The 70627-nt window shown below is 43.5% G+C and overlaps 4 protein-coding genes across 4 annotated transcripts; 2 read left to right on the forward strand and 2 right to left on the reverse strand.

Annotated features, from left to right (window-relative positions):
• The first annotated feature begins 1731 nt into the window (after positions 1–1731).
• On the forward strand, positions 1732–9656 carry LOC118099267 (reticulon-4-interacting protein 1 homolog, mitochondrial). The gene is made up of 9 exons (XM_035143702.2): positions 1732–2375; positions 2467–2618; positions 3693–3761; positions 4159–4283; positions 4618–4666; positions 4771–4907; positions 5840–6023; positions 7424–7519; positions 8768–9656. Exons 1-9 carry the CDS (start codon positions 2093–2095, stop codon positions 8969–8971), a joined length of 1299 nt encoding a protein of 432 aa, XP_034999593.1. The 5' UTR covers positions 1732–2092; the 3' UTR covers positions 8972–9656.
• LOC118099853 (beta/gamma crystallin domain-containing protein 1) lies at positions 9348–35763 on the reverse strand. Its single transcript, XM_047337999.1, has 25 exons — positions 35593–35763; positions 35356–35427; positions 34748–35059; positions 33675–34594; positions 32465–33255; positions 28816–31349; positions 28379–28552; positions 27237–27275; positions 26458–26576; positions 25633–25789; positions 25246–25385; positions 22227–22353; positions 21042–21077; positions 20157–20317; positions 19837–19960; positions 18113–18258; positions 16730–16856; positions 15722–15751; positions 15452–15564; positions 14843–14975; positions 13705–13844; positions 12155–12278; positions 11419–11577; positions 10721–10883; positions 9348–10104 (listed from the first exon to the last, which is right to left on the reverse strand). Exons 2-25 carry the CDS (start codon positions 35401–35403, stop codon positions 10016–10018), a joined length of 6906 nt encoding a protein of 2301 aa, XP_047193955.1. The 5' UTR covers positions 35404–35427; positions 35593–35763; the 3' UTR covers positions 9348–10015.
• An 8502-nt stretch (positions 35764–44265) lies between these two features.
• Positions 44266–47183, reverse strand: LOC118099572 (melanocortin-2 receptor accessory protein 2A). The gene is made up of 4 exons (XM_035144237.1): positions 46989–47183; positions 46628–46768; positions 46109–46208; positions 44266–45435 (listed from the first exon to the last, which is right to left on the reverse strand). The coding sequence occupies exons 1-4, from the start codon at positions 47020–47022 to the stop codon at positions 45009–45011; spliced, it is 702 nt and encodes a 233-aa protein (XP_035000128.1). The 5' UTR covers positions 47023–47183; the 3' UTR covers positions 44266–45008.
• An 11948-nt stretch (positions 47184–59131) lies between these two features.
• Positions 59132–59974, forward strand: LOC118099645 (protein ripply2). The gene is made up of 3 exons (XM_035144347.2): positions 59132–59346; positions 59454–59524; positions 59628–59974. The coding sequence occupies exons 1-3, from the start codon at positions 59227–59229 to the stop codon at positions 59788–59790; spliced, it is 354 nt and encodes a 117-aa protein (XP_035000238.1). The 5' UTR covers positions 59132–59226; the 3' UTR covers positions 59791–59974.
• Positions 59975–70627: the final 10653 nt, after the last annotated feature.

The following is a 70627-nucleotide window of genomic DNA, read 5'->3' on the forward strand; positions in this document are numbered from 1 at the left end:
CATTTGAGTGATTTGGGCCACAGCTCCCAGGATGGAAAAGAGGCCAAGAAAACCTCTACACTGTGTTTCAGGGGGAGAATGACTCCTCTGAAAAACATCAATTTCAGACAAAACGCTGCTCTCATAGTCTGACCTGTCCTCGCCGTGGGGAGCTGGTCAACAAGACATTTTTAATAGCTGTATTTTTGTCCGAGTGCTGACACCCTCTAGTCTGAGTAACACAAACATTTTTTTTTGAGCAGCAGCCAGCTGTATTCTCTTTAGACAGACCCACTGTATAATGTAATGAGCCAGCACAGACAAAGCACCCAATTCCCAGCATGTCCTCTTTCCCCTGGGAGCGGTGATCGTGATGACGGCGCCGTTAGTTGCTTGGTTTCGTGCTGAATCATGATCACACGCAGCCACATGGCCCCCCGCTTCTCTTTCTATCTCCCCCTTTGGTCTCTGGATAAATCCTACTTGCAGATTATGTCATTTGCATGAGACAAGTGTGATGTGATTCACTTTACTGGCCTTTAATTCCAATAACATGAGGTGACTGATGCGCCTCTTATGTTTTAGCCATGATGCTCTTGCAGCAGCCGTTATTCCAGCTATGATTTATAATGGTCAGCAGCAGGGAAGCTGTTTTGCTTTAAACCCTGTTATTTGCATGGTAACCAGCTTAAAGTGGTTTTAAGTATTAAACGACCACAATGCTAAGTTGTGGGCATCTTGTGAGAAGCTAATGCCAAAGCTATAACTCTAATAATCGTGTAAATATTAAAACAAACCCCATCACCCCTCGATGTATTTCTAAGGCATAAATATATAATGTTTTCTGCCCATTAGCTTTCAGTTTTCTTTGCTGATTTGTGCATTAGTCTTTATTACACTGCAGCGGATGGAGCACCCAGCCGTCATTTTACCGTTAAGTAGACCTCTCAAACGTATTGGGTTATAATGTACACTTGCATTTTTATGCTAATAGACTATTATTGATGCATAATGGGTTTTTGAATCTGAGCTTGAAAGGTTCAGTGAGTAGGATTTATTCAGATCTATTGTCCAAAATTGATATAATATTCACTATTTAATTAGAATGTGAATCATTTTGTTTTGGAAAACAGAATGAGCTCCTTCTATCTACCTCAAGATTGGGTCGGCCATGTCTCTATAGTGGCCCAGAAGGGACAAATTTGAAACTGGCTTTGCACTTCATGATACCTGAATATAAGTGTTTGGAAGTGGAGGGCGACGTGAGGGGTGTTCAGTCGGTTTCAATAGACGCTACTAAATCAGTTAATTAACTTTAATTCAGGGTCACAGAAGAAAATTCAACTTTAAGTAGTGTGTGTGTGTCTCTTATTCAAACATACTTTTATCGCAGACCCTTTCCTGATTTCATCAGAATATTAATTCAATTAGTTTTTTTTTATTTCATCAAAAAGTAATTTAAAAGAACTTATAGCAATATGTAACATAGATTTTGAAAAGTGCTCTATAAATTAAAGTTATTATTAATATGATCAATATTATTATTATTATTATAACTTAGATAATACAAAATTTGGGGATGAATTACAAAACCTTGCTTTATGAATACGAAATTGACCAATTATATGTATATGGTTAATAATGCAAAGTCCATAATAATATTACTTATTATTATTGTTATTGTAAATACGGAAGTAACGGTTCCGGTCCATTCTCTTTCCCCATTGGTCAGAATATTTAGCTACAGAACTCCGATTGGCTAACGCTGTGTGCTGTGACATTAGCTTGTTATGTAGCCACCTAGCTAGAGAGGGGCGTGTTACCTGCTCGTTTTAGTGACAATAGTTCATCTTTCATCCATTTTAAACACTCGTTAAAACACTTAACGTCAACAGAGAGTGTGTCGCTTGTGTATTTTACCCGCTGAGCTCGTTTCTACGTCTTTTCAGAGCGGGGACAACCTGGGGCATGCTAATGTTAGCCGAGCAGCTAACCTCGGTAGCTAGCTAGCCGGCCCTGCAGCTAAACGACAAGTGTTCCTCCAGAGGTGAAGTGGACCTTGCAGCCACAGACATCCAGCTGCAGGACCAGTTACACGGCTGCTGTCGGAGCTATGGCATCGACCTGGCTCCGGTGTTTGTCCCGAGCTAAAGCAGCAGCAGCAGCAGCAGCAGGCTCGACCCGAACATTAGCCGGCGTGTGCTGCAGGAGACATGTCTGCAGTTCACCTTCAAGACGGCAGAGCTGCATGTCAGCCTGGGTCGTGGACCAGTATGGCTCCAACGGGGTTCTGAGGTACACGGAGGAAGCCACTGCACCCACCGTCACGTCCCCCACCGAGCTGACGATCCAAGTCCACGCAGCCAGTCTGAACCCCCTTGATTTGTCCATGAGGGGTGAGTGACAGACTCTGGACAACTTAGAGAATCAGTGGTTTGCAGCAATCACACATCAACTCACCTGATCCCGTCCTCTTCTCTTCCACAGGTGGTTATGGAGCAAAATTCCTTAAGTTAAGAAGGGATCCGATGTCTGTGATGGACGGGGACAGCGAGTTTCCTCTGATCCTGGGTCGGGATGTGTCTGGTGTGGTGGTGGACTGTGGAGCGGAGGTGACACATTTTGCTCCAGGAGATGAGGTACGAGCTTGAAGAGGACAGATGGATCCATACTTTATTGACCCCGAGGGGAAATGTAGGCGTCTAGTTTCACAAAACAGTCAAACACAAGAGCATGAGAATAATAAAAGGTCAAAAGAGGTCAAGAACAAGTTCACAGCAGTGAGATGAACGTCCAGCCACAGGAACTACTACAAAGCTGTCACTGTGAAGACGTATACGATAAAATATTTAAAGTATAAGTGGGGGTGGTAGAGATACACAGTCCAATAATCATCCATCCATCCATCCATTATCGACACTGGACAGGATGCTAACATATCTCAGGGCAAACACACAGCGACAAACAACCATTCATGCCCCCATTCACACCTATGGACACCTTAGAGTCTTTGATTAGCCTAACCTCAACCTGCATGTCTTTGACCGGTGGGAGGTCCAACACAGGGACAATATGCAAACTCTGCACAGGAAAACCAAGGCCCCATTGGCACGGTCAAAGAGGTATTAATTTAACTGTAATCACCGTAATGATTATTATTATTGCTGAATATTCTGCAGCCCAGTACAGCACCACCACTGAATTAACACCTGTTTGACAATATCAACAAAAAACGACTTTGATGTAGAAGTTGTGGTAAATGTAAGTCTACCGAATATCGTGAACACATCCAAAGCTGTTAAAGAGGTGGTAACCATACCGAAACACTGAGATCAAATAGATGAGTTTAAACAAATGTATAGTTTCACAGCATATCTCCCTCCCCAGGTTCTTTCTGCTCGGTTATCACACGAGTGAGACTCACAAGACATCGTCGACTGTCTCCTGCCTATTGTCTTCCTGCAGAGAGAAATACAATCATGCAAATTCAGTTAATGTGATTAAATAATAGAACAAAACACCTGTTTCTGCACATAGTATCCCAGTAATCTTCCAGTAGTTTAAAAGACATCACTGGAAATGATTTTGATGATAACAACCGACTGGAACACCCGACTAAGCGCTTAATGGACAATTAACCAGATTCAGACATTATGAGGAGGTGGTTAAACGGAGTCATGATCTGCATGTTAAGTGTCATATTTGTGTTCCAGGTGTGGGCTGCTGTTCCTCCATGGAAACAAGGAAGTCTGGCAGAGTTTGTGACTCTAACAGAGTATGAGGTGAGCTGCGCAGTTGTTGTATATTTTCATTTTTTATCTCAGAGACAATCTCCAGGACTGTTTACTGTTTGTCATCTAACGAAAGACTGGCTTCGAATCGAGTTCCCTGTCAGTATGTTATGTAAATTGTAAGAATGTAGTGAAAAGTTTTGACAAAGCACTCCCTGTAATTAGGATTAAGTTTGTTTGCTTGCAGGAGCCACTTTGGCAGCAATTACAGAGACGCACAAATTGCCCTGTGTTTTCCCTGTACTTCATTAATTCAGCAGCTCCTAGCTAGTCGCCCTCACTGTAGCTCTGATGATTAGACTGAACTTGGTTGTGAATTTAAAAAGACTGCTGACATGTTGGTTTGTTTCTAACTTTGGACAATGTCTGTGTTGCTGTTTTTTTGCAGGTTTCCCGTAAGCCGGAATTAGTGAGTCACACAGAGGCAGCATCAATCCCTTATGTCGCCAGCACCGCTCTGTCCGCGCTGGTCAGTGGAGGTGGTCTCTGCAGAGAAAGCTCTTCAAATAAAAGGCAAGCATCAGCCTGACCTTGGATAACCTCGTCCAAGCACAGAACATTAGTTCCGAATTCTAAGTTCCTGAAAAATATTATAAACTGTCATCAAGGCTTGAGTCGTTTCTCTCAAGGCGCTGGAGTTTCTTAATGTGCTCTTTTCCTGAAGAGAAATCAGTGCAGTCAAGCAGATCGTTACTTTGATAAGATGCTTTTTTTCACCACATTTTCTCCGGTGGTGAAATTGCTCCTCTGCTTCATTTTAATTGACATCAAAAGAGTTTTAAAAATCTTTTCTTTAACTTGTGGACTGTAAAAAAATATCACTTGATGTGTAATTTAACTCTCCTAGAGTTTTGATCACTGGAGGATCGGGAGGTGTCGGAACTTTCTCTATTCAAGTAAGACAAAGTGTCCTGCATGTAAATGTGACTCTTTTAAAACCCTGAATGAGTTTAATGCGTCTCTCTTTTTTGTTCTGTGTGCATGTCCCTGTTGTTGCCAGTTATTGAAGGCCTGGGGTGCCCACGTAACAGTCACCTGCTCCCAGAACGCAGAAGGCCTTGTTCGAGGGCTGGGAGCTGACGAGGTGGTGGACTACACATCAGGAGATGTTGCCGAACAACTAGAAATGATGGAGAAGTACGTGGTCTTTCTGTGAAAAGTGTAGATAGAGATCAGAGTAGAGTAAAACATTTTTGTCAATGCCACTTCAACTAGAATGTCACTAAGTAGAGCTTGTACCTCCGCTAAGGCCCAACAGTTCAATGAAATGCAATCAAGCCGTATAGCTAAGATCATGATGCGACAATTGATGGGTTAGAGCTGACCTGCCAATGAAGCCACATTTAAATCTACTCATAGATATTAGTCGCCTAAATATGACCGTTTTTTTATATCAAGATCCACAAATTATTTTCTTGGGAAATCTGTTAAATAGTAAAAAAAAACAACGCCCAATCTCGCAATGTTAAAGGTAGTGCTTTAAAAAAATAAAATCTGTGAGTCACCCATTTGTCTGGATCTCTGCCAAAATGTAATGGGTTCGACCTTGGCCCTCGTCCCATCCTCCCATCATGTTTCATGGAAATGTGCTCTGTAGTTTTTGCATAATCCTGCAGACAAACAGAGCAACCAACCAACAAACAAACAAACAAATGGACAGGGGTGACAAACATAACGTCCTTGGTGGAGGTAATTAAGGTGCTAATGAAAAGCTATCATCCACGACTGCTGAAACTGAATGTGCTTCTCCCCTTTTAAACACCAAATGTGGTCAACAGCTTCCCTGAATCTCTTTTTTAGTTTCCATGGATACCAGGGCTAAAGGCCTGAGTGGATGCTAGTCCCCCTTCCTGCCCTCAAAATAACCCCCAGCTTTGGCTTGAAGACAAAACGATGATATTTTTCCAACATACCCTTGAAATCTGCGCTCTAACAGAAGAGTAGTGACCTGATATGATAAAGTATTCTTTATAAACGCTGTTATGAAGTGTGTAGGTATACTTCAGTATTTTAAGCCTTCCTCCACTGTGACTCCTCTAAAGTCTGACTGTCTGTGTTTGCACGCTCAGGTTTGATGTGATTTTGGACAACATCGGTGGAGAGACGGAGCAGTGGGCGATGGGCCTGCTGAAGCCCTGGTCGGGGGCAAAGTACATAACGCTGGTAACACCTTTACTCCGCAACACCGACTCCATGGGCCTGCTGGACGGGACAGTTAACGCTGGAATCACCTTGTGCACCAAGGCCATACAGGTAAACATGAAAACAGTTTTCAGAATCCTCGACTCCGACGTTCATTTTGAATTCCTGTTTTGAGCCTGGCACTATTTGTGAGGCCTTAAGCGAGGGTGTGGTGCTCGGGTCCTCCCAAACCAAAATGGAATACTCAACCGTCCGTGGCAATGAAAAGACATAATTGTGTAATAGGGTGCAATATCTTTACATAGACACACACACACACCTGTTCCAGCCAGTAGAAGTTTTTGCAATGTTTTAATTCCACTCCGTTTGATCAGATTAATCAAGTTCTGTGGAACAGTGGGAGGAGAAACTTGTGTAATAACTTGACTTGGCTTCATATTCTCCCTTTTGTAGAGTTGGTTTATGCTTGATCTGTAGAAAAGAATCCTACAGAGTGTAATAAATCGACCGTTTGCAGCAGCAGCAGAGTTTTGTGTGTATGTCCTGTCTCACCAGCTGCTCTGTCAGTGGAGTACACGTGTAATGAGGGTAGTGGGTGAATAGCTGAGGACAGGGTGGAGCTGCTACAGGAACTGAGTCAAGTTGTCCTGAGCGGTGGAGGCACTGATGACAGCATGGCTGCCGCTTTGTGTGTGTGCAGCAGGAGCTGGGTGGTGTACACTGTGTGCGTGAGCGTTAGTGTAAATGCCACGTGTATGTGTGTTTGCGTCCGCATGTGTTTACTGCTGAACCGGCAGTTTTCAGGTGTTTGTGCAGATTGCGGCCCATCTCCCCCCGTCAAATACCAGTGTTTGTGTGTTTCTTGCCAAGCCTCCGGGCCCCTTTGTCCCCGTGAGCGTGCAGCTGGTCAGTTTGGCGGAGTTCATCCGCAGCAGTCACACCCTCAGTGTCTGGCTCTGGGCAGCATGTCTCTATCATATGGGAGAGCACAGTGCAACTGAGCCCTCTAGTGTTTAACTTCTTGGCAGCAGTGAATGATCAGGGAGAGCCTTTTATTTTTTTTCCAAAGCAGGCAGGGATAGTTTTACCAGAAAGTGTGACAAAGCAATGCCACAGAGTAATTTATAATGTCACATATCAAAGTTTCTAGAGTAATACATGGGAGTTTGTCTTTTTTTCTCTTTGTTGTATTTTAGGTGCTCTCTGGTGAAGATGTTTATAGTTTATACTTGTAAAATAAATATTGGCTGACTATTATTCAAATTTAGGATACTGATATTTCAGCTTATAAATATTTATCTTAAAAAATGATTGCAATGATTCCTAAATCTCCAAATGTAAATTCTGACTAAACACTATATTTTCTGTTTTATATCAAAACCGGTGACATCTATGAAAATGTAGTGCTCAAATAAGAATAACCCAGATAGTGACTGTGTGTGTTCTTTGAACACCCAGTGAGGAACAGACTGCCAGACTTCTCATTGCCTCTACTGTGTTTTCTTTTTTAGAACATTATATCAAGTGGAGTCTTCTACCGGTGGGGGTTATACGCTCCGGACGGGCCCTTCCTGGACGAGGTCAGGAAACTGGTGGATGCGGGGAAGGTACTGTTCTGCCTCACTTCCCACATACTTGTCATTCAGAACCACTCACCCTGACAAGAGAGGTTGAGATGGAAATCCTCTCATTTGCACAACAGTCACAGCCTGGGGGGGGGAAACTGATGCAGGGATGGAGATCATACAGCAATGAATATGAACATACCATGGATTCCATACATGCCTGTATTCAAGGCTTTGTTAAGGAGCGAGCATTCCCGCTGTGCTGGTTGGTTGATGGGCGGCGTGCACTGTTGGCAGCTGGGCAATCAAGTCAGGCGCCAGGAGACGGTGAATGGATTTTTTAAACAGTGCTGAGCAGCCATTCGCCAAAGCGTGGGCAACCTCTGTCCTTTTGTCCCGGGGCTTTACTACAAGCGGCGCACTCGGACCAGTGGCAGGAAGCCGTGGACACACACACGCACACACACACCCACACACACACAGCTCTCCCGCACAAAAACCAACACTCGCACGCTCCCTCCGCGCGTCCCATTCTCAGCCAGAAGTGTGGATAGTTCCCAGTGTGACGCCACCGCGCTCCCCATTCATTGTTAGCGACAAGAGATGCTGACCAGAATAACAAGCCCGGCTGCCGGTGTTGTGGGACGACCACAGGATTGTTCAGCCTCATCACATTCTGAACCCCTCCCTCACCTTTTCACATTAGCGCCTATCAAAGCAGAGATGATGTAGCATTAGAAACTTGTGGGTCCTTGTTTGTTTGAATCGATTAAATAATATGATAGAGTGAAGCGTCTTGACCACTTCCTTGTGGCTGGTTCCACGTTAAATACATATGGTTTCTGTCATTTTGGGGTAGTTCTTATCACAAGTTTTGTTTCAATTAGTTATTGGTTGCTATAAAAACAGAGTAAAGTGTCATGATTGACAGCTGAGACCTTCTCATGATCGGTCAAGCGTGTGTCAGAGAACCGTGATACCGCAGCTCCATCCCCAGATTGCTCGTGTACACGCAGGCCCCAAATGAGGCCATCGACACAAGATGGCAGCATTACTATCCAAGATGTTTTGGCTTACTTCCTGGATAGTGGGAGGAAGTGGAGGCATGTCGTCCATCTTTATTCAGTCTTTAAGTTTATCCGTCTAGAAATTGGCTAAATTGTGATACCTGTTCCCCTCCAACCCATTAAAACAAACCCACAGCCAGAACCAAGATATATATTTGATCTCTTGATGTTTCCTATTTTAAACACCCAATTCCTTGTGTTTCTTTCTGCCGTCCCATCACAGATCCTGCCAGTCGTTGAGGCCCAGTTCCCTTTCTCCCAGGTGCCCCAGGCTTTTCAGAAGCTGGAGCTGGGCCACGCCAGAGGGAAGACGGTCGTCAGGGTGGTTGAAAATGACACCAGACAGGCCGAGGAGCTGGTGCAGCATGTCTGCACAGAGTCTGCCGAGTCAGAGCGAGGAGCGCACGGAACAGCACAGCAGAACTAAAGAGGGGAAGCTGATCACCAAGGGAATAAAGCCTCTGTGAGTCTTCTCACCTTTACAAGACGTTTGCTTGACAGCATCAGATTGTACTGTCCAAACAAATCAGAGGTGCTGCTGTGGAGCGACAGAGTACGAGCGTGATCCGAGCTCGTAATGGGAGCGGGCCAAAGACGGTTGTTCTTGTTAAAGGGAAGTTTTCACAAGGTGCTCGAGTTATGCTGTGTTTCTGTCATGCTGAAGCTAATATATATATATATATACACACACACATCAACTGCAGACTGTAAGGTCAGCCAGGGGTTTGAAAGCTTTCTGTCTGCTGCATCCTACCAAACAAGGAGTGAGAGAATAATACATAAATATCATACAGAGCTGGAGATGTTTGTCAATAGATGCGTTTATGTCCAGTACAAGGTGAAGCAGCACGATAAGGCAGATAACTATTTACATTATTTTACATTTGTCTCCATGAGCGCTCATTTTTCCCATCATGCATCTCATGTTATTACTCTGAGCAGAAAAAGCCTGTGAGGGAACAACAAATAATGACACTTTATGCGCTTCCACACTGTAGTACACCAAGTACCTGCTCATTCTACTGTACAATGTATTTATTGACAAAAATACTTTTATTTTGTTAACAAAAGACTTGTGTGTATGGTGTTGATTAAAAAACCGATAAAAGACATTTCAGGAGATATTGTTTTTTGTTTCCTTTCTGTGCGTGCAGCTGGAATATACTGAGGAACGTCGAATACAAATACAGGAAGACGTGTTAACACTGTTTTAAGTTAATTAACATCAGGGCAAACAGATTTATTCAACGAAAAGATAAAATACAAATCTTTGGATATATTACTGGAAGTGTAAAATATGAAGTATTACGAGTTCAGACTTCTATTTGCATATTCAGTGGGTATTCGTACATTCTCCGGGAGAGATCCATATCCTCTCCGCTCTGCTCCAGCGTACCTCGTCCTCCAGCACTCGTCACGCGGCTGTGCCTCGGCTGATATTAAGATCCTGTCGAGCAGCTTCGGAGGTTTCTCAGATAATCTCCACATCCCACCTTTGTTGGGGTTTATTTGCGTCGAGGGTGTTCAGAATGACTTGGTTTTTGTCGTAGTTGTGGCCCCCTGAGAGAGACGGATGGGAAAAAAATTATATATTTTTAATTCCCTGCAGCTTGTTTGTTGTTAAAGATAAACGACAGTCATTTATTATCACGCACCATGAGCCATTGTAAAACCTTGTTCTGTTCAGATAGGGGCCAATTATATGGTACTGTCGAAAATATTTAATTCCTCTTATATTTCACTTTAAAAGTCATCTTGAATACTACACGTGTACATCTACATGCAGTGAACCATAACATAGTTTAGTCCACTAGGTGTCACTAATTGACAGTGATATATGTTGACCCCCAGGATGTAAATACCCACAAGCGTCGGCACAAGTTGATCCTTCTAACGATAATTCTGCTCATATGGGGTTTGTTTGAAGTTAAATTGGTAATTAATAAATAGAAGTTGCCTCCTAAGTGAAACACTAATGTTGTGGCGCACTGTAAAAACCTTCAGTGTTGACATTAACATGGTATCTTAGATCATTGTCTGTGCTGCGTGAAAAGATTCAACAAGACTTACAGATGCTGATATAAGCATGAAATACTTCCTTGGCATTCTGAATGCTTTCTGACATTTGCTGAACTCACCCAGCAGGAAGTAATACAAGTGGATTATAGCTGCTCACCTTTGACTTCCAGGACCAGATTAGAGGAGTGGGTGTAGCGGATAAAGCCGTCGGGGGTGATACTCCAGAGGTGGACGTGGTCGCCCGACTCTTGGGTGAGACCCACGCGGCTTCCTGCCATCGTCAGGCTGCCGCTGGGACCCAGGCAGTACTCCTCCAGCAGCTGGAAACACACAAGGACAGCAGCTGGTTATTTTCTCTGGTGACATTTTGAAGAACAGAGTAGAGCTGGGCTGGTCCCAAGCCCTTTTCATACTGGAGAGGAAACCCGTCCACACCCAGTAACTGAAAGGGTACAGTCTTCAAATGGCTCTGCAGTCATCACAGCAAGCTCTGATTGGCAGTGACGGGTGATTTAGTTTTTCTTTATCCACAACATTTCCACTTTCAACAAAGGCAGATGTTCACAGCTATTTTTTTTTAAATTTAAAACTACATGAGTGGTTACCTTTTAATATGTCTGACCGTTTGGAAAAACCTATACACACACCTAAGAATATGCTGTTCGGAAACTTTTTAAAGTCAGCAAAAGTAAAAAAAAGTGGGACATGCATGAATTTGAATGTATGTTTTAGGAGATTAGATGGTGATGGGTTAATATGCATGAAGGTGAATACACACACGGCTCCATCATTACTACTCAGCACAAACTCCCCTGACCTCTGACCCTGGTTATTAGTAGGATGATGGTGCTGTACCTTGCAGTGGAGATGTCCGTTCTGATGGATCCAGATCTGCTCGAATTCGCCCGTCTCCTCTGTCTCTTGTATCCGCATCAGTTTAACTTCGTCTAAATCCCCCGTCACTGACATCATGAGCCCCGAATGTCGGTTCCTCACACGGAAGTGCACCTGCTTCTGCTCGGGGGGGAAATACATGAAAGAAGACATGAGGAAAACTTTTAGAAGAATTAGGTCAGTTTTCACCGGCATAAAGAACGTGTCCCTCATCAAAGTTTCTCACAACTCTCTTACCTGCAATTACATTTAATAATACTTTAAAAAATTCTATATCACATGCTGAAAAAGTCTTAACTGCAAGATAAGATAAGATTCAACTGTTACAGCAGCAAAATCGAGGCAAACAGCAGAATATGTGAAGGTATGAAATAAAATAAAAATAGGCAATTTAAATAAAATGAAAATACGATAGAAAATACAGAGAAAATGTAAATCTACACATTTCACTACAGAAAGAAGGAATATTATGGGAAGAGAAAAGTGCTTGAATTAATTGCAGTGGCACAGGGTCACTGCACAAGGATGTATACTGCATTAGTGAATATGTATAAGGAGATGTTGCAGAGAATAAATACATATATATATATATATATATTTATATTCAGTAAGTGGGCTGTTGATGCTCTTCAGTCATATCTAATATCTAACAACAGTGTAATTAATGGCATCTGTATGCAAGTGGAACGGGACGCACCTGTAACAGAGGGCGGAGGGATCCGATTTTGTTCCAGCTGCTGAGCTTCCGCCAGTCGTGAATCTCATCGGGTTTCAGTAGAATCTGAGCTCCCAGGTAGTTGATTCCCTCGTAAAGAATCCACCTGGTAACAAAGACAGACAAACACAGTCAGGTTTTACATATTCAATCAGACACAACACAAGATAAATACTGTTTGTTGTGTTGTGTTCATGTATTATAGGGTGTAAGTCAGTGGACGGGCGCAGTGTGGACAAAGGAGGAACTCCTAAACTTTGGAAACAGATTTGATTTAAAAAAGGGGCAAATCAGGACAGGGCGTTTTTGTGAATTTCTCAAGAAATAATGCAGATATCTAGATTTTAAAAAAAATCAGGCACATTCAGGAGGCTGATATCTATGAGCTTGTGTAATTTGGTATATTTTAACAACTTGTGAGGGTATAAAGTTAAGAGTTAGGCCAGAAGTTTTGAAGAAAAATGCCTATTCTTTCAATTTTTTCAGGGTTGGCTCCTGTAACATTATGCTGCTAGTTTGGTTTTGAGATTACGGCCTCGGCAAAGTATCCTGCACTAAAAAGTTTTTTCTCGTGAGTTTATTGAGTCCTCTCTTCCATGCAGCATCTAAACAATCTCTCAAAAGGTGCTGAGCTCCACAACCATCCAATGTCTCCGCGACACTGTAAACGTTTTAACCCCATCGCCCTGTCCTCTGGCTGACTGCCTGTCTCTCCTGCGTCAGGAATGTGCCACTCCACAGACGGCTCTGGCTCACTGCGAGTCCTTTATTTCCTCAGCATGGGCTCGCACCTACAGCCTGAATCTCACACATCAGCAGCAGGTTTCCATCAGTGCTGCATCTGGCAGCCCTGTCGTACTGTAATATACTGTAAGTAATAACATGCGCAAAAACCCTGAGCTCTGCACTGCCGTAAATCTGAATCTGTGAAACATCATGCCAGGGCACAAAATGCTTCACGTCATCACGAGACAAAAAAATAACCTCAAGAAGCTGTTTCGCTAACAGACGTGGATTAAATGCTGATTTTGCACATGTGAAAAATATCTACAGCAAATTCAACATACCAGCAAGATGCAAATTTTAACAGGCATCTCAGATTTTCCCTGTTTTGTTATCTCTAAATCGTTCACCTTTGAGCCGTGGTACTTTGCTTTGCATCTGACACAGTTATTGTTACCATGGTGGTAAACATACACAGGCGTGGTTGTTTTTCTTTTATGCAAAGGAACCCTGCAACCGGCTGCCAGCGAGAATTTAAAAAAATGTTTGACACGTCGACTTGGCAGCTGCCAACGTCTGAATTCGAAAAGAGATTAAAAGACGCTGCAGCTGCTGTGAAGCAACCGGGGCCACTGAGGGACATGTGTGGGAAAACTAAGATATTCTGTTTCATGTGATGCCCTCACATCACTGGAGATTCAGTCTCACACACACAAACACACAGGGGGCCGTTGTGCACGAACTTGGTGACGTCTGGGGTTGTTTCTTTATGACTTGCTATGTAACACGCCCGCTTGCGCTGTACTCACATGCCTCCTTCCACGAGCACAGACTGAACCCGGCTGCAGCCTCCAGCCAGCTGAAGGTTAACGCAGCCGTCGGTCAGCACCAGCCTCTTCCCCCGCAGACCGCAGCGCTCGAAAAGAGTGATGGACGGCAGCGAGAACTCCTGCCGAGCGCGAGGGAGACGGAGAAAGAACATTATTCAGGTGACACAGGTTGAAACCGAGGTCCCTGTGGAAATGGGACAAGCTCATATGAATGTGTGCTTCAGTACCGTCGCTCCTTTTCTAACAGGGATACAGGTGGTTTTCTAAAAAGTTCACTCATGTCAGCGGATTTGTTTTTTTAACTAGGTTATGAAAACATTCTTTTTCACTCTATAAAAGTTTGTTTAAACTGTCTGTGTAATGTTGTTTATCTTTCGCATTATGCAAAACTATGAATAGTGTTATGCTATTTATGGATCCTTTAATTAGAGCCCTGTTTATCTATTTAAATCCTTCCTGCACACATTGTGGCCTGTAAAATTCAAAACTGAAACCTTTAAGCTGCTTATTTTTTAATCTTTATATTGATGGAAACAAGTGGCAAACACAGATAATCACTATAAGAGCAGCAGACATAGAGCCTAAAACCATCAAACTGTATATAAAGATGGAAGACACTACTCCACTTCATCCTGTTGTACAAAAACGAAACTAAAATATCCCCGGTGCCAACATCCTGAGCTTTCGACGTCATTTGGAGCCAGAGTTTGCAAAGAAGTGATTGTTGTGTGACCTTTCACCCAGTTTCTATCGCATCATTAACTAATTGAAACTAAACTTACCAGAAAAACTTGATCTTAAACTGCCTTAAATGTCAGAACATGTTATTCGATGTGACCTTAACCCATTCAATAACGTGGAGGAGGCCGGCTCTATGACCTGTACTGCAGCCAGCCACCAGGGATCAACTTAAAGATGAGCTGGCTTCACATTTAACTTTATTTGTCAGTCTATGCTACAAACTGTTAAACTATGCCATACTAATAAACCAGTAAGACTGAAAGGATTAAAGTTGCGGCCATAAAAAATCCGATACATTGAGCTGAAAGATGGTTTAGTTTGGTCGTAAGTTGGCGCAGCTTTAAATTACGCTGCCTTGGAAACTGCAACTACTTACAAAGCCGACAGTCTGCAGCGAGAGGATGGAGGAGCTGCCGTCAGCACAGCCCATCGACCTCAGGTCTGGGTAGCTCCCGATTTCTAACACATACATCCGGCCTGTGAACGCCTCAGCCTCAAACGCCACCCAGCTGAAAACACACACACACACACACACACACACACACACACACACACACACACACACACACACACACACACACACACACACACACACACACACACACACACACACACACACACACACACACACACACACACACACACAGATGCACAGAATGAGTCACTACATACAGTGTACACATTCAATTACTGCGAGCACACAGTGAGTTATGTACGTATGAATATGTATGATATATTATTTATGCTTGAGGGCAAATAGCCCACTGAGAATTTACGTGGATGCTGCATTATGAAAAATGGAAGATGTACACTATATCCCCCGCTGCTGCCACATGCGACATGTTTATAAGTGGAGCAGTCACAGCCTGCGGCCGCCTCGAGTACCGCAGATACTGTCGGGGCATCACCGCTGGGGAAATTCAATAAGGGGGGGGGCTCTGATCCAGTGTTTCAAAGACATATCTACGATTGAAATCCAACTCACTTGCCAGCCACAACCTTGCAGGAGGCCACAGAGAAGCCGTCTTGCAGGGAGGCGGCGCCGTCCTCCAGAGCCACGACGGAGCCTTGAAAACCGGGATCAGAGTAAAGCTGCACCTGGGGTACACACACAGACAGACACACAAACACACACACAGAGAGAACAATGAGCCTGAGTCATCCACTCTGAGCGTCTCTCACACTCCACAGGATAAGGCAGACAGTATCTCAGCAGGATTAGATGTGTTCTTTATGTTGTATTTAAATCGCCTACCTTAAACTTGGCTGCGTTCTCGAAATCATCCTGGAGAAAAAAAAACAAGATAATGATGATGAGACTCATTTACAGCCACTGAACCACAGAAGATCATTAAAGTTAAAAATGGCTTTATTATTTCCATGCTATGTGTGTAACCAGAGCAGTGGTGGATGTGCAGGCTCAGACTTCAGACTTTTTAAGACCATAATGAATTAAATTGAAAACCAAAGTCAAGTGTGACAGATATGAAGAAACATCAGAGACCCAAAATTACTTAAGATAAGGTGAAGTGACCTGATGGAGTTTTTAAATCAAAAACCCACAAACATAAACCATGAACAAAATCAGAGGACAAAACCAAACAAAGGTCTTGTTTGGAGTTTTATCATAGCGCCCAAATATCTGTATTGTTGAGAAAGAACTACAAGACACAGAGACATTATAAAAGATGCATGCCGCCAAAACAAAAACGAATTTTAAAGCGCGAGGGAAGTTATTATTATTAAACTTTCTAAGGCCCCATGGAAACCTTGGTAGGAAGGACAAGGCCAACAATGATCGTTGGAGTTGGATTTGCTGCAGTTTGCTTGTTAAGTGTAAAACTAAACGCTCGTCAGTAGCCTCCGCAGTGAAGCTGTAACTCTGCAGAAGACTTTGCACGACATGTACGTCTGTTTGCCATCATCGTTCATGATGACTCACCTTCATCATCCGAGATGTTTATAACGTTCCAGTCTCATGACTCAAGTATTTTCCTCTCTAACCCCCGAGCAGATTGATTTATTCCTGTGTTTTTTGTGCCTTTGCCTTGTGCTGCCATAGAGATTTGGATTTAGCATGAATACTGTGCCTGGCCACGTGGCTACGTCTCTGGGGAAGTGAGAATACAGCTTCAATACTGGAAAAGTCCACAATTACTAATCATGGAAAGCAGTAAATCCGATTAATTTAACTTTGTTTCCAACAGGACAAAGTGACTGTATTTCGTAACTTTCTCTGAGTCACAGTGTTTGTTTGTTTTACCAGAATGACAGTCATCGCTGAGGCAACTCTGGGCTGCAGCCCTCCCCAGTCCTCCGGGCTCCCATACAGGCCTTTCTCCAGGATGTAGGACTCGCCACAAAAGCCTGGTTCTTCAAACACCACCCAGCTGAGAGAGAGAAAACAGAGGAGGAGGAGGAGGAAGAGGAGGATAATTACCCTTCAATTTGCACTGACATTCTTGTTTCTCCATTTTCATTTGCTCATAATTAGAAGACAAACACAGACACAAGACCCAAAAGTGTTTTTCATTTTTCATGCACAGACTGTCAACAGTTTTTGGTCGGAGTCCAAGTGGAAAATCTCCTCCCACGTGAGGCACTCCGCGGTTCTGTTATTCTTTGTGCAATCCTGTCAAATGTGTCATATCTCCGTGTCAGTTATTTCTGCTCCTCGTAGCGACAAGGGACCAGTGTTTGCATTTGTGGGTCCGTGTGTATCGTAACATGCGAGACGACAAAACAAGCCTCTTTTGCAAAAGCCTCGCTAAAGCCGAGCCAATGGGGACGCCTGGATGGACGACGGCACAACATGGGCGAGGCCGTGTAATCTAATAACAGGCTAGCAGCGCGGCAAGAATAGCCCTCGAATGGTGTAAGAGTCCTGCCTTCGAAACGACGGACGAAATGTTCCGCTCCATGTTATTCAGCCTCTTGTTAAGTCTCTCCCTAGGGCAGCGGCGATCAGCCTTGCATGTTGTGGCTTTCATTATTCTGATTTGCTTCTGGTTTTGTTTACTTCTGCTTGTTTTTCAGCTGACGACATCTTTACGAAGAAGAAAAGAAACACAGACTGAGCTCTGGATCTTTTCCTCTTGTAGGTTAACAACATCCAAACAGAAATGATTACTTTTAAAAAGATGTTCCGGCATCTAGGAACTCCTCCTCCTCCTCCTCCTCCTCCTCCTCCTCCTCCTCCACCACATCCTGCATTGTTATCACATTAATTCCCACTGTAAAAGGGTGTGATGCTCCAAGAACCTACTTTCGTTTGCAGGAAGTGAGGTGTGGCAAACTAAACATGAGTGAACTAGGAGCTCTGTGTCGACATGTCATCATGGGTGTGGCGCCCTGACTGCTACGCACCTGAGCTGCAGAAAATAAACCGCAAGACAGGTAATTATCACGCTGACGCATACAGGAGTGAATCTTAAAACATGTGCGGGGCTGTTGTCGTTTCTCAATGGAGGGGTTGGGTGAAACACAGGATGTCTTTAGTCCTGCAGTGGAAACACAGCCGAGGAATCCCAATAGACTAATTTGATCCAAATGACTTAAATGACATGGTGAACCATCCTAACCCTCTCTTTGTCTCTTTGCCATTAACGCTCACGCTGCAGTGGAGGTTTAACACTTTGTCACTTACACGCCACCGATGACATCTATCGACTGCGTCTTCACGCCGTAGCCCGTGTCGTCCATGTTAATGACGGGCCCCGTGAGGTCTATGTTCACTCCCAGCTTCCCGAAATCTCTGTCGCTGAACATTTTCAGGTGGGGCGACAAGAAATCCTGCAAGAGGAAAGAAATCATCTGATGAGAATCTGAAGACCGAGCTACATTAAATATTTATAATAAAAGTCAATACACTCCTCAAGCTGACTGTTATGAAACTTGATAAAGTGTCTGGTTTCCTCAGTTCAAACTAAGAATAACTTTTCACCCTCATTTTACTGTCGATTATTTGCCTTTTGATCTTAACTCCCTCAACGTTCAACCCGAAGTTTCGCTCTTGTCCTGCAGGGCAGTGGTTCTCAATCTATTCCTCATCACGTCTCATTAGGAAGCAGAAAAACAGTCAAGCACAGTATCCGAATACAATACAATACTAATTTTGATCAATCATTAATACTGGGAGAGTGGCAAACACGCCACATGAAGGTGGGAGGAGATTAAGGTGGTGACGGAGCAGCTTTGTCTTACTGTAGATAACAAACTCTTGTCTGACCAATGTTCTGATTGCATTTTTTAAAATGGCGAACAGCATATCTACTGCCTTAGAAAACTGTAACCTGTGTTACTGCAATAACTCAAAACAAGATCCGAGAGCCGTGTGGAGTTTGGAGCAAGATGTCGAAGTGAAATACAACTGATATAGAATAATACCATTTTAATTCTTCACTCTAATTGTCTGTTAAACTGTTTATCTGATGTGTTTGCTGTCCTGTAAAACAAATTGCCTCTCGGAGGACTTTGAAGTTTAAAGTTGGATCTCATTACATTGAAATAACATTATCCTCTCACTAATGTTCTTCTTTTGAGCAAATGAAAAATTCTTATCAGCCTGAATCTTATCAACCGTGTCAAAGAACCTGTTTGTTTGTCTTCCCATGAGTCATTTAAATTCTAATATGTGCATATTACCTCTGTTACCTCCCAGGCTGAGAAGCACTGCTCTCGGAGTAGACAAGTAAATCAATTTAACCAATGTATTAAACTAATATCGTGTGGTTTATGAAATACTGGATGACTCAAAGGCCAGAAGTGTCTGTCTATTTTATTTGACCCTCCAGTAGCAACTTCTGTCTGGGATAGAAAGACACATAGTTGTCTCGGCTTCAGTGAAATGATTTTACACTGAAGAGGATGAGAAGAAGTACTCAAACATTTTTACTTAAGTAAAAGTGAAAGTATCACTCTTAACTCTTCTACTTGAGCAAAAGTGAGTTCTTGCTTTTTAAAATAAATATAAAGTACTTGCCAAGTGAAGCCTATCCCCTAATTCAACGATCTACTACATCATTGATATGTGAACTGTTTGTTTAATACAAGAATAAAACAAACACATGCTACTGAAAACATCTTGATGGGATTACCCCCCAGTTACCTGCCCGCTCTGATTGGATCAGTGGATCAATTCCCCCCTTGTTACTGATTACTTAAAAAATATATATATATAAAAAAAACTATGTGAAGCAGCGTATTGTAAAATTGTAGTGGAGTAAAAGTAAAAAGTACCTGAAAATAAATGTACTTCAGTAGTAAATGTACTTTGTTACATCTCCGTCACTGACAAAGTACAACCTTGGTGGTCAAACCATCATTTCAACCACGCTGGTGTACGGTGGGTTAGTGCGGCGTCGTACTCACAGTCAGTATTGGTCTGATTGACAGCAGCTGCTCCGAGCCCCCCCATTCGCTGCAGTCCAGGTACTCTCCTTCCTCCAGGATGTGCTGTTGGCCCTCGAACCCCGGCTGGCTGTAGCCCACCCAGCTGGAACAAGACATACGTGCGGGGGTTGGACGTGTGTTTGTAAACTGTGACTGGATTACATAACCTCCACATCTCCATCTGGCAGCAGGGTTGGCTGTGACTAGAAAAATTCTGCTGCAAGCCAGACTGCCACCCAATTTGATTCTGTGCACATACGGAGAATGAAATATGATGCGAAGGGAGAGTTCAGACTCACAGTCCTCCGATGATCTTCAATGAACCCACAGCCTTCAGCTTGTTAGTGTCGAGGTTTTCAGCGTCTGCGGCAACGTCTACATCATCCTCGCAAAAGCTGAAAACATCACTGTCGATTTCCAAAAAGCAGCCTTCGAAGCCGGGCTGCTCATACACCACAGCCTGGAGCATAATGAGGACAGGAAGTAAATTAAACCTGACTCATCATTTACACTGTGTGACAGAATAGACTGTAATGGAATTCAGCTCTGTCCTTGAAACCACTTTGTCAACAAGATTGTACAAAAAAAAAAGAAGACTCAATCGATTTCCCTGAGACTTGCTGGAAGGATGTGGTGCGGGTCAGAAAGAAAACGTTCAATTTCAGTACATTTTCTTTTTTCTTATAAATATACATGTTTTTTAAATCAGGCTTATTTAGGGAACTGATATCTAGTGTGTGTAGTTTGGACTGTGAGGCCTCGGTGCAGGCATGTGCTCTACTGCATCCCATTTGAGTTTAGAATGTTAATTGTCAGTCAGCTGCACCTGATTCTTTCCAAAGAGTCAAATCAAATTTGACTGATGTTTTCTTTCTTGATGAATATGGAGCATTTCAAATCACAACATGTCCTTGGAGAAGATATTTGTGAGCACAACTTTGTCTTTTACTATGAAAAACACATCGTGGTAAAAGTCAAAAATAAATAAATTACAGTTTGAAATCTAAATTTTTGTCTTGAAATAAAACAAAATCACAACCAGAGGAAATAAATAGCCCATCATCTGCTAACCCTACATTTATAGATTCAACATAACATTGTTTACATTGACTTAATTATACTAAATATAAAACGAAAAAAAAAAAAAAGAATCAACTCTTCAGGATGGAGAGACCTGTACATACCTTGACTTCATTGGGATTCTCCACTTTGAAAGTCCCCTGGAACAGACACATTATTATTAACATTTTTTTGTCTCTACTTAAATGAACACGAGACAGTCAACGATCATAATGTGTGTGTGCGTGTGAATGGGTAAAGTGCTTTCAAGAAAAGCTCCACATATGTAATGCATGTGACCATTCTGTTCAACAGTGACAAAAGAAAAAGGAACAGGTCCTGTAACTAATTTCTGCTCATTTCTCGACTGCCTCTGAGCAGAGAGCCAGACAGAGGCTATAGTCACAAAGGGAACCGCAACTACAAAGTGAAGCAGGTTGATTTCATGCAAACCACAAGAGCAAGATGAAAAGTCAGGAGATAATCACAGGCATTTGTATTTGTCCTCGAGTGACCCTCTGCTGCCGAGATGTTTCACTAAAACAAAGATATATCAGCTTCAGAGAGGTGCCAGTCAGGGAGTCACACTGGTGTTGAGGCTCAGGAGGAAAAGCGGTTGTCTAGTAATTGGCTCGTTACTGGTTTGATCACCGGCTCCTCCAGACAAAGTGTTCTGCAGTTGAGCAGCAAACTTTTCTCAACTTTTCAAGCAGCAAATCAAATCGTGTTTAAACAAACAGCCAAGGGCGGGCGATAGCCAGTCAAATCACGCCAATGCAAATACGGGTCCATGTAAAAATGAGCCTTGAGATAGTTGGTGAACCTTCATCTGCTTGTGGATGTTATTCCCTGTGAAGCATTGCTTTGACAGCTAGCACGAAAGCTAAGTTGTGTGTCTCAAGCAGAAAATTGTGATTGCTTGTTGCTGCTGTGACGGTAGTGGATGACTCCCATCGCCGAGCGGAGTCATACTGCAACATGTGCCTGTGAGTCCTGGGTCACTGCTCCGGATGCTGCATGAGTCAGTGTGAGAATGTGTGAATGAGACACACATTATAAAGTACTTTGAGTTGCCCATAGGTTCGGAAAAGCACTTTATAAATACAGACCATTTACCAAAGTCAGTGCGCTCCATCCTCTGTGAATCACTAATGTCTCTAAAAGAATTCATTGAAATTCAACCGTGCCTGAGATATTTTAGTCACGACCCACCAACCAGCATTCTTATAAGAACCACCGCACAAGCATGGCTGTAAAGAGCAAATGAACGTGTAGTGTCCTCTGCAGTGTACAATAAATTTCACACACACCATTCTCAGAGGTCTGAGAGATCCCACGAAGGGTGAGGGGAAACCCCAGGCCTCAGGAAAAGGGTACACTCCTGTCTCCAGCACAGCCAGCATACCCTGGAACCCCGGGTCACTGAACAGCAGCCACCTGCAGGACAGAGGAACATGTTGATTAAACGTTAAGCCAGAAGGTTTGTCTACTTTGTGCCTCCTGGGAGTTTTAAAGGACACATATTATACGTTTTCTTTTTTTTTGATGATATATTTTATTGTGTTGAGTTCCGCACGTTAAAAAAAACCCAAAGTACGTGAAAAAGGAATCTCTTTACTCTTAAAACGCTTCATCAGTAGTCCGACAAAAACGTATGCATCATCACGATGTCATGTGACAACAATTCCCACCTCTAACTGCTTGTCTGCCACGCCCCCTAACAAAGCCACGTAAAGTGACATTTCCTAAATGGGCTAGAAGCGGTTGACCAATCACAACAGAGGGGACCAGCTAGCCAATCGGAGCAAACCGGGCTTTATCAGGCGGGGGGGCTTAAAGAGACAGAAGCTGAAAGTGTTTTAGAAAGAGGCTGAAAAGAGGAGCTGCAGCAATGGACAGTTTGAGCAAAGTGATGCGTTTTCTGAACATTAGAGCATCACAATCTTTCCAAGTAATAACCCAAATTAAAATGATTAACCTTTAAGGTTATTTAAAATAATCTTTTCAATTCACTGTGAGTCAAAACCTTGCATGACTTGTAAAGGAAGTCAGTGGCTCCCGTGTCCTTAAAACACAGATAAGTATGATTGATACCTTCTGCTCATTACATCATAAGTCAAGGGAGTATGTTAATTGGGTATTTTCTATCGACCTCAGATGTGAGGCACGCAACCAGAGCCGAGAACAAAATCTATTTGCTTTAAAATAAAACATCTTGGGAATGGTAAGCCTCAGTTCAAAGCATTTTTCTTAACAATTCACTTTTTACTGTGTCGGCAGCCGTTGTTGGAACTATGCCCCGACCTCTGGTATTCCGAGCCATTGTGTGGCACAGCTCAAAGCCACATACCGATCACCACATGTGAGCCTCTGGGGAGAAGAACATATACACCCAGCTCAGTCTGCCAGAGCGAGGAAACGATACCAAGAAGTGATGCCAACCTTATGGCGCTGAAGGACACATACTAGGAGGAGCAAATGAGTCAGTCTGCTCAGGGAAGTCAACCAAGCTGGGCCACAGTAAAAGCTACAGTACAATTGTCAGACGCAAAACTACGTACATCTGCTGAACAGTTGTTCCTCCAACTGTCGCAGAGGTAAATTATTAATAACTAAGCAGAGATGACACGGCAAGTTGTAAATTATGTTGAGGTTCTGGGAAATGATAAAACAATCCCCAAAATGGTAGGATTCTAGCGGAGGTGCGACTGCCAAGGTAAACCTACGAAAATAGCTGTGGGAAAAAGGTCTGCTGTCATTAACCTCGCCAGGGGCAGGGCACAAAACGTCCCGAATGCCTCCACCTCTCATGTGGAAAAACACGCTCCCCTCTGCCAAATTCTCTCCGCACCTATGCCTGTTTCTCACTCAACCATCGGTCTACTTCTCAGTCTCCACCTCTGCACGTTTTCCAAGTGTGCCCACACCTTCTCTCTCTCTCCCGCTCTCTCACGTTCCTCTGACATGCAACGGCAGGAGAGACATTCCTGAGCAGTAAAATGAGCGAGAGTCCGACCAAAGACGAAGATAAACACTCAGGAGCTTAGTAATGATTATCATCTCTCAGCTATTTGTCAAAGTCAAACAGAGAGGATCCCATTAAAACAGGCGGCTCAGCAGGCTCAACGTATTGAAGAGAAGAAAGTCTCCTTCTCCAGTTTGTCGCTATCAATACAAAAATCACTGGAGTTGTCTCATTACTTGGTTTTCTGCTGCTGCAAAACAAAGGCACTCCTTCACTTTTCAGCGACTGAATGAATCGTATTTCAAATAAAATCAACCCCTCTTACTCCCTCTCGTATCAATCACCATAATTAGACCATTTGTCTTGTGATTGACTTGTGGGCCAATATTGCCGCAATACTCTTTGTGTGACTTCGGAGAGTTGTGTGCGTGATCAGATTAGCAAATGTGTAAAATAATCTGCAAATGTGCATTCAGAATCTGTGTGCGCAGGAATCAGATTTGCGAACGTGTAGTTGAATCTGCAAACATGTGCATATAGATCTATGAATGTGTAGATACATCTTTAAATGCATACATAGGTACTAATTGCTGAAAAGGTGTTTTGCTCGGCAGTTACAAATCAGTTGGGACTCCCATTTGGCTATCATGATTTTTACTGCACTTCTGTGGTGTCTAAGTGGATATGCAAATGCGTGTGGAGATTTGTCCGTATCCACCGGTATTCAGAATGTTTTCTTTTTACCCTGAGGCAAGCACGGAGGCCATTTTCCATCAATTTTCCTGTGCACTTTGTGAAATAAATAAATAAATGACCAAAAGGAGGGTGCCAACCAAACTTGGGCATGGTTGCAAATGTCAGGGAGACAGCCTCCTCCAACAATCGATGGGTAAGTTACAAAGTTAGCACCGCTGCCTCAGAGGAAGAAGGTCAAATCAGGGTTTTTCTCTGTGGAGTTTGCATCTCCTCGTGTCTGCGTGGGTTTTCTCAGATTACTCTGGCTTCCTCCCACAGTCCAAAGACATGATTAAATTAACCGTAGGTGTGAATGTGAGTGTGAATGGTTGGTTATCTCTGTACATTGCTCTTGTGATACACAAAGGGGAAAACCCTGCCTTTGGGCCAATGTCAGCTGGGATTGGCTCCAGCTCCCTGTGACCCCCGAAAGTTAAACGGTATAGGATGGATGAGAAAAGTGGCATTTGCAGATTCTTTTACACATTTACAAGTCTGATCAAGCGCACACAGATTGAGATACAGTTACACAACCCTCCACAAACACACAAAGCTCTATTTGTTGCTGTAACACATAGGTCATTCACAAAGATCTCAATGATTGGTTTCGCAGAGGCAGCCACACTTACACCCCAGAGTGCACTTGGATGGAAGCCGTGCTCAGCGGGACGCCAAACGAGCCCGTCTCTATTGTGTCATCGTGGTACGGTGTTACTCTCCCGTGGCCCTCTGGTTCAGTAAACAGATCAATATGGGGTATGCTGTAATCCTGCAGACGCGTGGAAACAAGCACAGTGATTATTAGCAGTGGCCCACACGGGTCCTTAAATCCTTCTTCACAATAACACCAAGTAAGGTCTTGACGTCTTATTCTTTTCTCTTCTGGAGGATTCAGGACTGAGGATCGATGGAGCAATTAGCTACTTTTTTTCGAAGGCCATGTGAGTCGGCAACAATGTGGATATTGAGATATTAAAAGGCCAGATGAGGTGGAAGCGTTTGATCGGTGCACTCACCCAGACAGCAAGTCGAACAGAGCCAATCAGCATGGGCGGGAGGTTTTGTGGTTCCGTCTCCGAAGCGGGCTCGGCCCACATGTTTGTCAGCTCTATCCCCCCCTCCTCCAAGGCGATGGTGCGGCCCTGGAAGTCGGGTTTCTCGTAGAGCACCCAGCTGTGGTGAGAAAACCAAAACATACAACATCATAAGACACAAGCACGTGATCCTAATACAGGATTAAAAGGTTTTAGCAATATTTTCTTAAATTTAAATGTTCTCTCTTGCTGAAAGTTGAAAGTGACAAATAGAGAGAAGCAATATCACTTATCTGTGAGTTTTAAAAAAACTGCAACAGCATCATCACCAATTTGGTTAATCTGTCACAGAACTGAAGTGTAAAAGTGACACTTTGCCCTCATAACACTGACATGTTTTCTCTCTTTATGCTAAGCCAACGCGCCGCAGGCTGCAGATCTATATCTAACAGACTGTTATCAGAGCTGAATTGATTTTCTCCTCTAACTCTCCTCAAGAAAAAGGAACAATTGTGTTTCCCAAGATGCTAAATCCCTTTACACATCCGTCAAGAATAACAGTGGCTATATAGACAGTATTACAGTAGTATGATTCCTCCATGCACTAACATGGAGGAGGCAGGGTTCATGACCTATACTGCAGGCAGACACCAGTTGGCGAGTGTGGAACTCTCAACGCAACTATTTAATTAAATTGTGACACATCCAGCAGCCATAACAATCAACACTTAGATCAATTCAAACTACACCCCAGTTCACTATTTTCTTCCCATTGTCCTTGAGTTCTGGTTGAATCCTGCGACTTACCATCCTCTGACAACCTTCACAGATATGAGGGGCGAGAGCTGCAGAGCCGTGGCATCTGCTACATCCCTGTGAATCTCATACGCTTGGCCACCGAACTCCGGTTTCTCAAATAACACCATCTGCGTAAAGAGATGAGGGGCAGTGTCAAAAAAAGATCAACACATTGGCCACGGAGAGAGAAAAGTAAATGGCAAAATGCATGACATGTGTACTGCATGATGATGACTCACTGTGCTGCAGAAGAGGAACTACAGTAAAGCACTTTCCTACATTTTTCTCCTGAGTTACAGTTACTGCTACACACACACACTCATACTGCTAATGTGAGGCAGCACTTTACAATAAAGTAACATTTTAGTGCATGAGCTAAAAGGGGCTGCTCTTTAGACCTGGTAGTCAACAGCAACAACTCATCTCAAAAGCCTTTTCAAGCAGTGTGCTTCTTTTTTTTTTTTTTAAATGGCACTCATGACAGAAGATCCCCGGGAGAGAAACTGCGAACACTGCACAGCAGGGGAGTGAGTATCTCTCGTTCTACGACTGCAGTTGCACAACAATGAAAAACCACAAGTTTTCACTGCGTTGGCAGCGCTGTGTTCTGTGATTGTAATCACATCCAGCTGAGAACTTGCCCCACGCTGTTTTTTTTTAAATACGTTGTTTATCCTCAAGAACAGCGTATGAAAAGCAGATGTTTCCAGAGAACACAGAGTTGTCTGTCCAGAGTCCTGCCTCCATCTTGTTTCTGCTCTAAGTGGGCCAAGCTGCGTCTACTGTACCTTTCCAGGACGCTTGTGAAATCCCTTGTCGACTCTTATCTGGAATGCAGAAACACAGAATTACCATGGGGACAAAGTCGGAAGTGCACGACAAACATCTGTAAAATGCCAGTAATGTTGACCTGCACTCTGCTTTGTGCAGCAGCCCTGTGTCTGTTGACTGTCCTGACCGACCTTTAGTTTACTTCTCGAGACAGAGTCGGTCCACAGAGGCTGTTTTACACTTGAATTCAAAGCATTGCACGTAGAAGCAGAGCGAGTAGAAAGAAGGTGTTTGAACGTGCTCGCACATTTGGCAGCTTTCAAGTTGACGGATTCAAATGTCAGTAAAGAGAAACTGAAAAAACGTCAATAACAACAATTGAAAAGCTCACAACATGAACTCAGTAACAGTTTCATCAAATTATTTGAGGAAATGCCAGATCACTTGTTTGCTTTTGTTTTTTCGACTGTTGGTCGGACAAAATGTGTCTTCTGGCAAACTCACAGTTTAACATATTTGAATAACAATCACTTCTATCGGTATTAAATAAATTGTTGCTGGTGTGAAACTGGGTTTTTGTTTATCGTGTTCATGAGATGAATTCACATGAAGCTCAGAGTCCTCGAGTTGTGACATGTTTGCTGATGTTTTCAGAAACGCTTGAGGCCACTGAATTTCTCTTGTTGTTGGTTGGAAAGTAAAAGTATTTTATTGTCTGGAGTCTTTCTTTTGAATTGTATAATGCGTCTGAATAAAACAGCCTCCTCTTTTTTCCCTGTGTCACAATGACTTTGAATTCCCTGCAGCAGGTTACCTGCCCGCTTGCTCCTGCATCATAACCACAAGTTCCATTTGAAAGCAGCAATTTACTCTGGTTTACATGAGTATATAATTAGTATGAATTATATACTTTTTTTCATGGAAATGATACAGCCCTAAACACATATAGTAATTGTCACTAGTACAAATTCAATCAAAGAGACAAATTAGACAAATCTCCAGAGGTAGTGTGAATAGAGAAGCTTTGGACATGTGGTGCAGGTTTAACAGAAATATCAGTAATAATAAATAGTGTCTCCAAGTGCAGCTGGCGGCTAATGCCCATATACATGTGTTAATTTGTGATATATACGATTTAACGCGTGTGTGGCTCACTGACATGATGAGCAGGTTTCTCATGCGGCTGAGCCAGAGGCCTCTCAGGCAGAGCAGGATGTTTGTTCGGAGGAATCCCAGGGAAACGTGGAGGAACAGCCTCAGGAAGCAGCGGACCTGGTTTTACAGCCATGTCTGCTTCACCTCCAGGAACCACAGTCGTCATTTTCTCGATAACCTGAGACAAAGACAAGTTTATTGTGATTCTCTACAGATAAAAATGTCCTCAGATGACTTGCATCACCATTTGGAAACATTAGAAACTTCCATTAGACAATGATCACACTCTGATTGTTGTTGTAGCTTGTGTAGCTTTGCTTCACTTCAACTTGTCTGAGCTTGTGAAAGGTATTTTTACCAGTGAAAATCTCAGTTATGAGGACAAGCACGTTTACAACCAGGTCGTCTTTAAGCAGTGAAGTTAATGTAAAGAAAACAAACCTTTCTATTGACTTCCTCTTGTCCTTGTGTGCTTAGCACTGGTTTTGCTGGTTCCCGCTGGAGGAACTTCTCCAAATAGTCTGGCAGCTTGATGTCGTTAAAGGAAGGAAGCGGAGGACCTGAGTCATTGACCACAGCCTCCGCGGCCTGGGCTTCCTCTCTGCCGCTCAGGGCAGAGCTCTGCTTGGCCAGTGTGTCTTTGACTGGTGCGTGGGCCGTCGGGCTTGGCATGGGTGGAGGGCTCAGCTGGGGGGGGCTGGTGGGAGAAACATCCCCAGAGCTGCTGGCGTCCGCCTGTGTTTGAGCTCCGTTCCTCTTCCCTCTGAAGCTGGTGGAGGTGAGGCTGCTGAGGACACAGCTCCCCTCCAAGCGAGACTTCACCCTGACCTTATTGTCTTTCTCCTCTTTGTCATCATCCTCATCATTCACTGGGGTTTTCTCCCTGTGCCGAGAGTCGTTCTCCAGGCTGCTGAGCAGCAGGCACCTATCGGCCAAACTGGCCCTTGCGGGCTTCACAGCAGATTTCTTCTCGGTTTTCTTGAGCTTGGCTAACATGCTCGGCGTTTCATAGTTGAACTGATCCTTCTTCCTCAAGCCGAACTTAAACTCCTCGGGGTCAAACGTCTTTTCGAAGCGGGCCTCTTTGATCGCCGGCATGGCAAAGAGGGGCTGAGGTGGCCTAAGCTGGGTGTGTTTGCGTGGCGGGAAGGAGAAGGGGGCGCAAAGTTTCTTGATCTTCTCGACAAAATCTTCGTCGTCCAGATCAGTGTCCAGGAGGTTGCTTTCACTCCCAGAATAGCTCAGTTTGGGCTCGGAGACTTTAAGCCTCCGTTTGGGGAAGTCCACATCCAGCCAGCTCGAGGGAGCGTCTTGTTGTCTCGTAGCATCGTCTCTGCTTAGTCCCCGCGGCAAATGGAGCTTCTTCATGGGCGAACGCTGGGGTGACCCTGGGGTCAGTTTCTCAGCCTCTGGGGAAGTGGGTGCTTTTTGACTTGGCTTGTTATCGCCTGCTTCCTTTTTGACTGTGAGGAGCTGTGAATGTGACAAGACGTCACCATTAGGAACTAGAGGACGCTCGTTTGGTAGCGGCCTGGATGTTTCCTCAGCTGTCCTCTCTGTCTCATGAACTGTGGGTTTTAAAGTGTTACTATCAGGACGGCGCCCTGCTTTTTCTTCTGTGCTCATGCGAGTAGAGCTCGGGACTAGTTTTGCTACATCTCCTGAGATTTTCTCCTCTGAGAGCTCTGCTTTAACAGTGGTTTTCCTGTCATCCTGCCCTGCTCTCGGGCTTCTCTTAGGTTTAGAGACAGAAATAGGAGAAGGCTCTTCCTTTGCCATATTGCCCGTCTGTACATTTATCAGAGCTGGAGTGTAATTGGAGGCTTTTATGGACACCTCCTCGGCCGCTGCTTTTGCTTTGGAATTAGGCTCGGAGCTGGAGAACTCGACATCATTAGCTCTGTCTGTATGTGAGTCATCGAGCGAATGCTTCGTTTTTTCCACTGATACAGAATTAGGCTGTGGTTCGGCTGCAATGACCACGGGACCTACTTCTGTTCCAGAGCTTTCTGTTCGCACTTTTGTTTCTATTGCTCCCTTCAAAGGCCCTTTATCAGGCTTGGTCTGATTCACCGTCTCATTAGCCTCGACGACGGCACAAATATCACCTTTTTGACCTTTGTGATCGTCTGATGATCTGCTGGTCTTTTCTGATGCCTCTGGTTTGTCAGCTTCCTGTTTTATCCTGTCTTTTATGTGCTCCTCTTTTCTTTCAGCGACTTTTCTTTCATCGCCCTTCGCAGCCTTTCCCTCCTTCCCCGAGTCACCTTGACCACCCTCTGTCTTGGAATCTGAACGCTGGAGCAGCTGTGTTTTATCTTTGTCTTTCTTCTCAGTCTGATTTGCATTTTCACTCCCCGACTTCTCTTGCCTCTCGGCATCCTCCCTCTCAGTCGGCTTTATCGAGTCCGTGTTCTTGTCTTGAGGTTGCGATTTTTGCCCTTTGTCTCTCTGACCGGGCTGCCTCACTTTTTCTTTGCTTCTCGAGTCGTGTTGAACAGCACACTCTTTATCTAATTTGAGGTTTTCAACCGGTGAGGCCTGCTCCTTCGAGGGAGGCTGGTCAGCAGAGGGAGAGGGGGCTGAATTCTCCCCGCTGCCCTTGGAGGCCTTTTCTCTCTCCTGTGTGAACACCAGACCCCCGGCCTTTTCCTCCTTTCGGGGTAAAGTTACAGGATCCTTGTCAATGGGCTTCCTTGTTCCTCTGTTACGAACGGGGGCATCAGGTTCGTCTCTGTTGACAGACGGATCAGGGAGTCCCTTCTGTGCGTTCGCTGGTTTGTCAACATTCTTCTTTGTAAGTGAGGAGTCAACCTGCTTTTTCAGTTTTTCAGAAACATCCGCTTCCTTTTTAAAAGCTTTTTGTTTGGCATCAGACAGCGAAGGTTTTTCTGATGTGTTTCCTTCATCAGATGAGGATGAAACTTTGGCTGTGAGCTTTTTGGAGGCAGACACCACTGTATTATCCACCTGCTCTCTGACCTCTGTCTTACGTGTGGGTTTGTTTTCACTTTTCGGGCTGATGGGACTTGTAGGCTCTCTGGGTGTAGATCTGTTTCCACTGTTTGAGCTGATGGTGGTTGTCGTCTCTCTGGGTGTAGATTTGTTTTCACCTTTCGGGCTGATGGGACTTGTAGGCTCTCTGGGTGTAGATCTGTTTTCACTTTTGAGTGATGGGGTTGTCGATGGAGTGAGGCTCTCTGGGTGTAGATTTGTTTTCACCTTTTGGGCTGATGGGACTTGTAGTCTCTCTGGGTGTAGATCTGTTTCCACTGTTTGGGCTGATGGTGGTTGTCGTCTCTCTGGGTGTAGATTTGTTTTCACCTTTCGGGCTGATGGGACTTGTAGGCTCTCTGGGTGTAGATCTGTTTCCACTGTTTGAGCTGATGGTGGTTGTCGTCTCTCTGGGTGTAGATTTGTTTTCGCTATTTGGGCTGATGGGACTTGTAGGCTCTCTGGGTGTAGATTTGTTTTCACTTTTCAGAGTGATGGGAGTTGGAGGCTCTCTGGGTGTAGATTTGTTTTCACTTTTCAGAGTGATGGGAGTTGTAGGCTCTCTGGGTGTAGATTTGTTTTCACTTTTCAGAGTGATGGGAGTTGGAGGCTCTCTGGGTGCAGATCTGTTTTCACTTTTCAGAGTGATGGGAGTTGTAGGCTCTCTGGGTGTAGATTTGTTTTCACCTTTCGGGCTGATGGGACTTGTAGGCTCTCTGGGTGTAGATCTGTTTTCACCTTTCGGGCTGATGGGACTTGTAGGCTCTCTGGGTGAAGATTTGTTTTCACTTTTCAGAGTGATGGGAGTTGGAGGCTCTCTGGGTGTAGATCTGTTTTCACTGTTTGAGCTGATGGGACTTGTAGGCTCTCTGGGTGTAGATTTGTTTTCACTTTTCGAGCTGATGGGACTTGTAGGCTCTATGGGTGTAGATTTATTTTCACCTTTCGGGCTGATGGTGGTTGTAGGCTCTCTGGGTGTAGATCTGTTTCCACTGTTTGAGCTGGTGGGGGTTGTAGTTTCTCTAGGTCTAGATATGTTTTCACTGTTTGGGCTGATGGGGACTTGTAGTTTCTCTAGGTCTAGATCTGTTTTCACTGTTTGGGCTGATGGGACTTGTAGGCTCTCTGGGTGTAGATCTGTTTTCGCTGTCTGGGCTGAGGGGACTTTTAGGATCTCTGCTTTTCCTTCTTTTAGAGCGCGAGCCCGTTCTGCTCGGACCCTTGGGCAGCTGACTAATGTCACCAGCGGTTTCTGAAGAATCAGCCGTTACTTTAGCCGATATGTCTGACTCAATGTTCTTAGGTTTCACACCCTGATCTCCTGCTTTATAGGTCGCTGTGTCTGTTTTCTTAGAGTCTGTCGGTTGATCCTTTGGAATGGAAATATTTACCCCTACGGACGTGGTATCTCGTCCATCAGGTTTTATTGTTATCTCTGACTTGGCTGTTTTCGCATCCAGTTTACCCTGACTGTCCCGTTCTGGCAACTCTACGGCAGCGGCTGCCAAAGAGGATGTGGATTTTTGAGACATTCCTGTCATGGTTTGCTTCTGTGGCAGTGCAGGCTTAGCCTCTGACTTCGAGGCCTCCGTTAAGTTCCTCACTCGTTCCTTGATTGTCATTGGTTTCTCCCCAACCAGTGGCCCGGCCTTGGACTTGATCGTGTCGTGGCGTTCGGCCGATTTTGACCTCTGGAATGACAACTCGGGAATTGCTTTCAGCCTGTCTGTGGCTCTCCTGACCGGAGAGACGTCGGCGCTTCTCGGGGTTTGGAAGGTCTTCTTGAAGCCCTCCACCCCCTGCTGGCGCTCAAAGAGGCTGATTTTATCTGTGATCCGACCGACGACTTGTTTTGGCTCCTCTGCGGTTTTCTTCGGATCTTGTAGTCTGTGTATGAAAAGAGGTAAATAAGGTCTTAAGTCAAACTAGTCAATACTTTTTAGAATTTTAAACATTCAAAGTTGATTTTTGACCTATTTTTGTATAAGAGCCTCATTATTCACCCAGCCCATATTTAACGTGAACTATACTTCATAGTGCTAATCTTTAAGCATTAGGCTGTACTGTATGCTGTGACTCACACTACTGCTTCATTGTGGATACACCTGTCATTTTCCACCCACAGCACACACATTCCCTGCTTTGACAGTGATGTTGTGCCAGACAAAAGCCTGACAGGTAGGTTTGCTTATGTTGGGAGGTGCATTAGCAGAACAATAGAACATCTATTCAAATAAAGTGAAAGTATATTCTCAGTTTCATTCATTCACAAATCAAACATTGGTCTCGGTCTAACTTTAACTCACCTTGCATTAGTCTCCGGTTTGGGTTTTTCCTTTTCTTCGCCTTGGTCATTCTTTGACTTAGATTTATAATCCTGGCCGTCTCCCGCTGGATTTTGCCCGGGTTTCAGCGGCACATGTTTACTAAAGAACTTCACCTCGCTCCGGGAAACCTTCATACTCCTGCGTTTAGACTCCGGCGTCTCCGTCTTCCTCTCCACTTTGTAAAGGCTGCTGTCCTCCTCCATGTCTGCGTCCCCATCAACCGCCCGCACCAGAGTGTCTGCAACGACTGAGTTTGAATCCTGGAAGCTGTCCAATTGCTTGTCGCTATCAGAGCAGGAAGTCTTGTTTTCCCCTCCCTTAGGCAAGGCCTGAGAGGTGAGGTTTAGATTGGGGGAGGAGTTTTCAGACGGCTCTCCCATGTGAGTGCTTGGACTTTTGCCCTGAGCACTGGTCACTGGGTTATCTGATGAGAGGGAACCCTCTGGGACAGGCTGTGCACTGGGAGGCATTTTCTCCTGGGGGCTGCTCCCCCCATCTCCCTGAGAGTTCTTTCTCTGTCTCCTCTTGGCTGGATTTTTACGCCCCATGCTGTCTGCCTCTGTTTGCTCTTGATCAAGTTCAGGCTCTAACTCTGGGTCTTTGTGTGATTTCCGTGGCACTCCCACTGGATCGCTGTAATAACTCTGTGCCTCAGCTGCAGGCCTCACATTTGTCCCTCTGCTCTCTGCACTTGTTGAGGTTGGGCTGTTTGGTAGATCTAAACTAGGGGATGATTTTGTCTTTTGGAGGATCTGTAGGCTTTTTGGGACTTTAGTGCGAACGACTTCCTTTGTTGTGTCCTGGCCGTGGTGAAACACGCTGGTGTCCTCCAGGTACACATGGAGCCTCCTGCCTGCCTGGGCCTGTGCTTGTCTCTGGGTGTGGGCCCGGTCAGCGCCCTGTTCAGAGGAGGAAAAGAGATGTGTCAGATGACTGGCATTCCTCTCAGGATTCCCACTCGCTGAAGCACCCTGGCTGCTCTCCTCCCTCCCCTCCCTCTCCACAAACTCCTCCTCCTTTGGACCTCCCTCTCCTGTCTCAGTGCTACTCACAGCAGAGTCGTGTCTGCGGGCAGACTGTGTGGCGTCCCTCCTCTCACAAAGGAAACTGTCTCTGGAGAGTCCCAGCGTATTGGGACCAGAGCTGTGGTCCTTCTCCTCCTCCTTCTCCTTCCACTGTTGTTCCCCCGCCCAGGGTCTCACAGACTCCTCACTCTCCTTGCCTTCCCCTGACCAACGAGCCTGATCACTGGTTGGGGAGTCATCTTCAGTGGGACTCTTTGGACCCTTTGCCTTCCATGGAGATAACCAGCTCCCAATACGGCCCAGGACCCCGGTGCTCGGCTGCTCGTCGGGGGTCTCAGACTAAACCAAAACGGAGAAACAACTCACATTAATTCCTGCTTACGAGTGTGCATCTGCAGTCAGTAAACATGCATATTTCAATATGAACATGTGCAAACTATCACGAGTAGTTACACATGATTATGCAAATATCATTAACGGTCAATGAACAAAGGGAGGGAGTGCAGGCTTGGCATCAAGAGTAAATATAGGTCGGGATTATTTGTTCACAGACATTTTTTTTTTTGTTTTAGTACGGCCATGCATCTCTCAGCACAGCAAATACATGCAGGAGAGCTTATAACCTGTGAGCTTACCGTGGAAAATACCATATCATTCAGACTCTTTATGTAGGTGTTGAACATGATTTTGGTTTAGAACAAAAACTCCTACAGAGCATAAAACAAAAACAAAATCATTCCACCAGGATAATCAATATAGCAGAGAGAAAGAAAAGAAGTTCACCATAAATTCTGCCTCAGCAAAGTGAAAGATCCGATCACAAATCTGTACTTAGGAGCAATACTAGCTGTAATTAAACAAAATCGACTCACCCTTAATTAGACATTGAAGAAAAGTTTTCTCCCCCCCTGCAGCAGGTAAAGGTCTCTCAGTTTGTACAGTTTGAAATCTGCATCATGGTGTTTGTCAATCAGAAGTTCAGTTTAATCCTCCCAGAATCCAGTGAAGCATCCACAACTGCACGAGTGTGTTAGACTGAGGCATTGGAGATATGAGTGGAGCTGAAGTTCTGCCCCTCCACACAGCCAAGTGGTTAAACTGATGCGTTTAAGTGCACCTCGGAAACCCCATGTGCCACTGCCTGGATTGGTTGTTCAGCTGAGTTAAAAAGTGATTTTCCTCAGCCACCTGATCGCAGTATTTTTTACTGTATTTTTAATGGATAGAGATATTCAGGTGTGTGACCGTCTGCCACTGACTGCAGGTCTCCACCCCTCTATTTCCTGACTTTCATCATTTTTTAAAAATCCCCTTCACTATGGAGAACAACAACAAACCGAGACATCTTTCGCTGTGACAAGGAGAATGTCGTATCTTTGAATTTGCATCACTCTGAACAACATTTCTCCTCTTTTTTCCGGAGAGAGGACTCCTCCGATAGAACAGAGATATTGTTTGTTGCATCTGCTACACATGAGATTACTCTGATTCGTCATTGTCTGATTTATCTCTCTCTGTCTCTCACACGTAGATCTATAAATACATGTATATGTGTGTCTGAGACTGTGGGTCCCTGTGAGTCACTGTACACTTGCTAATACACGGATATCTTGGTAAAAAGATAAATAATATGTGATGTAACTATGTTAGATTACGTGTGCATTGTATAAAAATCTACGTGTGCACAATCTGTACACATATTACTGCCAATCTATTTGTTGTTCTGCTTTGGAAACCAAGCAACACAGACAGAACGGTTGTTCCATTCCAGTTCATTTATCAGCCGAACAACAAACCCTGAAGCAGGATTAAGAAACGCTGAATGCAAACAGAGAATCACAAGGACATGTATGAGATAACCAGGCGTTAACCCATCACGACTTGGCACAGGAATCAGAGCATCACTGGATTGTCAGATATGTGAGACACTCGCTAGACATCAGGACAAGTGAGTCCAACTTTGCTTTTTGTGGTTTTCCTCAGTCTGTTACGTTTCACAGCAGATTGGTCTAATATTACACTCAATGTATCCAGAATTAGTCCAGAAAAGAGCTATTGTGCATAAATGAGCAGCTCTGGACATTTTAATTTGAAATCATACGTTAACTAAAGCGACCCTGCTGGCCTGAATTTGCTAAATCACTTTGTCCGGGTCTTTTATGGTTGCTGCTCTCAAATTTCCCACGTTTATTTGGGCATTTGAAGGCACCGAGGAGGCCATGTCCAAACAAAGTTTTCCAGGGGAAATGACGCAGTGACTGTGGGTTTCTGAGCCTGTGCACTTCACGTTTTTTTTGGTTTTTCCAGAATCTGCCTGTCCTTGTTTAACTTGGCCTGCAGCTCAAGTCAGTCTTTCCATGCTGCAAAGGCAAGAAACTTAACCCTTTGTCTTCCCCTATCTGGGTAAACACTCGTTTCAACTTTTATAATAACTGAACAAAAGGAATAGTGATAAATTTGAATCAAGGCCTACTGGTCCCTTTCCAGACAAAACGTGTCATATAATATGTGTTTAAACAACACCGTGACAACACTTTCCAATATTTGCATGATAACAAAGAGCACAGAAAAAGGATTAAGTGTGACAGGCATATAAATAATTTAAAACTTATGCATGTTATTCATAAAAACATCTGTATTTGCTAAAAAAGTTTGGCGTCACACATCGTCGATTGACAAAAGTGATGACGTCAATAACTTGACGTAACTCGCGTACAAGAATTTCTGCAGACTTTTCGTGTGGTTGTTCTGACTTAAGTCGACTTTTTCGCAGTTGGAAGATAAATTACGTGATTATTCCGACACAAAATAAACGCACAATTACTCCATCGTGCCTGTAGGTGCGGATGCGGCGCTCATAGTCAGCCCGATGTATGTTTGTTCAAGTGATACAGCTTTTTCTGGTTGGATATTAATTCAGAGGCTTGAATGGTTTGGGAGGAGTTTGACCTTAAGTGTTCACAGATGAAATAAAAAACCGTTACGGAGATAAAATCTACCTCATTAATCTCATTTGAAAACCGCCCACGTTAAGCCTTCAAACGGGTTTCTACTCAAAACAAACACCGGCGCTGAAGCTTCAGTGGAGTCATTATTAAAAGCTGTATTGAATCAGTTTTGAACTCCTGTAAACAAGTTTTGCAGACTTTTAGAGTGCTTGTTCTGACTTGATGCTACTTTTCATAGTCAGGAACTAATTTTAACGATTATGCCGACGCAGCATGAATGCACAATTACTCCACCTTGCCTGTAGGTGGGGGTGTGGCCCTCATAATCAACTTTTCTTCTTATAACACCTTTTTATTGTTGGATATTATTTCAGAAACTTGGATGGCTGAGAAGTAGTTTGACCTCAGGTGTTTACAGCTCAAGGACAAGCTGTCAACATCAACCTCATTAATTTCATTTGAACAGCTGTATTTTTCTTGTACCCGCCCACACAAACCATCCAACAGGTTTCTACACAAAACCAGCAGCAGCCCAGCAGCATCAGTGCGCTCCTCTATCGAGCGAAAACCTTAAGTCCCAAGTTCATCCCTTTACGCACGTCCCCGGAGACGCAGAGAAGCATCTTACCATGATTTCAAAAAGTCCCTCCATTGTCTCCCCGTCGTCTCGGTTTAGCGCAGCCGCTGCAGAAGCACCTCACACGGGTCGAAGTCTTCCAGTGCCTCCCTGAGGTAATAACCTCGCACTCCTCGGTGCGTCCTGTGCGCACAGATCGGATGAATATTCCCTGCGCACTAAAAGCAGAAAGCACCAGCTGTGACTGTGGCTCTGCACCACTTGTGTCATGGTGACTTTTTGGAGGAGTTATTTTTTTCCCCACAAGGGCTGACGGGGGTAAGGTGGAATCTGCCCGGGCCAGGTACACACACCCAGAGGCTTGTCAGCATCGTGACACAGCAGCCAGCTATGGAGGCTTTATTGTGCAACTGTGTCAGGGCCACATGCAAACACTTAGACTCTGCTGCAGGGTAATGTCCTATAGACTGTCCTCGGTGTTTGCATTTCACATTTCACACCTAAAAATAGACACTGAAAGCTGTAATCAAAACACGCCACATACATGCAAATATAAAGACCTAACGCAAAACAAAAAAAACAATAACAAAGCAGAAAAGCTAACACTTATCGTGATTGTGTAGCTCACTGTTCAGTCCAGTGAAGGTTTCCACAGTTCCACAGTCATAAGTCCGATCCCAGACATGGGCCTCTATTGGCAAACATGCAGAGCTCTCAGCAAGGTGTAATCTGGGATGTGAACCTAAAGTGGGCCATGTGGTAAGTGGTGGATATGGACCAATTGGCACGAAACAAAGTAGGGCCACCTTTGGCCCCTTTGGCTGACATGTGATATTGTTGTGGATTACTTGAGGCCCAGATCTGGCAAACGGACCATGCCATCATTCCACGTGTTATATGGGGCAGATGTGGGCCGAAACTATTTTTGCTCTTTGGGAAGCTGCATACAATAAAAAACATCACCCCTCCCCTTTAGATTTAGAATAGTGGCCTTTTAAAGATGGTTCAGATATTATAGGCTTGTGTTTCAATAACATGAAATGTTTCAATTGCAAGTATTTAAAAAGTGATTTGTGGGGATATCGTATTACTGACACATCTGATCAAATATAAGGAGTTAATTTTAGGAAAATAAAATTTCGGTATATTCTGTATAAAGTTTCAAAGAAAATCAGCATGAGCTGAGGGGAAGCACTTTATTTACCCAACACAAAATATCTCTGTGTAACAGAAAAAGGAGAATAACATTCTATATGTATATCTAATGGAATGGGATAGAAAGGTTGTCCTGATGCTGAAGTCTCATTCTGACCCTCATGTTTTCTTTATTTGGTTTTTCGGTTCTGCTCCGTTCTTAACTCTGTTTGTTGCTTGATTTAAATGACTTGTTTTGAGTTTGGTAGCCGAAGCGGAAAGGAGCATGTTTATCATAAAATGTGAAGACAGAATTTAAAGAAGGACTCGATATATATACGTTCACACTTCATTCCTTCTCCTCTCTGACATTTAAATTAATTTAAATTGATATTAAATGCCAGAATAAACGTTTCATTAATGCATTTATTCATTTCCATTCATTTTTAACAGAGGACTTGTATTTGCCTCCAGGCTCTTCTCTTAAAAACAACAGGTAACATCTACACTTACACCTCACACACCTTTTATTCACACTGTGCACATCACATTCACTGATATATGCAAACACCCCCCTGTCTGCAGCTTTCTCATCACTTATTCATGTGCGACAGAAACTGAAACCTGTCTCCTTCTACACCCTATGAAATATTTACACATCACCTTTCACATGTTTTTAACTCTTACTAATGGCAAAACACACACAGCCTAATGATAATACATGTATTTTTAAAAACTTTATCATCAATATGCACAAACAGCGAAGGCAGACGTGTGCTCACTCCAAATAGTTACGATAAAAGCTTAAAACTAAATACATTACATAACAAAACACGTCTCTATAGTTGGACAATCCACAAAATGAATAATTAATCCTAATAAGAGAAAACTATTGTATGTAAATAAATTACCAGTGTTTGAATTACACAGTATCTTTCGGAGGAGCCCTGTGGACTTGCATGTAATAGAATTGCTTGGCAACATGGTCAACTACGCATTACAAAATGAGAAAATATTCCTTTTCTCTCTGGCTGTCCAGTCACTTTAATACAGAACAATATGCAATACAATTACTGTTTGTGTTGAACGCCTGTTTTCCTTTGACAGTTTAAAAAAAAGTCTGTTGGTACATGCTCAACTGTGCTGACTCCACAGCATCTAATCCCCCGCAGCAGCGTCAGTCTGGTTTTACTGGTTTGAAACTAATTAAAGACGCAGCGGTGACAAAAATACAGACAAGTTAAAAAAGGAAAACCCTGAGAAAACAAAAACCTGGATCGTAAAGATTTACAGGAGAACTTGTTCTACACTAAAAATGAAATGAGGGGGGTGAGTCAGTCACACATTCTGCTTTACTCTGCAACTCTTTGGCCAATTATAATATTCAGTATATTGAGAAGTTATTTTTTAAATTCATCCCAGAACGAGCTTTACAGCAGAATTATTTTCACTGAGTCACACTCAGGCAGATCCAGACATGCTCACCTGGCAGCTGCTAACAACAGCCAGCTCGCTTTCTGTTGCACGGAGCGGCCGGGAAAGAGAAAACAGTTACTCGCTCTCTGTTTCCACCCAGATTCTTCTTGCCTGGCGAGAGCTGTTGGAGTTGGCAGCCTGCTGGGGCCAGACGCACAATCTTTTGAAGTAAGAATACGTTATTTTTTTTTTAAGGCTCGTCCCTGACTCTCGCACCACAGAGAGGCTCTGAGACTGCAGTCTAATTTTAAGGTTGGATTTTCTTTTGTGGAGTTTTCTTTCTCCAAAGTGACTCTAACCACGGCGTTGGGCTTTGACAGCTGCCCAATTTAGAATAACTGTTTTGGTTGGCTACACTTTATAATATCGTACAAACTAAACTGGGGAATAGTCGGAGATAAAATCAAATCCCCGTCGTACGTGCAACCAAACCCTGCGCTGCAATGCAGAGAGATAAAGAGACTTTTGTATGTAGTCGGTTTGGTGCAGTGACTCATCTGCAGAGCTTTTTTCATGTTGTGCATCTGCTACCTCAGACCTCTCACCACCGCCGACGAAGCAAGTAGCATGTTCTCATCCTCAGACAACACCTCACCTGCGGTCATCCTGGTTCCTTTGACCTTTAGTCGAGACAGTTGGCTCAGTTCAGCCTAACAATAATTTCTTGAATTAGATTTAATGGATTTGTTGAATAAATGTAAACGCCAACACAGGATCAGAACTCAGTAACACCTCAGTGAATCAGACTGTGGAGGCTTCATCTCCACTGGTACTTATGTTGTCTTGCAGATATTGCACCACAGTGGCCCTCGCTGATCATGCAGCATGAATGACACAAGATAAGTCGTCTCCTTGACATTTCTTTTTAACACCCACCGGTTCTTTCGGGATTATGTGCATCAACAAAACGGCAATATTATCCTTTCTCCCAGCATGCCCCTCTCTCTCTCTCTCTCTCTCTGTCTCCCTCTGCCAGTCGCCTCCCCTGCTGCTGCTCATTTGTGGTAGCGCCATTGTAAACTCAACAACTGTCAACCATAAGGCCTGCAGGGACCGCCGAGGGGTATTTGGTGAACACAGCAAATGGCAGACTCCCTGCATGGAATGGATGCAGACTCCCCTGCGCCACCCACTGGTTGTTGACGCCCACTGCACAAAGGCAAACTGCAGGGGCATGTGGAGCCTGGAGTGATATGTTCATTTTCCTTCATGGATTGACCACTTACCAGCTTTGCCAAGGCTGCATTTGAAGAAGCCAACGAAATGGGACAGCGTTGTTGCACCGCTGTGACACAATCGGTTTTCCAATGCAGCCCCTGAAGGATGCAGGATAGATGTAGATGTACAACGTATATTCATCTTCATCATTTGTTTTCCATGCAAATTATCTAGTCTTTCTCTTCTCTGCGGTTGCACAGTGGACATGTATTTAAACTAAACACAATAAAAAATGTGATTCACTGCTGCTCTCCTTGTCACCCACCACCTCATTGAGCTGTTCTCCCCCAACCAGCTCCCCTGATGTGTTAATTACTTTATTTTGAAGTTCGGCCAGCGGGAAATGAGGGAATGTGGGTAAATCTGTTGTTTTATGTGTTGCATCCTTTGTGCTGTGCTGCTCACAGGTCTCCTCTCACAGGCCACGCGTTTTTTTTCTGCTGTTGTTTGATGTTTACTTTATATAACCCTCAGACATTAACCTGCTGCCCACACATCGTTTTACTGTCTGGGCTCCGCAGCTCCGAATTCAGAGATATGTGCACCTGACTGTGCTCTGAACTTTCAGAAGTATATATTTTTTAATCCTTCACTGGTGTCATGAGAGGTATACACTCAGCTGTGCAGGTAAAATGGAAGTTTAATGATAAATGGTTTGCCTGACACTTATATTCTCAGCCCAGTGATGACGGCATAAATTATATTTGTGCTGTATGTGGCCTTCTGGGCTCAGTAAGTGGAAACAAAGGAGAAACGAAATCGAGTTATTCAACAAACTGAATTTTATTACCAAATTTCTAGAACTGTTCCCGTGCCGGCTGCTGTGATAGTTCATTGGTCGGAGACTAATTAATTGCTTCTCATGTAAGAATGTGATAATGCCGTGAAATAATCAAAGAATAACATTCCCTGCCGGTGAGCCTCCACCAGGAGAAGAACACAATGCACCGACTTAATTGCCAAAGCCTTCCCTGCAAATGGTTCTGGGAAATGAACTAATCGCATTTGTTCGGCTTGGTTGCAACTGCCTGCCCTTTCAAGAAGAACACAAGATACTATATGTTAGCAGACCGACTGTGTGAATATTTATTTCCCTGAGGTGTCGGGGAAAAGCTTTAAGGGACTGTTTGTGCGAATCTGAAATAATGTTTCAGTCAAGCATGTGTTAATGCTGATGGACTCTCTGGCATTTCCACAACATCCCCACATCAGCCAAACATATTGTGCATCTGCTGAAATGGGACAACAGTAGCTGGCAATGTTCCTTTGCATAATCACCGCCGGAAAATGCTAAGTAATATAATTTGTTTTGAATGGAAAACATGAATGAAGACACAGACAAGGAGTGTGCTGCTCCTCAGCAAGAGTTTGTATGTGTTGTAAGCTCCAATCTGCCCAAACACTATTAATATAGATATTACAATAATAATTGTAATTTGATGTTTTTACTGAGTTTATATCTAAGACTGAATTTAATACTTTTTTTATGCAAAAGTGAAGCCAAAATATCTTAGTTGCAGGTGTGATCGCCATCGTCCGACTGATACACATCTTTGATAAAAATGTATTTAACATGGACTTTTAGATTGTTCCATGTCCCATCTGCTAACATGGTGGAGGAAGGGTTTATGACCTGTATAGCTGCCAGCCACTAGGGGGCAATCAAGATGATTTGGCTGCACTTTTGGGAGCTTTGATATCGTCCATCTTTATAAACAGTCTATGCTCAACTAACATTTAGTTTTATGGCTACATATCAGCAGCGCAACAAGTTGTGAACACAATAGGCACATATCATCTTTATGTAGAGTTAATATAACATTATAACAGACATTGATTAAACATCATAACATTAGCATTTATTTAAAATAGTTTGTTAGTCCGATATCCAAACTCCTATTTTGCTCTCCTCCGAACACTGAGCAAAGTATTTGGCCGTTGAGATGATAAACATTCTACTGTGCTCATTAGCTGGTTGCTAACTCTGCCTGCTGCTTGGCACTACATGCAAGTGGGTGCTATGGTTTGACTTGTCTGGTTTGACTGTAGTTGGGTGATGAAATCAAAACAATCAGCTAAAAGGAGCTAAATTGCTCCATTCAGTTGAGGGCAGCAGCAGCAGCAGCAGCAGTGTTGGGTGATAACCAGTGTGAACTGGTAACAAATGCTGCAACCCACCAATGTCGAGTCGATTTCCAAAATCACATCAGCTTTATTTGTCAACTACATTCAGCAGAATACAAAAGCATTAAATCACATTACCACCCATGGCCTCAGGTTGCCTATACCCTGTAAAGGAACAATGATATGTTTGATTCAGTGCTACTTATCACACAGTAAAAATACACTTCACCTGTTTCTAGAGCAACAACAATCCTGTGTTTTTAATCTTCTTGGTTGACCGGGGGGGCGTTTGAGTCTCGTCGCAGGGAAAAATGTCCAACATCCAGGGTTTGCACAAGGAAACAATTCAACAACCCATCGCTCTCCAGTGACCCTTTTTCAATCTGCTCCTGTGTCGTAATTCATCTTTTCCAGAAGCCACTCTCAACCCCGGAGGAGCTGAAGTGAAAGCTACTATTTTCCAGGCAATTTTGTCTCCACAATGAAATGCCTTTGTAAAACTGAGCTGCACTTAATAAGGAATTGTCGGGCAGCATTTGTGCAGATTACTTGCCGATCCGAAAGTACGCTTGTTGAAGAGCCTCAAAACACTCTTGAGCTTAATAAGGATGAAAACGGTAGATGGTGTGTGGCAGGTGAGCGTCTTTCTGAGACTGAACGGTCACACATGGCCCCGTGAAAAGGAAAGGAAATTAAAACCACTCTGTCTTTGCCTGTCATCTCTTTTGTAGAAACAGCCTTGGTGGATGTCACAGTGAACATCCTGAGAGTGTGGGGGGGGGGGTCGCTCCAGTACGACGAGCGGGTCGCTCTACAAATCGTCCTCCCCCAGCGTTGAGCTGTGCTCCAAATTCACAAAATTGGGGATGTTGAAGTGGGACAGGGAGGCACACTCTCTGTCTCTCTTACTCTCCTCCATTAGTCCCTTCAGAGGTTGGTGGTGTCCCCCAGCTTCCTCAACATCGTCCTCCATATCATCCATCCCCGGGGAGCTGCCTCCCCTGGGCCGGTTGCAGGTGCCGTGCTGGGCTCCAGCCCCCGTGTGCTTCCCAAACTTCTTGTCTGCTGGTTTTGGTTTCCCCTCACCCTGATCCTCCTCGTTGATAAAGAAATGAAAATACGAGCGGGACCCTTCTAGCAGTGGACGAGAGAAGGCCTTTTCATTTTCATCCTGGACACCGCCGAGGTCAACCAGACATCTCCCTGGCTGATGCCGCTTCTCAGCAGCATCTGGATTTCTGTTTAGGGAAGGAGGAGAGAACTAGATTGTGATTGGTGCAGGGAAAGGCTTTGAAAACACGATTAAACATTTGTCCTGAATGTAGCTGTCGACAAAATCTATTTTATAATTCCAGAAATCTCTCTCTGTCTGTATTTGTCTCAAGAACCGTTCGTCTTATCAGCTTTAAACTTTGAACTGTTGAATTTGGTGCAATTTGGACACGTGATTTACTATTTTTCAACGTTTTTGATTCTGCGTCTCGAAAATAAACACTAAAAGTCGTTCCACAGCCTTTTTCTAAAAAATAAAAAAAGAATAGCGGGGGAAAGAAAATACTGCGAGCCAATAAATTCCCTATTTTATTTTAGCTTAAGCTCAGTGCCGGTCTCGGCCTGACCTTATCAGAGCAACTCCTCTGCAGTTTCCACTATACCGCCGACCCAAATGTCAGCTTATCACAGACGGGTACATCAACAACCAGACAGCCTTACAACACAATCTACTGTCAGAATAGCAAAACGCACCAGTGGAACTCATTACAGCTCTGCCCCTCTGTGCTTCTGTACACATGACGTGTTTATCCTCCTGCCTCCAGTGTCTGAGATTGGAAGTGTGCGAGCTGAGTTGCCCTGCACTCCCCTGGCTGCTGGAACAGTGAAATGTGTGGGGAACCTGGTTTTCATACTCACTCCTGATGTGGAGCTCCCGTCTTTGTGAGCAGCGTGAGCACAAAGAACATGAAGATGACAAACACAGCGAGTCCGACCCAGAAGCCGATGACGATGGAGTCTGAAATGCCAGAGAGGAAAGAATCTTATTACAGCAAATAGTTTTTCATGATTGACCTATTAATCCGCAGGGGCCCCCACAAGAGCAGAAATCATCAATTACCGTTTAAAAGCAGGCATTCAGGATTTCTAAAATCGAATTAGAAGAGGACTCCAGCTTCCTACTTGTCTGTTGTGCCAATTTGTCTTTTTTCATTAAGTGGTTTGATCATTATAAGTGGAGTGTATAGAGCACCAGCCAGTCCAGGTGCTGCAGGATCATGTGGAGAAGCATGTAAAGCACTGCTGAGGCTATATGGACTCAAAAATAATCTAATGCACAGGAACCTTGTTTGCTGACTCACAAACACTGAACATGCACTTAGAGGCTCGCCCACACGCAGCAGAGGCAAAGGCAGGTGATGCTTTTATCCATCTTACATCTGTGCGCCCTGAGTCCCTCAAAGGACACGGGCTCCTCGTCGTCATAGTACTCGTACTGCCACACGTAGTCCCCGCGACGCGCGCTGGGCTGGCTCCGGTTGTGCAGGTCGGACATCTCCACCCCCGGTTGTAACGAACCTTAACATGAGAAAAAAACACACGGAATCAACCCAGAGATGAAGCTGCTGACATGGCTCACGTTGCCATTTACGCATCGAACTTTACAAACCACAATCTCCCCCCCTGGTGTTGGAAACAACTCCACAGCCTTTGCGCAACAAACAAAACCTAATACAAAAAAATAAAAAACACAACTCCTTGTGTGCTACGTCCTTGTTACGGGATTTAAAAAACGTACCCAAGATGTGGAGATGAGAGGGGGAATCCATCATGTCACCGTCACGCAAAAACTCCCTCCATCCCTGCGAGTGTCCTGGAGGAGAAGCAGCAGCAGCAGCTCAGTGCGCATCAGCCTCATCCAGCCTCCTCTCTATACGACATCCAGAGGGAGACTGGGATTGTTCTTCAAGTATCATGTCAACCACTGACTGAGGCTGGTGCTGATAATAATAATAATGATCACATGAATTCTCTCCTATGTGAGGAGGTGTGTCCACCGCAGCAGCTGATTCGTCTCCAAGTCTATCTGTATTGAAACCTCCTGGATTATTAATCCGTTTAATAAAGATTTAAGACCCTTGGCTGAATATATATAGGCGGGGAGGGGGGTTTTATGTGAGATGAAAATATTAACACTTCACATATCCAACGGTCTGGGAGATGTAAGAACATTTTTAGAAAGCAAAACAAAGTTTAACTCAATTCAAGAGTTTTCTACAAACACATAATTGTCATAAATAGCAATATAACCATATATATATATATATATATATATAACTTGTACATTGTGAGGAGGGTAATCTATCTCAGAATATAATAATAGTCATTTTTGCCTTTATACCCAGCCTTAATACTTTGGAGATGTGGGTTTCCTTCTTAGTTTCACATCAAAAATTTATAAATAATCTTGAAATGCAGATGAGGCTGGGAACTGCAAGGTCTTGTTAATGGGACCAGCCAATCACAGCTCTTCTGAAGTGGTTCCCCTCCTCTATGATCCCTCCATTCTTACACCCACTCTCAAAAAACACACACTAATTAATAACACTATACACTATGCATGATAACACTTGATAGACTGACAAACCACTTTATTTGATGAGGGGAAAAAAAGACACGAATATGACAAAAGGAATCATCTGGAATGACTCAGTGAGGATCAGTGGGAAAACTCACAGAGGAGCAGATCACACATTAAGATAATAACAAGCAGCATGATGTCAAATAGATTGAATCTCATATATTCCTTGACTTTGACCTTACTATTGATTTAGCTGTTTTCAGATTTGTTTTTTCTTGTTCCTCAGGATTTCATATATAAGGTGTTCATGTCAACATTATGTAAAAATACTGATAGAGCACGATTTCAATGCTAATACAGAAGAATTCAATCTAAAATATGTGACTATATAGCACAGACTGCAGAAAGAATCTTTACAAAATATCTGTTTAACGTGTACTTTGACTTTGTGGTCCATGTCCAATCTTCTAACATAGAGGAGGTGGAGTTTATAACCTATACTGCAGACAGCCACCAGGGGGCGATCCAGCTGGTTTGGCTTCACTTTTGGCGAGCTGTCCTGTCAACCATCTTTATACACAGTCCAATGCCAATGGACAAGGATAGTGCCGTGTTGGAGTGGTGCTGCCACTCTTTCATAAAGTGTTCATATTGCATGTTATTGACCTGCTGCTGAGGGAAAACCAAAATATGTTTTGAGCGTTGGCATCACCTAAATTTGTCATGATACGTTTGATGAAAACCCCCCCCCCCCAAGCTTATTTTTATAACCTGCAAGCCACCATCTGCTATAGTGAAGAGAGAGGTTCCTTCAAGGCTGTAAACAAAATGACTTCAACTGAGGAGAGTTGGAAAATGGGTCGGCTAAAGGCAGGAAAGGCTTATTAAAACAAAATTTTAAATCTTCACTCGAGCAACAGGCTTTATTAGGAGGCATTCATTAATTTTTACAGACATCCATTCATTCACTGCTCCTCCAGCTAAATTACTTTTTCCCTGAATTAAAATAAATTTTTTCCCCAGTATCTCTGACCAAAATCTTTCATATATCCTGCCACTGCAGCTTCTAGGTGCTTGAATCACAACCCTGTGATCAAACGCTAAATTTAACCAACTGTGGGATTTTAATATTCAGGGTCTTGCTACCAAATACGACAAAGACTGAACCTAATGACAGAGTGGATGATGATATTGGTCGATTCTACGATTCTTGCTTTTTAATGTCACTTCCCAACTGTTACACAGTGATTTCTATGATATCTGCACATGGCAACTACAGTATAGTTAAGATTAGCAAAAAAACCCAGCCCATAGTTAAAGGTTGGGTTAGTTAGTTGTTTTCTGAAACACATACCAATAACCAGCAATAAATTAAGTTGTCTGAAAAAAAGAAAGAAGCCAGTGTCTGTGGCTCTGGAAAGTATAAAAGTACGACGAATCATTTCATTTGGACTGAATGAAATGATTGGCTGTCGAAACGTCTGCATGATCGGAGCTGCTGAAGCAGAGACGATAGCCAGATGTTAGCAAGCGAGTCACGGGATGAATCGGTTGCCTGCTCTTTTCCAGGATTACCAACCCGAGCTTTAAGGTAAGGTAAAGGTTGGTTAACTAAAAACTCGAGAAATCCAACATTAAACAAAAATTTAAAGCGTGGAGACCTTGAATTTGTGATGTCATTGGGTGATCTGTCTGTTAGTGTGTCAGTGCTGAATGAGAAACACGCTTTGTGCGAGAGTAGTTCTTGTCGCGTAAACTCATCCAGGCGTATAAATAAATTACAGCTCTGAATCTGGCAGCGAGCCTGTGCTACATTAAAACCACCGTGAGGAACCTACGACTCCGTCTCCAGCTGACATCAAAACACCTCCCTCCTGTTTCTCTGCTGCTTCAGTGCTGCTGACAAAAAACACATGGATTGCACTCTACAGCAGATACCTTTACAACATGTCAGATAAAGATTTATTTCATCCTGACCCATGTATTTATCATCCTTTGCAGTGTCGGGGGCTGAGTGAGGAGGCTGCAGACAGCTCCGCTGCGCCTGTTATCTTATGGACTTCTTACTGCTGAGATGTTTTATTCCGGAAGAAGACAGAGGAGCCCCCTTCTAAATCATGGTTAACTCAGCTGACTCAGGGAATTCAATAAGATTCGGCAGCCCTTAAACTCAAATATATAAATAGTCCCTGCTTGCGCTTCGATTTGTTCAAACACTCTACGCTTGCACTCAGATATTTTGTTGCTTGGACAGATTTCCTTTGCTTCCAGCTTCCGCTCTTCTCCTCGCGGTCCCGTTGCTTCTCTGAGAGCGTGAAACGTTCGTTATCTGATGTCTCCTCTGCTCTCAGATTTTCCAAAAGACATCTAATTTGAAGCATCGAGCATTTTCTGGCTAACATGATTTCTTTTTCCAGCTATTGAAGTGACACTGATAATCACAGTTCAGAGAAGAACAGCGAGGCTGAAGTTGTTTACGTCTTTTTTAATGATTCTCACACAGTTTGTATCTTGCACATGAACTGATAAACAACCTCCCCCTTAATGCAGTGGCGGAACCAGGATTTGTCTAAATCAGGGGCCATAAGGGGGCCACAATTTAGGGGCCAGTTATATGTCCATGCACAATATTTACTAGAATTACTATGAGCTCTGTAGCCCCACATCATTGTTCAAACAATACTACTGAGAGAGCAGGGGCACATCAAGGGCCAATCAGATCTCAGCTAAGGCCGATGCCCCCTAGCCCCCGCCCCTGGATCAGCCCCTGCTCCTGGGAGGCTCTGGGGCAGCAGTGGGGTTTGTTTGTGAGGGCGTCTCTCTGTTCTTGTTTTGCTGCTCAGTGTGCGACGCCAGGATTGTTTCTTCTCACAGCATCTGGCAAAAAGTCCTCACGGCTGACAGCGGTTTGTTGTTTACAGTTTGTGAATAATTTGCTCCAAAAAGACAGAGACAGTCAAAGCATGTGTGTTTGGATGCCATGTTTAATCATGCAGTTCTTCTAAACAAAAATAGAAAAATGTCAAACGATAACTGTATCACGTCATGCATAAGTAAAAAGGCTAAAAGCTAAATATTGATTACAGACATCGACTCAATTCATGTTCATGTCTGCATCACTTTCGGTGTAAAGACGACTTCATAGCTTGCTCTCATCTCTGTTTTCTGTCGTTCATTTGCAGACCTACACTGCAGAATTAATTTCCAACAGCCAGATATTTAAAGCCGCTCCTCTGGGTTTCGCTTCTGTCGGTTCTCCTTTGGTCCGCGGCTTTGTTCTACTCTAACTGCAGTGGTCATGGTGAGAAGATATGCTGTGCCGGAGTCACAGTGGATATAGCGAGGGCTTTGATCAAAAGGAAAGTGCGCGGTGGTCGCTGGGAGCAAAACTGTCAAAGTTCTTGTCAGCGAGGAGTAAAAACTCTTTGTATCACCAGCACAACTGATATGTGCCAAATGCAATGAGAGAGATCTAAAGGGGACGCCTCCCTCATTTCTTTCTTCTTCTGTATTCATTAATAATGGGTTGATTATGAATGATAATGACGATAGCTGTATGGCTGCAGCTTCTGGTTAGGAAGGGGGTAACGTATAAAGCACGTGTTTTTGTTTAGAGCACATCAACACCGGCGTCGGCCCTTTTCACCAAACGCTCTCGAAACTGGTTGTCTCCCCAAGTTGACATTTTTATCTGCGTCTGACTCGTCTTATTCATCCTGAGATAGTTGTATTCTTCCAGTTTGGGGTCCATTGCATGTTTGAATAGTCTTCAACACGCCCGCTCTGTGATTCCCTTGTGAACAGGTTCTTGCTGAGTTCTCACATAGGTTCACTCTGACATTTTTAGTAGAGGGCTGGCAGGAAACACAGAAATGTCTGGAGCAACTTTTGCATTTTCAAGGACATTCAGAACAATGTCAGGAGTTCAGTGCATGTCTGAAGGTTTGAAATGGAAATATAGGAATCACTAAATCGACTAAATCATGAAGGGTTTAAAGAACATTTGCATGCAAGTCCTGTGTAGAATACTGTTGCAGTAATAGTGGGTCAAAGGCAACAGTAATACAGGCATACCATTAGCATAACCATTGGCATGCTATGTTAGCAGCTTAGCATTAGTGTATTAGCATTCGTCTCAGGATGAAAACATTCATGCTCAAACTTAGAGCTGGTTTTAACCTCCGTTTCCCCCTGGTCCGTTTGTTTGTCTGTGGGATTAATCAAAAACTACTGAACAGATTTCCTCTAAACTTGGTGGAGGGATGGGACACGGGCCAAGAAACAACCCATTAAAGTTTGGCACAGATCTGGACAAAGATATTTGACAGATTTCCTCTGGGAATAATTCATGGAACTTGATGGAAGAAAAACAGGCATATTTATGGGACTGATATTTATGAGTGTGTGAAGGAAGGTTGGTGTGGATCCAAACAAACATCTGAATCTAGCAGATTTAAATGGGGTTTCATAAGGAGGTATATCCATCGGTTATTATCTTTCGGTTGAACTGGGTTTTTTCTACACATCCAGCAGCAGCAGCGGGACAACGACATCATCAGTATCAAGGGTATGTTTTTAATTGCTGTTTATTCTTTATTCTGCCCAATTTCCAAATTTTGAGAAAGAATGCGACATGAACCAAGAAAGAAAGTAATTGCATTTTGGAGCAGATGTGGACAAACGGTTGAATCCAGTCTTTTCTTTTTTCTGTCTTCAACATGCCGAGGTGGATGTTAGCCGTGGCCAAGGAATGCACTCTCCAAGAGCCCATCTAGTTTGGCTCCACTCCTGAGGGAAATCACTGGCTCTGCACCCACTAAATGCTCCACAGTATTCACCAGCTAGATGCTAACTGCTGTTTGGTGCGTACGATGTAGGGACGGTGGGTGTTTAGAGCCTTGTGAAGCAGAACAGTGACGTTGTGGAGCAGAGCTGAACATATATACGAAGCCTTGGAGGAGCTGCACAATGAGATTGTCATCAAAACTCTGCAGGCAATGGGCTTTAAATGACGTCCTTGATGACAGGTTTCAACACACAGTGGCAGTAATCACTGAGGATTCCATTAAGCCCTGCATGTGAAGTGGTAAAACTGTTTTGCAATGCTTTCTCCGTGTCATCAGTATATGATGTTCAGCATACCGCTGCCCTTGTTGAAACACAGAGTTGACACTGGCGGTAAGGTGAGACTCCAGCCTCCTCTGAAGAGCCCGGACACCCGTGATGCATGTCAATGACCCTGACCACTGGGGGCTGCGCTCGCTGACTCACCACTGCAGGGCCCGTACGGTGAGATGAGGCTTGAACCGATTGAGATTCAGTGCGGTTACACATGACAGTACATCTGATAGTTACCCCAGGAAAAAATCTAATTAATTCACACACACACACACAAAGTTACTTTTAAAAGTAAGATAGGGGCTTTTTGATATTTTGGCCACACTCTGCTTCACACTCATTCATGAATAATGTGCGTGTGTCCAGTGTTTCTACGAGCAAATGAAGCTCTGTCTGTAAAGCTGCCGGTGCTCTGACGCTGCTCTTAATGGAAACAGAATATTCATCGGTTCTGCATTGTTTCAACGAGAAAGGCGTAATTCAACGGCAAGGATGTCTTGTCCTTGAATCTTCACAATCCGACCGTACGATTGAACGCTCTTTTTTTTTTCTTCATATTTACCGACTCATTTATTGTCTCCACTGAGGAGGTTGTGTTTTCATCGGCACTCTTTTGTTTGTCTGTGCGTTTTGCAGGATTGCGCAAAAACTGTGGGACGAATGACCATGAAACTTGGTGGAAGGGTGCGGTATGGGTCAGGGAAGGAGCAATAAAATGTTAGTGCAGATCCGTCTTTTGATTCACAGGAGTTTGTAAAAACTACTGGATGGATTAACATGACATTTGGTGGAAGGATGCAGTAGTGGTCAGGGAGGAACTCATTAACTCTTTTTCATTTTCGGCGATTTCTCAGAGAACACCTCATGGATCTTGGTGAAAGAAAATGTGGCATTAATGAGTGTGTGTAATTCTGGTGCAGATCCAAATAAAAATATGAATCAAGTGAAGCTACATTTCATTTCGTGTTAAGGCTAAAACGAATACTGTTGGTTCATATATCATCTGCAATGACCTCAAAAAACCTAGTATATACTGTATTTTTATATGATTATTTTCACTCATTTAAATTAAATAAAACTTCAATAGTGCCATTGTAGTTCCATCATATTTCCCATTTGTTCCTTGATCCGTGCTACAGTAATTTTCAAATTAACCTCTTTTTATAAAATCTCTCACACTTCTCACACAGTTTAACTTCTTTCACGCCGCAAAATCACCCTCAGAGATCCTCTCTCTCGCCTCTGTTATCTAAATTGACTCCCACCAGGGGGTGTTTGTAACTCGATCATCGCTGCAGGAGACTTCCCACTCGATTTGATGTCATCGTGAACCCCAAAAAACAGGCTGCGTAATATTGAGCAGCCCTGACAGTCAGTCAGGATTAGACGGCACTGTCATCTTGACCTTTTTGCTTTGGGATTTAAGTCTGTCAGTGTTTGGAAGGTCGGTGACTGAAATAAAGCTGGTCATTAAGATAAGTGTAAATTAAGGAATTAGGCATGAGTTAATGAAAGAGGTAGGACACCACATTAGGATGATGCATTATTCAATAATAAATTCATAACTAAAACAAGCTTCAGGTTGTCATAGGTACAGATTTTGGAATTAAATATTTCATTCTTTGCAGTTGAGTTTTTTTCCATGTGTTTTCCTCTCATGTTTTTGTCCGAATCCTTTTTCTTTCTAATTACAGTGCATTATTATTTATTTTTTTCCTTCGCAGATGGTTTCCAAGGGAACACTCTGGACTTCAGTTGAAGTGGCATCTGCATCAGTCTGACCTTATGCACATCCATTTCTCAGTACATCGCTCAGAGTTCAGAGGAAAAAACACCCAAAACAGGTCCTGCCGTGGTCACACAGGACTTCATCAGGGCAACACGTTTAAAATCAACTGCAACATTTTGTATCTGAGGCGCATTTTGAATGATTTTTTATCGTGAGCTTATTGAATTTTCTGTTCCTGGCGGTTGAGGATTTGAATAATAAATAGGGTTTGATAAAATGGCCTCACATCACCTGAATGGATGAACACGCTCCGTCAATTAGGTTGTGTTTTTATCTCGGTTCGTTTGTCTGTTAGTTGGCAGGATGACGCAAAAACAACTGGATGCATTACCACAGAAATGGGTTGGAAGGCTGTGATGTGGATCAGGAAAGAATATGTTAAACTTCGGATCCAGGAATTTATCATCACTTTCTTTAATATTGTGAGATTTAGGGCATTTTTCAACATTTTCCATGATTTTCTTGAGTTCATGGATCTTTGTGAAAGAAAATCAAACATGTTTAAAGGACTGTTGGGCTTGGTGGACGTGCCCACTCTACTGTGAGCCATTCAAGTTCCAGATTCAATTCACTTTTATTTGTACAGCACCAGATCATAATATGCATCTCAAGGCTCTTTACATAGAAGTTCAAGACCTTAAAAATGATAGAGAAACCCAACGGTTCCCACAATGAGCAAGCTGCTCTTCATAATCAGTATAATGTGGTGGTTTTAGTCGTTACCTCCGCCGAGGACGTTATGTTTTCATCAGGGTTCGTACGATTGTTAGCAGGATTATGCAAAAATTGTTGAACATATTACCACGAAACTTGGTGCAAGGATGCAGTCGGAATTAGAAAAGAGCAAATTCAGTGTCGGTGCGGATCCAGGATTTTTCTTTTCACTTTCTTTAATATTGTGAGGCTGTTTTTTTAAAACATATTTTTTATTTCTCAGTGAATGATTTAAGGATCTTGATGATACATTAGTTTGAGGTGAATTATATTTATTTATATACGTTTTTTTTTGCATTAGTTGAAGCTGACGTGTGTATAAAATGAGGTCTTAGGTTCATTCTATATCCGTTCCCTCTGGCGAGGGTCCACGAGTGGAGATCACGACCCAGGTCACAGCAGGAATCACGTGAAATGGCTTTTGTCCTCAATTCGAACACAAGCAGCTCTTCATCGATTAGTCGGTGATGCACAAACTAAAAAGCATCAATGTTTGCACCTTCAAATCTTCTTCTTCTCCTGAAAAAAAAACAAATGAATGAATAAATAAAGTTAAGCTGGAGGCAAGAAGGTGGCATGAGATTGTCCTGAAGATGCTGCATCTTGTTTTTCAGTTAACGAATGAAGACTCTTCTTCCTCCTGTGGTTGATGACAATTCTTGTTAGTAGACCATGTGTCTCTTTGAATCTGAGGTATTACTCACAACATTAAGGAGGGCAAAGGTCAATGCCACTGTGCCCTGGAATACATTTAATCAACGGTCCTGCATGACCAGAATGCAAAGACTATAATAATGATAACTACTCTTAGTGTACCCCACAGGCCGCTTGGTAAAATGATTTATTCTCTTCATCACTTCTGCCATTTATGTTTTCAGCTGCTGTCTTATGCTCTGTTGCTTTTTTTAATTTGTCAGCATGAATACAAAAAAAAAACTAAGTGACCGATTTGGACCAAACTCGGTGGAGAGATGTGTCAGTTTTCCAAGAGAAGTACGGATTTAAAAGTTTGTAAGACGCTGAATATCTTGTTTTCTTGTCATCTCCGTTCCCTGGAGTTAATCCTCCGGGGCTCTGCCAAATGAAGACAGATTAGGATCTCATTAAAACAGGGGAGTTCTCCATTTGGAAGATGCTGGGCGACATGTGTGATGCCCAACTGCTGTGTGTTTGGGGAAAGCTGTCAGGGTGTGAAAACGGGGAGGAGAGCGTAAATGAGCACAAACAGCTCAAGCTCTCTTGTTTACTCAATCTCTTGACTGACATTCCCTGGTAATAGTAACAATATACAGAAGGTTTAGCAACATTATCACTCAGGTGCGACATTAATTAGATAAATGAAGGTTTTCTGTTATGTTTATCTTGTGGATAAGACACCCAGCGTGTGCCAGGAACATGAGCGAATCCTAAAAATACTGCTACCCCCGGAGCAGGGCGTGTTTTCCACTCCGTGTCACAAAGTGCATCATTGATCTGAATCTGTACAAAGCAGCTTCTAGATTAAAACGCGAGAAAACTGGTTCAAAACAGGAGCCCAGCGAAATAGATAGAGGCTCAAAGTGCTCACACACACGGGAGGCAGCGTCACGAAGGGCTGCAGCGTCAACACACAGTCCTCCAGGAGCATAACAAAATCACTGTGGGGGTTTAATAAGCAAAAATAAAAGGATAAGGTTTTACTCAGCCCATTACTAGAAAATGATGTCATCTGTGGTCGCCTGTTGCCGTGGAGAGGGGAAATTTGAGTGTAACAGTCTGTGTACGGGAAGAAGTGTAAATTACTTGGAGATAAAAGAGGGGATGAGACCTATGAATAATAAACCAGAGAAAAAGAACAGGATGCGATGGAGAGGAGAGTGGTTGTATGAGGGAAACTTGTGAAAAGGGTTCTTGAGTTGTCAGACAAGTTCAGGCCTTTGTTCGATCTGCAGCAGGAGAAATAAAATCATCACGGAATGTGTCACATCGTCTTTTTATATTTATATTGTCTCAAAAACACATCAGCAGCGCATCGATGTCCCTTTGTCCCCGTCTCCTCCTTTCGTTACCTATTCATGATGAATACACCAACACGGGAGAATGGCTTTCTCATGGATCGCCTCCGTGGTGAGTGACCTTAATATTTTGTGTGTAGCGGCTGAGGTGGGGAAATGTTCGTCTCTGGACCTTGCAGAGAATTTCAATTTGGCTTCATTCAGACGTGACAGAGACATCACATGCTGTCCCTGCTTCTTTTGTCTTTGTCTTTTTATTCACTCTTTTTGATCCACTTTGCTCTGTTATCGCTGAACAAAAAACGAATGAAATAACATAAAAAACTTTTATAATTTATATTAACAGTTATGGTAAAGTCTTTCATTCATGTGGCTGCTCTGTGGACGTTATGATCACGTGGCATAATGTGTTTGAATAGCAAGATGATAGCGTGATGAGTCTGTGTAGGTTTGCAAATGAAGCTCACAGCAGTGCATTAGGAAGAAGGAAGGACAGAGAGAAAGAAAGAAGGAAGGACGGAAGGAAGGACAAAGAAAGGGAGGATGGAAGGAAGAATGGATGGATGGATGGGAGAGGAAAGGACATATGGAAGGAAGGACAGAGAGAAGGATGGAAGTCAGTGAGTCAGTGGAACTTATTGGCATCTTTCTAATAAAAGGAAGGAGGGAAGGAAGGACGAAGAGAAGGAATGAAGGAAGGATGGAAGTAAGGAAGGAAGGAGGGAGGGAAAGACAGATGGATGGATGGAAGGAAAAATGGAAGGGAGGATGGAAAGAGGGACGGATGGAGGGAAGGAAGGGAGGAAGGAAGAATGAAAAGCCTGTGGACCTTATCAGCGTCAAGCTCTGACTGTTCTTTAGAGAGAGGTGATGGGATGTGCATGGACACACACACACGCACACACACACACACTCCCTTTAGTTTTGAATGACAGCAGGAGAATCTGCTCTACGTTACACATAAAAGTTGAATCACATATTTGCACATATCCCTGCATGTGGCCTCACGCTGCCCCCTACTGGTGCCCTGGGAGGAGGCATCACTTCGTTTGAATCTATGAATGAATGAATTAAACGATGATGGATTTCAACACGTAGAATTCCCACAATGCAACAGTAATACGTTTCTCTTGTGTGCTGCATTCGAGCTTTGCATCTGCTGAGGTGCAGCTATTACCCCCCCACCCCACCCCACACCACACACACACCCCCATCCCCCTGCTATTGTATGAATGGAGGGCTGGCGCGTGTCAACCCCCCCTCGCAGCGCACGAGCCTTCTTCCATCAGCCTCCCAGCGGGCGGCGACAGTCGGGCACGTGTTTCTTCACACCTCTGGGCCCAAATGGCTGCGCACACTGATAGCGAAAGGTGAAGAGGTTGAAGAGTTCAATTAGCTGTTTAATTAACGTTTTAATTTAATAAACCAAACTGAACCATTACTCAATCCATTAGGCCACAGTTAATCCTAATTAACATCGTGTCACCTTCCCGGTTCAGACCACAATGAAACCTGAACAAGAGCACAGTGGACAGAGCGAGTGCGTAAAGGCCTTTAAACCCCAGACACAAGAAACAGTCATAGGAAACTGTCTCAGCCTCTAAGGAGAACATGTTTAAATCCTACATTCAGACTTGAGACAGAAAGTGGCCAAATGCTCGGAGTTTGCCAACGTGTGATTTCGCACCTCGCCATCGTGGCGCATGGAAACACTTGGGGACGCGTCAAAGCGCAATTTGGCACCGGCTGCGCGGGGCCCTGATAAATAGGAGGGTTCCTGGCACTGCAGCCTCACATCCTCTCAGGACTTTACGAAGAACAGACAACCGCAAGAACAACCATGGAGACTTTCCCAAATAACGGTGGATTACCTTCTGCTTTTAACGGAGACAATGTCCCCACCCAGCAGTCCGACATGTGGAGACCGTGGACTGGAGAGGACAAGCCTGACGCACACAAGGTGGGTTTAGTTCACTTTAAAGTCTTAGAGGCTTTAAAATTCCAACATGCGTTTTCAATTTTATTGGATAAAAAGTCTAACAAGATGCCTTTTTTTTTTACTTTCAGATTTACTCCGAACATGGAGACCTCTCTGATCCAAAATCCTCAAAACCTCCTCAATTCGTTCACCCAGTCAAGTAAGTTCCGTTCATTACTTTGATGTTTACATGACCGTTATTTTTAATGTGTTATATCCCCTTATGTGCATCGTTTATTGATTATTTGTTCCTCTTTTTGTAGGTTGTATTGGCCAAAGTCGAGATGCTTCGATTACATGTTCCAGGACGCAGAAATGCTCCTGCGCAACTATCCGGTCCAAGCGACCATCTGCGTCTACGAGGACTCGAGCAGCGATGAAGACAGCGACGATGAAGAGGAGGAGATGGAAAAGGAGCTGAACTAACCGTCATCCTGCAAAGACTCTCTGAACTGTTCCCTAATGTGACAGAGCTGAACTAACCGTCGACCTGCAAAGACTCTCTGAACTGTTCCCTAATGTGACAGAGCTGAACTAACCGTCATCCTGCAAAGACTCTGAACTGTTCCCTAATGTGACAGAGCTGAACTAAACGTCGTCCTGCAAAGACTCTCTGAACTGTTCCCTCTAATGTGACAAAATATTATTTTATTATTAATATTATTATTATTATTCTATGTCTCCTAATTTATTCCTGTACATATATGTAAATACATGTTTCTCATTTTGATACCAAGCATGAATGCTTTAAATTATTCATTTTCTACCTCATTTGTGTTTTGTTGAGAATCGCAATAAAATACATAAGAAATTTCATTGTTGTCTGGGATCTATTTTTCTATCATGTCAGACTTTAGGTGAACTTTGAATAATATTATCTCCAAAGCAGTTTCCCCTCCTAATTATTAATTGAATTTTAAAACAGATATATTAAGGTTTAATTCTGTGGAGTTTCCTGGGTTTGGATTATTCATTAAAAGTTCTTAAACTCTGCTAAACACATCCGCCTGTTTAAAAGACTGAGCAGCTCTGTTCCCATGGATAAGTGCAAAGTGGTGAAGTCGCCATTTCCTGCTCAGTGTCGCCTGAAGTGTGGAAACTGTTCGACACGTGGAAGGTGCTAATCAGCGCGTCAGCAGAGCGCGTCCAGATCCCCACTGAGCTGGAGACAGAGGTGGGAGTTCTGTGTGTGTGTGTGTGTGTGTGTGTGTGTGTGTGTGTGTGTGTGTGTGTGTGTGTGTGTGTGTGTGTGTGTGTGTGTGTGTGTGTGTGTGTGGAGCTTCAGTCAAATCAACATTTCAGACTAAACATCAATTATAGTTTTGGTAAAATCATTAATTTGTGTGATTTTGATTGGAAAGTTTTACACATAATGGATTTGTTCTCTCTTCCACTCAGAGTGAATCATGAATGAATGAGTGAATGTTCAATAAATTACAGTTCAGATTTATGTCACTTTAAGATTGTCCACAAATTCAGTCTAAACTTTATTAAAACAAGACAACATGTGATCATCAGGGTTGAATTAAACCTTCACCACATCCTGAGGCAAACATAAGCTCGTGGGCCTCAGATACCTCGCTCTCCCTCCTGTACAGACATTTTCTACTGTGCACCATCAACTCCACACGTATAAATGCTGCCAATAAGAAAGCACCACAACATCACAATATATTACATCCAGAGATCCAGTAAATCACAAGAAAACATTTAACTGCTGCAAAACAAAGTCACATATGAGGTAATGAATGAAAGAAAGAAAGAAAGAAAATCAACTGATATTGTGCTGTTTAGATTTATAAAAAGACATCTGCAGCCATTTAAATCTAAAAGAATAAATGAGCAGCCCCTGAACATGTAGGATTTCTTTACTGTCAATAAGTGGCTGCAGATCTGAAGTGAGTTTTGCAGGTCGATGCACAGATTTGGATTTTTAAAACCATAAACAAATGTCTGGGACTCTTTGTTTATTCCAGCTGAGCAGAATATCTGTGTAATATCGCATCAATATAAACAAACAAGAACATGATCCTTTAGCTCCTGCAGCACAATCTTAAAACCATTAAAAAAAAAAATTGTTTAAATCTGCAGAGAATTTTCTTTATTGTTTAAATCAGTTTCTGACTCGACCTCTTCAACTCGCCCTGGTGCAAACCCTGCGAGCTGTTTCTGTGGGAACCCTGGGGATCACCTCTGGGTGTTCAGCAGGGTGCAAAGTCTCCACACCTCCCGTGAGGGGAGACACGGCGGCCTCGGGCTGCAGCAGGGCGCCGCGCACTGAACTGGTGACCTCAACTGGACTGATTGCTAATTCCGATGGTTTCAATTAATTGACATATGCACTCGCATGTTATCTTTCACGGGGGAATAAAGCTTATTGTAGATTTAGCCTTCATCCAGACTGCAGAGGTGTGAAGCAACACAAACAAGGATGTGCTGCCTCCTGGAGAAAGATGTTTCAAAGTGGCTTTAAATCACAATGTGAGCATCAAAATAAAACGTAATGACCACATCGAGAGGTCTGATATCAGGAGATGTGATGGAGAGATGGAGCTCTGATAACCTCTGTAACCCCGGCCTGGACCTTCCCAGGGTTGGGTGTCAGAGCCGGTGGAGTGTCACTTACTGGGGTGTGAGATTTGCTCACCTCCAAGAGTTAAATAGAAAAACCAGGGGCCCAGTCTGATGAACTTATAACCTCCAGTGCACAAAGTTGAGGTCAAGTGACGTTTAAACCCTGCAGCTTCTCACTGGGTTCGTTCATATCAACATCAAATCTCTGCACGTTTCAAAGTGTTTCAGGTTACACGTGAAACACGGTTTAAATGTTGGACTGAAAGTGATGCAGTGACACAAAACTGAGTAGTTTGAGTGTGTGTGTGTGTGTGTGTGTGTGTGTGTGTGTGTGTGTGTGTGTGTGTGTGTGTGTGTGTGTGTGTGTGTGTGTGTGTGTGTGTGTGTGTGTGTCTGTGTGTGTTATTGGGAAAACATGCAAAGCTACGGAGGACTGAAACTGCCAAAATTAACAAAGACAAATGAATACACATCTCAATTATGTCCAAATAAATAAGCAAGAAAATTCCCAAATAAATACTAAATAGTGACATACAAATGAAATGCATACATTTTGTTATTTATTTCTAAATATATTTTTTGTCTGAATCTTTACATTTCCACTTTTATTTCTTTATGTATTTTTACATGAATTTATTTATGTATTTCATTCCACTTCTCCATTTTTATTTATGTTATTTTGTTCTGCATTTAAAATATTTAAAACATACTTATTACTGTATTTTTACATTCCCTCATTTATTTATTCCTGTATCTATTTTTCTATTTTGGCAGTTTCGGTCGTCAAAATAATACAAGTGATAAATTAACATTATTTCAAAAGCAGTTTTGTGATTTTGCTCTCTACACAGGCTCGGCCATCTTCTCCCTGTTTGACTTTGTGACCCTTGGTGAATTGCACGACCTTGTTTTGGACTTTCCAGGCACATGCCGCCCGTTTTCCCAGGAGCTGGTGTGAACGTGGGTGTGAGGAATGCACACCTCAAGCTACGGACAGTGTTCAATCCCCGGGGTCGACCTCTGTGGTGACATGTGTCACCGCTGCCACACACCCTCTCTCGTACAGCGGCTCCTGATGATCAGCTGGAGCCAGTTTCTAATACAAATATAAAGATGTTGATGTAAGTTCTTCACTCTCGTTGTTAGTTGATCTGCTGATCTTTGTACATTCTACACACATGTATTATTCCCTATGTAGCTGTTGTAAATCAACACAATTTGCTGATGCTCAAATTTGGATATTCATTATTATGCAATATTTCTTTCCCAGGGGAGATGTTCCTGTAATCTGTGTTTCTTTATTTTTGCAGAGAGTTAATCTGGAGAGAGTGTGACTGGTGGCATGACCCTGGGAACTTTGCTGGAGCTGCTGCGGGTGCGATCACAGACACCAGCCGAGGTGACGAAGTGTGACTCGGCCGAGCTGAGGCCTCGGCCCACAGCTCCGGATTCCCACCGTCACACCTCTGCAGAGAGAGAGAGAGAGAGAGAGAGAGAGAGAGAGAGAGAGAGAGAGCTGACCTGTCGAGACCATTTCTGACACTGAGCAGTTGATTTATGACCGGTTGTGCAACATTATTCATTCTCAGATGTAGTTCTATGGTCAGCCAGAGTGGGGCGCTGTGTCTCTGCTCGCGTACAAGTTTGTGTTTTTTAAAAAATGGTCACTGACAGGAAGTGCTGGTTTGAATGGAGAAAGGAGAATGTGGCGCCTTTCACCTTCCACCTGTGTGTTTGGAGCTGAAAGTGTTTGTCAGTTCAATGTTAAACTGCTGTGCACGTGAGAAATATGAGTTTCAAAGGGATTTGACTTGATGAAGCTGCAACAGTAAGTATCTTTAACTTTAATTAATTATTATTTAATTATTTATTTTGTTTGAATTACTGGGGTTGTTGTGGAGGAATTTAAAAAAACCTTTTGAATATTTTCCTTAAAGACACATCAGTGCCTTTCAAAGAACCAGTGATATAATATATATTGAAATCATTGTGATAATGTTTGTGTGGTGGGCAGCTGTGTGAAACAACCTGTGTGGTGGTGTTAGGTGTGAGTCACATGTACCTGACTGTGTATTTATACCAGTATTTATACTTTGTTCATGGTGGAACCAGCAGGATTTCACTTTTCTTCTTATTCACAGTAAAATAAACAAGAGAATCGTGTCAGGGCCCAAATCCACATGTTGTCCGCAGAGTACAATGAGTGCACGTGACCAGCAGATGGTGCAAGGGAGCCATCAACTGCTCCTGGTTCCTGTGGTGCAACTTCGCAAAGCCTCCACCAGGGGGCTGTGTTGCACTGGCGCAGTTTTAAAATTAAGGGAAATTCAGACTCTGTATTTACTGGGAGGTTTTCAGAAAATTCTGCACGTTACAGAAAATATTAGATGACATAAAATCTATTTATTATATATCTTACAAAATGCATAATAAAGGACTAATAATGGGCGAGTTGCTGTTACAAAAATGGTTTGAATATGACTTTCACTGCATTTTACAGCAATCACATTTTAATAAGTTTTAAATAAAATAAATTACCTCCAAAAATAATTTCATCTCGTCAGAGCTGAATTTCATTAATGTAAAAATACTGAACCAAAATTACACATTTTATTCTGAGTAGATCAAATATTTGGTTTCATCTACAGGTTTCAGCAGTAATTACTTTTGAGCTGTAAAGGATGATAATGTGCTTTAAATATAAATGATATGTTGTGAATATCTAGATTATATATTGGAAAAATATAAAAAAGAATATAAACATATTGGGAATTTCTTTAGTTCTCTTTAAAAGAGAACTTCAATTAAGATTTGTATTTATTAATCCAAAGTAATTGTAACTTATAATATTGCATATTTATATTACATTATATTATGTTGCTATATTTGGTGTTATTTATTTATTTTTCAAATTTTCACTTTCCTTATTTTAGTGTAATTTAATCATTGATACTTTATATGTTTGCACACTTCTAAACTCTGGAGGTATCCCAGCTCCAGCTCCTGTCATTCACGCGTTTCTCTCCCCAACGTGATGCACGAGCAGCAAACAGGTGTGATGAGCGAGTAATGAAGCCGAGGACGAGCGGCACAGCTCCGTCAGGGGAGAGAAACCACAGAGTTGCTGCGTCTCCTCTCGGCAACATGAAGATTCAGGCTCTCGCCGCCGCCGCCTCAGACATGTAGCTGTTGTGCTTTTCTACTCCTTGTTATCTCGCCCTCCACTTAAATAGTTAGTTTGGTCTCCTCTCTCCGAGATGTGTGCAGTGGAGATAATTACAATTTCAGCAGCGTTTGCCAGGTGATTACCTCATAATCCCCTATTTCATTTGATAAGTCACGCATTGATTTAACTCAGAGTTGGACCTAATGGAGTATCTTTTCCACCGCCACAGTGATTTGTATGCTGGGGCGAAAGGACAACGGCGGATTGGAGGCAGAAAAACAGTCGCCTGCCGTTCCCATTCGCTCGAGTCACCGGTGAAAGATGAGCAACGGAGAGAGGCCGGTTTAATCACAGCAACCTGAATGCAAACAGTAAATCACCACTGTGGCTGATACAGTAATGTGTGCTGGTGTTGTTTAGAGTTTCTCCTTATTTTCTCCCCCCCTCTCGGGCAGGCGGGGAGGGGGATGGAGTGATGAGAGCGGTGCATGAGAGATAAGGTGAGTGAAGGGAAGACAGGCCTGCTTGGTATTCACCTGTCTCTCTGGATCAATAAAGGTAATTTGGGCTGATTCCTCCCCGTAGGCCTCTTAGCAGACAGAAGGGGAGAGGGGTCAGCCACTGCTGAGCTGCGGGAGCTGGAATAACTTAGAAACACACTCTGCAAATTACTGCCCCTGTTTGAGAATCTCTCATTCAGCTGTTCCTCCGCCGTGACGAGAGCTGCAGTGTGATGCATAGTCCTCACGCAAATGTGACTGGAGCAATAAGACGGGGGTGTGCAGCCCCGCGGAGAGATTCCCATGTGTGTGTGTGTGTGTGTGTGTGTAGCTGCTTTCAGACAGGCAAGGAAGATAGTTTCCAGAATTTTACCGGAGGGGCTCTGTGTGAGAATGCAAACGTCTGAGTCGGTTGCTCTGCAGATTTTACAGAAACTCCTCCGGCCAGCGCTTTAGATAAATGTCTGGAAAATGACAGAGTGACAAAAAATATCCCAGGATTAAAAAGAGGTGACGTTCACGTAGGAGAAGCCAACGAAGATGGGGGCGAGATTCTAGAGCTTTTGGCATTCAAGGTTCAGTGTGTAGAATTGAGTGACATCTAGTGGTGAAGTTGCATGTTGCAGCTGAATACCCCTCACCTCACCCTCCCCTTCGGGTGTTTAGTTTGTCCAGTCTGGGCTACTGTAAAAAAAAACATGGCGGCCTCCGTAGAGAGGAGCCGCTCCTGATGTGAACATAAAGTATTTAAATATATACATATAAACATCTTAAGAAATGCCTTTTGTTGGTGTTGATGGTTTAATTTACAACTTTATGGCCAAAGTGAAAGTTTCCCAGGAGAAGCTCTGAATGAATCCTTATAACCAGAACAAAAAGAGGGAAACCAACAGTTTTTGGTCATGACTATCGGTTTTCGCGTTCGGGGCCGTGTCAGAGCTGTGGTGGTTACCAAACAGTTCAAAGAGGGGATGTGATACCCATGAAGAAGACGGTTTTTGGAGGTGGGAGCTGGGTGTTCGCATTCACAGGTCAGGCCTCATAAATTACCGTGGAAACAGGGGTGTTGGGTTGACTGAAGAAAGGGGGAAAAAAATTGCAATATGTACACAAACGTTCAACAACCCATACGGACGAATAAAAAACAAAATTAAAGATTTTGCTCGTGTACTTTCATCTCATTTGTTCTGTACATTATCTGGCAACTTTTTCCAGTTTTTTTTTTTCCCCTTCACATTCCTGATCACAACCTCGGCCTTTCGGTCTCTGGAGGCTGCCGCGGGTCTCATCGCTCGGTTATAGGCATGGAGGATGCCGTCCGTCATTGTGGGGGTCACCAGTCTGGTAGGAATGCTCCATGTCAGGGGTGTCAGCAGTGGAAGGCGCGTCCCAAGGGACACAGAGCCCATGAAGGGGGAACCCCAACTATGGCCGGTCACTGTTGCTTCTCCTGCTTATGTTGTGTTTTTCATTGGAGTTCACAGGTGTTGCCCCCGCACCTGCATTTTCATGTATACACTCTATAAGTGTCTGTCTGCACCTTTTGCTTGTATAGTATTTACATTTGAGAGCTCATGTTTTAGTGCTTATATGTAAGCGCACTACATATTCTCTTTGAAACAGGTTGTTGTTACAGTCTGTGATAAACCAGGTCCCCTTGAGTTTTCATGCACTTCACTAAAGAGAAGGACGAGGGTCCTCGGGTTCCCAAACATCAAACTAACTGTGGCCCCCAACTTGGAAAACGTAATGTAAAAGTGCAAGAAGAGATTAAAAATTATTTAAACAAACAAACTCAAAAGAGTAAATGAACCCTTTGACATTCTGAAAAACTTTTCTGATGTTGCACAATAAAAATAAGTTATCGAGTCTAAATTCTGTGACTTTGTGCTTAGAATAATTTCAAAATAAAATATGTTTTGGAGAATTTTGTTTGCCGTCAACATTGATACCTCTCACTGAGGTAATTTCTATGAATTCATGCTTCTCTACATACACATTCATACAGCGCTTCTATAATGCTACTGTGCTTTTTCAATCACTCTTCATTGTCATTCGGACAAATTTGGGGATTTATGCCTCGTTCCATTTCCCCTCGGAGCTCGGCCCTTTGGAATGACATCACACCCGAATTACCCGAGTTGATGGCGTTCCAATGTTTACGTTAGCCAGTGAGCCATTGTTATCAAAACCAGTTTGTAATAACGCATTACGCGGTGTTTCCCGCACAGTAACGCCAGCTTTCACTACTGGGGATATACGGAGTGGCCATCTTGGATTTCAAATTCCAGTTTCAACTTCTGATATACTTCTCGATAATGGAACGCAGCGTTTAGTGTCTTGCCCAAGGACACTTCGGCATGTTGACTGGATGAGTCTGGGATCGGACCGTAGTTCTTATCCCACTGATGTTTGTTCAAGTTACTGACGCTTCTTCCATCTTTATGTTCAGTCTGTGATCAGGTATAACCCACATCAATCAATGACGTCTGTAGATTCAGAAAAAGGGCTTTTTTTTTCACGTGCAACAACATCACACCTCACGTAAGACGATTTCCATGTAACATATTTAAACATATAATATGAAGGATGAAATGAGGAGTTTTGCACTCGTGTGTTTTGACAGAAGCGTAATTTTTACGACCAGAACTCTGCTAAAGCGTCAAGTGTCTCGCATAAATTGCATTAATAGACTCCTTTTGCTTCCGCTGCCTACTATCAAACTTCCATTAGGTTCCAACATCATTAATTGTTTCTCGAGGAAGCCCGTCCACCGTGTGCGGAACCGTTTGAGGCTGACAAGTCATTTCCATTCTAGTACCCTGACCTAATCACCATGTCTTATTATCATTCACATGAAAACACTAATTACAAAGGCAGGGTGAACCTGATTTATGCTAATGGAAACGTGAATATGCGACGGATGCATTAATCTAGAGTATAGGACCCTGCGCTGGTGTTAACTGTGATTAGCATGTGATTACCATAGCATGGGTTATATCTACTGGAGGCCCCTGCGTCTGATGGGCTGCGGAAAATCTCTGTGCTCACAGGCAGCGAATGAGACTGTGACTCTTCACAGCAAAAGGAAATAACATTAATAGTACAAAATGAACAATTTTGATTGTTTTCATCCACAAAAATATGTCATTAGCAGCCAGTGTGGTAACAAGGAAGCTTTTTGTGTTGGCTCATTTAGAGGGTAAGGAAGTAAAGAGGAGTGAGAGCAGCAAAGAAATATGTTAAAGGCTCAGGTCTACTAATTACAGAAAGAAAAAATAGGTTTTTATTTGTTTTATCCGTCTGGGATTTCTGCCCCCACACAAATGTGTTTTTATAAGTGAGGGGAATCTTTTATTGCAGCACTGAAAAATAACCTAAAAATCCCTAAATCGCATTTTATTTCTGAAATCAACTGTGTGTTCGGTACAATGTTTGGAGAGGGACTATTTTCTTTTGTGGATTAGTTTGATAATGAGTGTTTACAACGACAGTGGGATGGAAGGATCTAGCGTTGGTGCAACAGTTTGGCCAATGCATGAGTTTGAGCTTTTTCGTCTGTGGCCGATCAACAAGTACTTCACACGTTGGATTTGATGTTTTTAAATGGGATTTATTAAGGATGAGAAAACATATCAGATTTATTCTTTAAATGCATTTAAGTGATTTTTTTTTGAAAGTGTATTGAGATGTAGGGTTTTACTGAAAACCCAGATATAAAGCCATCAGCACATCCCTCCACAGTTTATGATTATAATAGTTTTATTACTGATAAAATGTGGACGTGTTGGACACGATGCCTCCTTTCAGTGCAGGTGTCTCCCAGCGGCCGTCCCCTGCACCATCTGTTCCTGCGGCCGGACCTCCTCCGTGCGGCTTCCAGCGGACAGGAGGATGCGTTTGTCTTGGGGAGACACGAGAGCACAAAGAGAGGGGGCCCATCCTTCCACTCCTGCTTTGATCCCTCCATTGAGCGGACCCAGGCGTGGCCCCGGCCTGCTTGCCGCCTGCCCGGATGGCTGGTCTGACGCTGGTCCGAGGCTGGGGGCTAGCAGAGCCCGGCGCCCTCGTGCACATGGCACTCCAGCAGAAGGGGCCTATTGACGAGGCGACAGATTGGCTTTGAGTGCACCTGATGGTTATCCCCCTTTACTTCTCCCCGCTGGTCCCCCCTCTCTCTCCCTCTCTCAACTCAACCAAAGACAATCCCCGCGTCTCCATCTTTCTCATACAAATTGCCGGTGTGTAGTGGATTTAAGAGAGTGGCAGAAGCCATTGTTGGGTAATCTGCAGCAGAAAGGAGAGGTGATGTTGAGTGCGGTCCTTTTCTTAGTCGGGATTAGGCTCGGGTTAGCCCTCCTCGGGTGCTGCGTTTGGCTTTAGCAGCAGCTTGGCAGAGATGGAACAACCCTGCGATGGCGACTAACCCAGCGAGCAGGCTGAGGATAAGCGTGTGTGTGTGTGTGTGTGTGTGTGTGTGTGTGTGTGGGGGAGGAGTGCGGAGGAGGGGGGGGGATTCATCATTAGCCGAGCACAGGGTCATCTGGCTTTAATAGGTGTTCTCAGGTGTTGGTTCTGATGTCTGCAGCAATGGTGTTGTTTGCTGTTGGGAATCAGATCCCGGCTCTCCACCTTCCCCCTCCGCCGTCCCCGTGCCCCGCTCCGGTCCCTCTGCAACCCAGCTAATACCAGGCTCATTACAGCGCTATCGATCGGACCCTGCTGCACACCAAAGGGCAAAAAGAAGTCTCCTCTCTCCCCGTCCTTTCTCTCTTTTGTCAGCATCCCCTCTTTTCCTCCTCTTTTTTACCCTTGTTATAATCTGCTCTCTTTTTCTGCCTGCCCTTTCTCCTCTCGGCGCACTGCTGTTATCGCAATTATGTTTCTGTCTGGAGAGATGAACGTTTCAAGAAACCGAGAGTGCACGGGGCGAAAGCTGAGGAGACGCATGCATTGGAGAAGAAAAGGCGAAGGGCTTTGTTAAAGCGTTGTTTACGGCACGTGTCGTGTGTGCAGCAATGTA

The sequence above is a fragment of the Hippoglossus stenolepis genome, chromosome 20 (assembly GCF_022539355.2).
Source record: "Hippoglossus stenolepis isolate QCI-W04-F060 chromosome 20, HSTE1.2, whole genome shotgun sequence".
Lineage (NCBI taxonomy): Eukaryota > Metazoa > Chordata > Actinopteri > Pleuronectiformes > Pleuronectidae > Hippoglossus > Hippoglossus stenolepis.

Bases quoted from the DNA above. Each gene is read 5' to 3' on its own strand.
- LOC118099267 (XM_035143702.2), top strand. From the start codon at position 2,093: ATGGCATCGACCTGGCTCCGGTGTTTGTCCCGAGCTAAAGCAGCAGCA. The intron at 3,762-4,158 runs GTGAGCTGCGCA...GTTTTTTTGCAG, and splicing joins TGACTCTAACAGAGTATGAG to GTTTCCCGTAAGCCGGAATT. The intron at 4,284-4,617 runs GCAAGCATCAGC...TAACTCTCCTAG, and splicing joins GAAAGCTCTTCAAATAAAAG to AGTTTTGATCACTGGAGGAT.
- LOC118099853 (XM_047337999.1), bottom strand. From the start codon at position 35,403: ATGTTCAACACCTACATAAAGAGTCTGAATGATATGGTATTTTCCACG. The intron at 26,577-27,236 runs GTACAGTAGACG...CTCTTTACGCAG, and splicing joins TTCACAAGCGTCCTGGAAAG to ATGGTGTTATTTGAGAAACC. The intron at 20,318-21,041 runs GTATGTACAGGT...ATTATGCTCCAG, and splicing joins AGAATCCCAATGAAGTCAAG to GCTGTGGTGTATGAGCAGCC.
- LOC118099572 (XM_035144237.1), bottom strand. From the start codon at position 47,022: ATGATGGATTCCCCCTCTCATCTCCACATCTTGG. The intron at 46,209-46,627 runs GTAAGATGGATA...CTGGCATTTCAG, and splicing joins GGGACTCAGGGCGCACAGAT to ACTCCATCGTCATCGGCTTC. The intron at 45,436-46,108 runs GTGAGTATGAAA...TTCCCTAAACAG, and splicing joins ACGGGAGCTCCACATCAGGA to AAATCCAGATGCTGCTGAGA.
- LOC118099645 (XM_035144347.2), top strand. From the start codon at position 59,227: ATGGAGACTTTCCCAAATAACGGTGGATTACCTTCTGCTTTTAACGGA. The intron at 59,347-59,453 runs GTGGGTTTAGTT...TTTTACTTTCAG, and splicing joins ACAAGCCTGACGCACACAAG to ATTTACTCCGAACATGGAGA. The intron at 59,525-59,627 runs GTAAGTTCCGTT...CTCTTTTTGTAG, and splicing joins CAATTCGTTCACCCAGTCAA to GTTGTATTGGCCAAAGTCGA.